Source organism: Apteryx rowi, unplaced genomic scaffold (genome assembly GCF_003343035.1).
Source record: "Apteryx rowi isolate R43461 unplaced genomic scaffold, aptRow1 scaffold_571, whole genome shotgun sequence".
NCBI classification, from domain to species: Eukaryota; Metazoa; Chordata; class Aves; order Apterygiformes; family Apterygidae; genus Apteryx; species Apteryx rowi.
Window position 1 is genome coordinate 83,450 of NW_020450840.1, and position 70,694 is coordinate 154,143.

General features: G+C 46.7%; 2 protein-coding genes across 2 annotated transcripts; both read left to right on the forward strand.

Annotated features, from left to right (window-relative positions):
- Positions 1-3,254: 3,254 nt before the first annotated feature.
- On the forward strand, positions 3,255-60,055 carry AIFM3 (apoptosis inducing factor, mitochondria associated 3). The gene is made up of 20 exons (XM_026082317.1): positions 3,255-3,319; positions 17,599-17,812; positions 22,689-22,798; positions 25,277-25,386; positions 25,938-25,982; positions 26,228-26,324; positions 29,707-29,819; positions 32,432-32,518; positions 35,946-36,037; positions 39,126-39,256; positions 42,184-42,299; positions 42,675-42,746; positions 43,509-43,572; positions 45,146-45,222; positions 46,544-46,661; positions 47,879-47,977; positions 50,016-50,091; positions 57,188-57,292; positions 59,297-59,317; positions 60,016-60,055. The coding sequence occupies exons 1-20, from the start codon at positions 3,289-3,291 to the stop codon at positions 60,053-60,055; spliced, it is 1,818 nt and encodes a 605-aa protein (XP_025938102.1). The 5' UTR covers positions 3,255-3,288.
- Positions 60,056-67,760: 7,705 nt separating this feature from the next.
- Positions 67,761-70,061, forward strand: LOC112973897 (transmembrane protein 17B-like). Its single transcript, XM_026082307.1, has 4 exons — positions 67,761-67,878; positions 68,275-68,378; positions 68,774-68,887; positions 69,753-70,061. Exons 1-4 carry the CDS (start codon positions 67,761-67,763, stop codon positions 70,059-70,061), a joined length of 645 nt encoding a protein of 214 aa, XP_025938092.1.
- Positions 70,062-70,694: the final 633 nt, after the last annotated feature.

Here is a 70,694-nt window from a genome sequence, read left to right on the forward strand (position 1 = left end):
ATTCAACATGTTCTAGGCTTTGAAGGTGCTCCTGAAATGCACCTAGGACTTTATACAGATCAAGCCAAATAAAGATGAGATATACAGCAGAATATGTAGCAGAAGGGAAGTTAGCAGGTACGCAGGGATGAGTGTGTATGTTTTGGAGGGATATAGCTTAAACAGGAAAGATATGCCTGGTATTTTGTGTCCCTGCTTAACTAAAGGATAAGTCTGTGATGTTTTGAGGCAGTTTATAGTTGAGGAAGACATATGCCCTCTGGAAATGCTGTGTAGGCAAAGCAGCCAGGGTGTGTGTGTGGTTATGGGTTGTGTGGAGATATGACGCGGCGGTGGTGACTGTGCCTCCTGAGAATGCAGCAGATCCTGCAGAGAAGCTGCATGCCTCCCTAATTCATGCTGTATAAAGTTTGCTCGAGACACTGCCGCTTCCCCTGTGCTTTTAGCCGGCTGACTCCGGCAGTGTACTGAAGCTGCTGGTTTAGCTTGGAGGTTGGCAGAATTACCTGGAGGTTTTTTATGACTCCCGCTGTTTAACTAAGCTGAGTGGTGGTGTAAGCTGCTAACTTCCCTGACAGGGCATGTTCTGCAGAGTACTATTTTATTGTCTTATCTTGTAAAGATAAACATGCATGAARTGCTCAGCTTGGTGATAATGAAGGGCATTTGTATCTGACGTGTCACCTATTCAAAGATTAGCCAGACATGAGTGGTTAGCATTTGTTAATCTCAGGAGCCTTCCTTATCACAGATAGGCCCATCTCTGGCAAATGTTTTTTTGTTTTGTTTTTTTAAAATAATTTTGCAAAGTATTCATTCTTGGGGGAGAAATTGCAATGCAGTTTTTATTTTTCTTTATTTTCTTCTTATTTGAAAGGTATTTAGACACTTCTGTGATTCAAAACTAAAGAGAAGTATAATGTACCTATGTAAAGATGTTCTTTGAAAAGCAGTTTTACCTTCCTGTCCAGACTAGAAGCCTTTGTGAAAAATATACAGCAAAACCATAGTAAACCAGTTCAAGTACAGGTGTAAATGGGTAACATCTTCTCCTTTTTGTAAAGAATGAAGTCATAATAAATGATCTACTTTTTATTGGCAATTGCATGCATCAGCAGAAATCTTTGCTATTTTCAGGCTTATCATAAATCTGAGAGCAATATCATTCAAAGCTAATGAGATGAATATAATTTGTTGTGGACTGTTTGCCCATCCTACTTAAAATTAAAAGATCTTGACTTAATAATATGAAATACCGGTTTTCAATGCAAATGGCCTGATGTTGAAAACCCTTTCTTGAATGAACAGTCATTCCAAAATGAATGGGATTTCTGCAGGAGTAAGTGTTATTGGAAGGAGTAAGAACTTTCAGGACCAAGCAGTGAAGTAGCTTTTCCCCATCGCCTGATACTAAAAAAAAAAAAAAACCAAAACCCTGTCTGAAATGTATTTATGGTTTAATCATTGTATTTGGGCTGAGGCCTAAGTGCTTAAAGATTTAACTCCCAAAGGCAGGGCTGTGGAATGTTATTAAATCTGAACATAAATGATATGAGTATTGTAATTTTAAACGTTTAGAATTATAATTGTGTTTACCAGCAGCTCTATGAACTGTGACCTTGGCATCATGTTTTCTAGTTGTCACTCAAGTCACCCTTTGATCTATTGCACACCTTCCTCCATCCCATGCTCTGACATCGTCTGTTCTGAGTGGGAGCCATTTCTTAAATGTGCACTGAAAAATGCCACTGTGGGCTTCTAGCATGCCATCATAAATGATAATGAATTGGAACTTGCTAGAATAACATTAAGACAACACAGGAAAGGGGCTCGGGGCGATCTTATCCATGCATTTAAATATCTGAAGGGAGGATGTAAAGAGGACGAGGCCAGACTCTTCTGAGTGATGCCCAGGAACASGATGAGAGGCAATGGGCACAAACTGAAACACAGGAAATTCCACTTGAACACAAGAAAACACTTCTTCATTGTGATGGTAGATGAACATTGGAACAGGTTGCTCAGAGAGGTTGTGAAATCTCCATCCCTGGAGATGTTCAAAAGCTGCCTGGACATGGTCCTGAGCTGCCTGCTTTAAGTGACCGTGCTTAAGCAGGGGGGTTGGACTATGTGATGTCCAGGGGTCTCTTCCAACCTCAACCATTCAGTGAGTGTGTGATTCTGTGAAAGTGTTTCCTAAAGTAAAGTTAGATGCTGTTTCTCTAGCAAGGTTACAAGCAAGCTGCTGACCTGGTTGTGTCTGGAAAAGTTGCTCCAAAAGGCATGTTCCCAATCACTTTGGTAGGTTGAAACCTACCTCTCTTGGAAAGCAAGGGTGATGCCTCCCCAGGCTCCTTTGAAAACCRTACCATGAGGCTTTAACTGCTGGGGTATGATCACTTGGAACCACAACTCATGCTCATGTCAGACTGTGGGACAGATACAGGCAGAAATTGTATGAGAGAAACTAATTCCATAGTGTGAGAATGAGCATTTCTCTTGAAATTGAGGGCTCCAGGTCCCAGTGAATTAAATAATTTGCAAACAGATGCCTGATATTTGTAGACTTTGAGTTGGAGACATTTGAGGAGGAGTGACTGATGCACCAGATGGTTGTGCTGCTATTCAGAGGGACCTCAACAGGCTGGGGAAATAGGCAGAGAGGAATCTCATGAAGTTCAGCAAAGGGAAGTGCAAAGTCCTGCACCTGGGGAGGAATAACCTCATGCACCAGTACGTGCTGGAAGCCAACCAGCTGGAAAGCAGCTTTGCAGAGAAGGACCTGGAGGTCCTGAAGTTGTGGAGTCTCTGTCCTTGGACATGGTGCTGGGCAACCTGCTCTAGCTAACCCTGCTTGAGCAGGGGAGTTAGAYCAGATGATCTCCAGAGGTCTCTGCCAACCCCAACTATTCTGTGATACTGTGAGTTCAGTATAACTTGCCCCTGTGTTTCCTGCAACTTAAGTGCTTGTATTCCTAAGCTCATGTGTGCAGCTGTTTGGAGAAACAACAGCTGGGTTGCTGGGTTTCTCTATCCTCTTTGTAATACACAGATTTATTGCAGATGTGAATTCTCATGGAGCTTTTCTATCCCATACAGGTTGTGATGGAAGACTGAAATTCAGGATGGCATGAGCTGGCAGTTTATCATGAGAGGATGTGCCTGCACCCTTGCTGACCTGCTTGCTCAGCCTGTGCCCCACTGCATCTCCTGGCCGGCACGTGGGCTGCAGCCTGTCTTTGCCTTGCCCCTTGTTCCTGGTGCACCGCTCTGGCTGCTTGGCTCGCCATGGGAGGATGCTTCTCCAAGCCCAAACCAGGTGACTGCTCTTCAGCCCTCTGCTCCTGTCACATGGCAGCCTCTGCAGCTGCAGAATAAAGTAGGTCAGCCATGCGGCAGTCTCCACAGGAGCCAGCTTTGGAGAATGTTAATTCTCTGCTCCTGCGGGGAGGATTACGGACCTGTTAATCCCCCCAGAATTCCTTTGCAGGTTCACTCACTTGCAAGGAATCGTGCAAAAGCTTTAGCAGTGCTTTTGGGGGAGGCTCTGAGATACAGTGAACTGGAGTTGTAGTGAATGATGGAAGGATGGAGTTGAAGTGAATGATGGAGGAAAGAAAGCTGAGCAGGGAGTCAGTCATGGTATGAGTCAAGGGCAAGCATTCTGTCCAAAGCTGTTCTGAGCTCAAAGACAAATCCAAAATTATAGGAATGTTTCCCACTTAATTAGTCCTCACTGTCTCATCTGCTGTGATGGCCATGAACTGCTTTTCAGCTGCTTTGTGACCCCATCCAAACAAGTATTGTGTGATCTTCCCTAGCCTTCCCACAACATCTACTGCACTCCCTCCCATGCCTGAGCCTCCTCTACCTCTCGTACAGCTCCTGGCCTGTGTCTCGATCCACTTAATGACCTATCCTGCTTCTGTGCTTCCTTTTGGGTGCCACTTTCTGCCTCCCCGCAGTTCATGGGGACACAACTGGTCCCTTCATGTCTTGGGGTGAGTTTGTGTGATATCTGTCCTAGTATAGATGCTTGTGACTCTTTGTCAAGAACCTTTCTTGATGCTGTGACTTTGCCAGTCACTGACAAGCCCTGAATTTTGCCTCTTTTGGAAGGGAGCAAGAGCATCTACTTGATTTCTTGTTGTTTTCTCAATCACTATAGCCTAGGCCAGTGCTAGGTTCTGTGAATGGTGCTGTGTTCTGTGAATTTTATTTTCTTTAGCAGCAGTACACAGGAAGTTTGTCCATGCATGTTACCTCTGGCATGTAAATTAGCCTTAGGCACCTGGACCTCAAGGATAGTTCCTCTGTTTCTGCAAACTCCTGCAGTATTCTGTGGACATTCCCCTTCTGCAGCTCTGCTGTATGGGCTCCCTGCTCCTGTTCTGTGATCGTCCTCTCGGGATGTGTGCTTGGGAGCTGAGGGACGGGGTGAAAGACTCAGAAAGTTTGGTGGAGCAATACAGGTCAGGTTTGCAAGCCACCAAGTATCCACTAAATGGAGTCSTCTGCTCCACTGCCCCTGCTCTGCAAGGCACTGGCGTATAATTTGTCTTGGAGACRGTGGCGGGTGGTTTCTGAGACACAAAGAGAAAAAGAAAATTTGGCTTCTGCGATTCATCTATACTGTGATTATTTTACTGGTGTTTTACTGGTCATTATAGTGCCCAGATACTATAGCATTGGATACTGTAGTCAAATATATGTTTTCAGATTCAGAGCTGAACTGTAAGTTTTTATGGAAAAGCCACACTGTTTTATGTCCTTACTTGAAATATTTAAGGAGTGAAAACACATCCAGGAATAAATGTCATCACTGACTAAACCTGTAACAAACTCTGCTGGCAGTTCCTTTTTATTTTGTATACCATCAGCAAAATTCTGTTTTATCTTAGACCAATGCAGGAATAAGAGCTCTGCAGGCATATTTCCTGTAGTGCATATTTTCATGTAGAGCTGTATTTGCATAGCAGGGCAAATGATCGAAAATGCCCTACTGTAATGTAACACTCTTTCTGTAACTCTGTTTTTAGCGCTTTTCAAAAGCTTTTGACAAGCCTTTCCCCAGCCCCTTGTTTGCACACCACTGACTGGAAATGCTTCATCTCAGTGATTATAAAACCTCCAAATGCAATAAGATAAACAGAGATACATTTGCAGCTACTGCCTGTTTTGGCCAAGAGGTTTCACAAACTTTTTATAATATTTGCTGTTCACATTTCTTGCAGGAACAGTGAATGTAAGGCTAGCTAGTCGACATTCCTATTTCTAAAAATCCAGCTATCCCCTGTGAAAATGAGAAGCAGGCCAGGCAGGGGACCAAATGGAGCTATCTTCTCTATCAGTAATGTTTTGACATGAAGGGAATATTGTAGATACCATCCTGAAGTCGATAGGATTTAACTTATTCAGATACTTTTGAAAGATGTATGTGAGGTTCTTATCTGCTCCCATCTTGTTGTTCCAAGAGAGACTCTCAGTCTTTCTGAATACCCTCAGCATTTCTCAAGATAACCTCAAAATTACACACATATTACTATATTCTAGAAGGACCTTTTGCTGAACAGATAACCAGTACAAGTGTGAATATTGCTGCAGAACCCAACCCTATCCTGATATTTAAGTGTTTAGTTAAAATGTTATGTTCAAGTACTGGAGTCATCTTTTGTTCTCTCTKGTGGTGCAATCACGAGTCCAAGCACTATTCTGAAGGCCTCCTTCTCAATCTTTGCATAATTTTTCCGTTTTTGTCAGGGTGCATGATGCATATGTAATGAACTTCACATTGCCATCTGGCAATCTGTGTGAGATCACAGCTCCCACTCCAACAGGAGAGGCATCACAAGGCAAGATTATAGGCAAAGGGGATCATCGTGCACCAACACCTGCATAGAAGACTATTCTGTGTTAGCTGCCATGATTGCTTGTTGGCTTTTCTGCAACTCCTTCCAATATTGACCTTTGTTCTAGAGGTTGTTCAGGGAAGTTCACAGATTATTCATCACCAAAAGTCCTCATTATAGTGTAGTTAAAGTTGTCTGTGGCATCTGTTATCCTTCYGGAATGTAAAGTTTGGTGAAATTCCAACCTTGGAAAGTGAGGAAATGGAGAGTTATGGTCTACCGGAATGCAGTCTAAACACCAGAATTAGAAGAAAGGCTTGTAGAATGTATTTAATTATTTTTCTGTGCACTTTTCCCTAGGCTTAGAGTTTGACCATTGGGTAGGGTAGACAGTGGTCTATGGACAGTATGGCTGATCYGAATAAGAGTTTTGTCATAGCACAGAGAATGCGTTTGGCTCCGAGCAGGGAACGTGGGTCTTGTTCCTCAGTGTTATATGATGCCTGAGGAGGCATTGTGCACTGTGAGTCCTTCTGAGCTTTGCTCCACAAGCACAGTCACGACTGGGTTGGCAGACCCTTCAGCGCTCCACATCCTGTTTTTTATGAGTGTGGTTTTTGCTGAAATTGGCATCTGGAAAGACAGGATAGAACCAGGCACATTTGACCTCTAGGTTTTGTCATTAACTTTACCATTTTTAATAGAAATGGTTCTGAGTCTCTTTCAGGCCGCTAAAAGTAGTTGTCATCTAGATTTTCAGTGTCAGTGTAACTAATTAAAGATAAGGAACGTTATGGGACTACCGAGGGATCTCTGGTGGGCCATGCACCTTGGGTGAGCCTGGAAGATGTCTGGAAAGTGCAATTCTGGCAGGGGAAAGGGAGAGATCCCAAACATGGCCCACAGTGACAATTTTATTCTATGCTGGGTGCAGTAAATAAAATTATGTTGGAATACACTGGGGTTTCTCTCTCTTTATCCTCTCATCCCCTGCTATTCCTTGCACCTTAATCTACCCTCAACAATTTTTCAGTTTACCTCCTCCCACTTCACCAAGCAGTTAGCATTTTAGAAGCTGCTTTTGATAAAAGGTTGTTTCTTGCTGTCTGGTGCTCATTTGCTCGGTACCTGCTCATTGTAAGCAGCAGCTTCTCRTGCATCACATGATTTTGTGGTTTGGTACACCAGACATGGAAGCTTTCCTGTCCTTCAGCTGAACTCCTCCCTCCTSTCTCAGGGCAGGCATTCTCGTCTCACCCAGCCCACACACAAGCCAGCTCCCTTGGCTGGCTCCTGTCAATACTGTCTTCCACGGCATAGCCATATTAACTTAGTATTTTCATTGTTTTCACATTTTAAGTATTATATTTTAAATCTCCTGATATCTATAGTTTAAGTTTAACCTCTAGCAGGGCGTTGAACACCACCACACATCTGATCCTGTGCTGTGGAAGTCCTGGGTCCCTTAATTGCCTTAATTTTTTAAAATACTAACCTTAGCTCTGCAATGCAACCCAGCCCAGCCAAGCCATCCCCTCCACTTTACACTGCATTGCTATGGGTTGATTCCAATATTTCCCCCTATTTTCATCAACTCCTCTTCCTCTTGCTCTCCAGCACCCTTTTCTTTACACAGGCTGTCAGCTGCCCACAAACTGCACAAACTGAGCTAGGGAGAAGGTGCAGCGTGGAAGCCACAAGGACAATTATAAAAGGGAGAGGGCAAAAGCTGCCAGGCCAAGGAGGTGATGTGAACAGGGCAATGAGCCAGCACAGGGCAATTTAGTTCCAAAAATTCAAGATCTAGCATTAGCATTTGTGATCCATTAGTATCCAGATATTTGATCAGAATGTCATATCTTCCTCGTAGAAGTAATTGAGTCTTCTTTGATTTTTTTTTTTTGGTTGGCTCAGATGCTTCCCGGGGCTGGAGTTATGAATTTCACATGAAACAGTTCTTGAATACAAAGCATGAAAGTCCCTGGAGCAGGGCTGGGYGCCCGGATGCCTTTCTCTCAGTGAACATCCCTAACCACTAGGCTGGGGCATCAGGCTCCCCGTGCTGCCAGTGCAGCGGGTGGTCGYTCACAGCTTCTCCCACTCACTAGGTTATTGCAGCTTGCAACCTTATGGCTCAGGTACCTGGCTAAAAGTGGGCAAGGAGGCTTTGAATTGTCCCAGGCAAGAGATTTAAGAATCTCTTAGGAATAACGTTTAAGAATGAATTAATTTACTTGAGGTATAATGGAGTATTAATGACTAGCTCCTAGGTTTTAATGACTACTGGCTGTAGGAGAAAACACATGAAAACATCATGTTTGCAGTGTTAAAGCAAAAAAAACAGTCAATTGTGATATGAAAGGGGCTGCCCAGTGCTGGGATGAGGTTTCTGGATATGTGCATAGGTGTCCCACTAGTGCTCTCAGGCCTAAAGACTTAAAATCTGGGAGCTTCCCTCCCCCCGAAAAAAAGCTCAYAATGTATAGTCTTGACAAATGTTCACATTTTAGGCAATTCTATGATTTTAGAGACCTGATTCAGGATTTTCAAACGCTAAGAGTTGGCAGTACTGCATGAGATATACGTTGATATGCAGTATTAGCATCCGCAAATAAAATAACTCAACCTGTTTCATCTACTCTTTTGTAAATTCTGATAAAATACTTCCAGCCCTGGCCTGCTGCTAATGTGCTTCCTATATATGTATATACCTAAATGCACACATATGCACACACATACATACATACACACACACACACACACACACACACACACGCAGAATAGCAGTTGCTCTGCCCTGAAAGATAACCATCATCTTCATTCCCACTTCTGAGGATCTCAAGCTGTGTTACAGCAGTGCCTGTGGCTGGTCCAGGAGGAGTCAACCACCACACAGACAGCAACAGATTTATATGCATGTGCCTAACACTTCCCAAACAATTCACTTTTTAAGCTGTGGAATCTCTTTTAGCAGCTTTTTAAAAGACCGACAAAAGGATGGAGCAGGTTGAGCGCAGCTGCGTAGTGCCAGGTGACTTCAAAAGTTAAACTTGTTTTTATAAATGTCTTTCATGCAAGTGTCATTTTCTCTGATCAAAATAGAGCCAGTTTCCTGGATAAAATCAGGTGCTGCTGAGCCCTGGATTCCAGAAGGGATCAGCACATGGGAATGCAGGTCTTTGGCCAGGGAGCCACCCCACGCTGGGCCGCAGGCTGAACCCGGGGAGGAGAAGGAGGCGGAGGAGGCAGGGGAGCGCTGGGGAGGGCAGTGCTGGTGGCACGGAGGCGAGAAGGCACTGAGTGGGGACAGGAGCCTCGGATGGTGATAAAGGGGAGGGGAGAGGGGAGTCGGAGCAGCCATGCACGGACACAAGGGGTGAAGCGTGGGGCCTGAAATCGGAYGGAGGGACAGGACTTCATGCTTTTTTTTTTTCTTTTCCGAGGGACRTTTATTTCAAAGCTGGGTGGTATGTCAGTCATCGCTCTCACTGAGTAATGAACCAGTGCTTGTGAATGCTGTAACATACCACGTGGCCAGATGGGTGTTGCTTTTTTGCATATATTCTTCTGAGGGGAAGCTAAACTTCCATCTTTGTCCATGGAGGATCATACACCCATGGATTACCAAGCTCTCTGGGTCCTCTGCTTGCTTGATTCAAGTGTAGTTTGAAAACTGTTGAGAAAACAGCCCAAGTGACAGGCTTGGGTGTTTATTCCACGCACAACGAATTTACCAGCATTAATGGCATTACTAGGGCTTGTAGTTTTTTGTAGTTTGCCAGTCCCAGCCTGGTCTCTTCCAGTGCAGTGATCTCCTGTAACAGGATTCCACTGCCTGACTTGGTGACATCTTGTTGCTCTGGGCAGGCTCAGATGAAGGYACTACTCAAGGGCACTTCATTTTCATGCAAACCAAGATGTATTGTTTCCATGCTGGATTTCTAACAACCCCAGTCTCACCTATTATGCATAATCAGTTGTTAGCCTTAAGGAAATGCAACCGCATTATCTTCAGATAGTTCACTGATCAAATATGTAATCATAAATGATTCGCCTGTTTCTTTGACTGGAAAAGACATAAATTGATGTTGATTATATTTCATAATTCTGTCCTGGAAAATCCATGCCTGCTTTTCCAAATGTTTTAGGAAAACATTGCTTATGAAAAACAGTCTCTTTGCTGGTCACCCGCTGAGAGCTGTGTTGCATCACTGAAGCTTCTGTAGAGCTCTAGGAAGAAATTTGCTCGCAGCAAAGATTTTTTAAAATGTGTAGAGCTGGGCATATTTGTTTGCAATAACTGCTGCAGCTGTCAGATACAATAATGCAACAGAAATTCACATTTTCTGTGTCTTCCATTGGTTCAGCATGGGTACACAGAAAATTGCTTTACTAGAGCCATCCATCAGAGCATCTGGSCTGTATCCTGCCTCTGCTTGATTGCTAGGATTTGGTACTTCAGCAAAAAGTAGTCCCTTCTCACACACTGCCAGGCTGTCAAGGAGACGAAGTTGCTTCTGTGGCCCTACAGGAGTAATAGATGCCCAGGAGGTTTGATTCATCCAGTCTAATCAGGCATGATTAAAAATGTTATTGTCAAGCGAAATCTGTTTTTAAAGCAAATTACAGCATTAGGCTCTGACCTCTCATGGCAGCAAATTCCACAGCCAGGCGACGTGCTGTGGGCTGAAGTGTTTCCTCTGCTTCTTGCAGCTTTGTTAGCTGCAATGGCAGTGAGTGATCCCATGTTCCTGTGATGGAAAAGCACAGAAACTAGAAACTCACAGACCTTTTGAGACAAACAACTGTTTCCAGTTAATTGAAAGAGAAAAAGCAAATTTTTCTTAAATAGGAGACCTGCTGTGCGTCCTCAGAAATGCTGCATAGCCCTGCTGAGGCAGGAGATAGCCAGCTTGAAGGGGAGCCCTGACCCCATGGGGGCAGTGCCCACACAGCCCCTAAAGGAAAGGCAAACTGCACACACGGCGGCGGCTGCAGAAAATCTGCTCAGAAAGAGGTGGCCGCATTGTGCTGCAAACCACCGGCTCATTGCTGGCACCACACGCTTCCTCTTTTCCCAAGACCCTGGTGCTCTGAGGCTGGAGTTGGACTCCTTGAGCAGGCAGCAGAGTTTAGCCCCTTACCCTCTTTAATGGTGGAGTAACCGAAAAATCAGGTACTCCCACTAAGTTGTCGGAAAAATATGCTTCCTTCAGGATGGAAACATTGAATTTAAAGGGAAGTAAGGGCTAACCAGCTACAGACCCTTAAGCAGAAAGACAGAGATCAGATTGGAAGAACAGTGTCTTCCAGTATTGGTGGATGCTTTCACTCTATCGCCATCTGAGACAGGTTTTGTAGGTAGACATAATATCTTTTATTAGGCCGACTGGAATAGCTCGAAAAGCTATAAAGTCTTTGGACCTGGCTGAGGAAGGCTTCTGTGCTCCAAGGCAGGTCTGATGATTTCAATTTGACCACCTGATCTGATAGAAGAAACCACCTTGGCTACAAGCCTTATCTTGCCTATGCCTTTTGATGACTATGGCCATATAAGTAGCATGGCTACATATATGCATATGGCCTTGTGTGTGTATGTGTGTGTTTATATATAAATATATATAAATATGTATGCCTTGTATGTAGCATTAGCACCTGCAAGGGCGTGCAGGCATGGCAGACTTTTCTGGCTACCCATTGCCGTGCTGTGCTCCCTTGGGCTGTATTCTCCCCTGSTCAGTCATCTCCCTGATAAAGTCTTGTATTTTTTCACTCCTGTTGAGGGCACAGTCAGTCTGATCTGGCCATGCATGGTCCTATCAAGGAGGAGACCCCGCAGGTCACTTGTTGGTGCTACTACTCCCTGCATCCCAAAGTGAATATATGACTGTCATCCTCAGCTTTGTTTCCACGTAGATGGAAATCCATTTGGATTAACTAACTATCCCTTTCTTCTGTGAACACCAGGATCTAGTCCCCAAACTTGCCACTGCCTCAGATTTGTTTTCCCTAAGAGCTGCTCAGCTATGTCATCCCACTAGACTTTCACCAGTGTCAAGCCTGCCTGTGGCTGCTGCTGCTCTCCTGCCATGGCTGTCCTGTCCGTGGTGGGCAGGACCTCACTTCTTCTCCTGGACTTGGTGCCCTTCTATGCTGGCGCCCAAGTTAGACTCCCCAACAACCTGCCCTGCTGCCAGCCCCAGTCCTGGGCTCCAACCTCATGAATGTGTCTGGAGCATCTTTCCAGACCTTGCTGATTTCCTCCACTTGCTTGTTCTCTCTTGTTTTGGGTCTGACATCTTCCTTGCTGAGAAAAATATCTGTTTTCCTCAGTTTGTCTTGTACCTGCAGTCCACTCGTTAATTGGCACCATTATCAGCATGGTAATATTTCCAGCCTTCTCCTCTTCTTAGCTTTTGAATCAAGAGAAAATGAACAAAATCTTCTAACAGCTCCCATTCCCCGGGCTTTCTTTCCCTTCATAAACTTGTGGTTTTCTAGTTTCTCTCCATCAGTCCCAGTCATCCCATGTTTACCTTATCCTCAGCTCCCATAGCAATACCTTCCCTCGGCTCTCATCAAAATGTCATTGTTGTTAGTGCCTGTTCCATGTTCATGTTCACAGGAGCATATTCTGGTCTCCCCTGCCTGTAGAAATGGTCCCTTGGTCTTTCCACCTTTCCTGCCCTTGCCCCCCAAACCTSCCTGTCACTTTGAGTATTTGCTTTTGGAACTAACTGTCGTTCCTTGCAAAACTTTAAGTCCTTTACCTCAAGGCATTTTGCCCGGCATTCATTTTTATTGCCTTTTTTTGTATTCGCTTTTCAATACTCTGGCTGCTTTGGGCACTAGATCTGGCCAAAGCCTTTTTGCATCAGTCTTGTTAATGCCAGGTGCTGATGTAAAAGTCCTTTCCCTGCTCCCCCTCACTACCACCCTATTTGTGCAGCTGGGATTCCCTTAGCCGGTTTGACAGTGCACTGAGAATGTATGGTAAAGGATTTGTCCACTCAGCTCTCTGACTCCTATCCAGAGGCAGGCATTGATCTGGCCCCTGGCTCTGTTGTTTTGCCCTACTATTTCCTTGCTAGATGTGTGGATTTGCTCTTGGCTCTACTAAAAAGAAAGCATGTTTGGTGGGCCAGTTTGCCAGCAATCAGTGGAATGYTGTCTTCTCCTCACAGTCTTTGGTGCCCTAATTTAATGTTGGTTTTGGTACCTTTATTTTGTACCGACCAACTACTCATTTCTTTCCCTTTCCACCCTCTTATGTTTGTCATTCTTGTCATAGCTCCCCTGACCAGGATGATGGGGAACTCCCATGGAGGAAAACTCCCCATCCTCTCCCAGGCGTCCTCCTCCTCCCAGGCTGACCTCCTCCCAGGTGTCCTCCTCCTCCCAGGCTGACCTGTAGGGTGTCACACCCTCACAGTGTCCTACTCCAAATGCTCTATCTTGTGCCACCTCTCTGACAAGGGGTTCATTTCTTAGATCTCCTCCCTGCTGTCTGCCTTGGTTTACAGTTTGACCTTTTGGCCTTAATTGCTTTCCACTGCCATTCTGCTTTCCCTCGAGTCATCTGCAATATTTTGGGAGGCAGGCATGCCCATATCAAAATGCACTGTCAGCAGTGAATCTTCATCTAGCTGCGCCAGAAGACAAGATAATCCTAGAGCAATGYGTCAGCCTTGGCTCAGGAGAAATAGCACGCTGTTCTGTGGTTCACCTCATCTCTCTCCCAGTCTTCTCAGTGTCGATGTTTTCTGGGTGTTGGGAGCTCTCACTTTGGGGAGCTTGACTGGTGTGTTGGGCTGCACATCTTGAAGGATGTGCCTGAACGCCTCTCCATTCTGCTTCATTAGGCAGCTCTCAAAGGTGGAGGCCTAAGAGCAGGGATGGGGTGCACTCTGAGCTATGAACAGTTTGCATGCTCCTTTTGCTGCTTGCTAAGTGAGTATTACCTAGCGTCCGCCAGGGGAGATTTCTCCCCATTGATGYCATATGTGAGCAGTTCCCAAATTAGGTTATGCAGAAAGTGGGGTCATGTACCCCCATTCCTGAGGAGTATGCTTGGTGTAAATACTCCCTGTTTCCACAGAACAAAGTGTCAAGAATGTCAGTTTATGCAGAGATTGTGCTTATTGCTGGACAAAGCTTAAAGATGAGGAGGACTATGACTAGTTTAAGGAAACAGTTAAATATTGATACCGTTTGTGGAAGGAGAATGTCCAAAAAAAAAATGCAATAGTGAAACATAGTGGCTGCTGCTAATTGAAATTTTGCCCAGTGTCCCCAGCAGTCCCTGTAGGTTGCCTTCCATACTCAGATTAAGGACGGATGCACTGGCATTCCCCTAGTGGGCTGCAGTTTTCTGTTTTCATTTCTGTCCTCTAGCCAAAGATCCTTCCCTGTCTTTGCTAGCTCAAGGGTTTGCTGCCATAGTGGCCATTCATAGATCTGTCTTGGGCTGGGTGAGTTATCTGATCTTGTAGCCTGCCACTCTCTTTCTCTAAAGTGACTACTGGATTGCCTTGTCTGCTGGATTGTCTTAGCCACTTCCTTTTCTCCTGTCCTAAATGAATGGCTTTTCTTCTCTGTCCTTTGCTTTTATTGTCCTCTTGATTCTTTTCCAAGGAACTAGCATCTTAGGACTTGAAATAAATGTTGTGCTGCAATAGGCAAAGCTGAAAATACCTAGAGACTTTCTCTTGAGGTGGCAACACAGCGAGCAAGGCTCTTCATGCTCTTTTGGGTCACACTTTTCCCTTCCCCTTGCCTTTCCTTAACCTGTTTCTTTTGTGGGATTTAATTTTCATCATCTCCTGTATAGCTTTTCCTGTTCATGACATTTACAAGACTGGCAAAGCTAAATAATATCCTATTTGCTTGGGACGCTTCTTCAAGCTCTTGGCAATTATCTTCTGACTCACTATAAAACTCCCCTGGTGTTTATTATAAATATTAATAGGTTTAGTTTCATGAGGTCCCTGGGAGATAAAGTGATCTTTTATCCTTGTTTTACAGCTGTGGACCAAAATATAGTATTTAAAGTCAAAATTGTCATCTAGCATGCCTGGTTTTAGATGCTAGATCTGGATTTCTCAGAGGCCCTGGCATGTAGTGTTACTGTCCACCCAGCTCCCATGGTGTTTGGTCACCCAGGCAATGCTCAGACTCAGGGTATCTAGTCAGTCTCCAAGGAAATGGTTGATGAGCAGGACCGTTAATGACCAATTCTGGACATTTGCATTTAAGTAAATTGATTAGCCTCAAATAGAAGCCCTGTGGGAGAGAATCCGGGTCTCTGGAGCAGTTTCCATTAGTCTGAGATTGTCCTTTCTTGTGATGAAATAGCCTCCTCATTTGATGCATGTTTTCCAGCTTCTGCAAGAACTGAGATGATATCTCATGTGGACCAGCTTCCTCTGATAGTCCTTTATCCAGTCTGTTCCCATCCAGCACTGTACGAGAGGTTCGGGATGTAGGTTCAGGCTTCCCTCCAGTGCAGGTGCACAGCAAGGTTTGATGTCCACTGCTCTAGCAGTGCTAGTGGTGGCATTTCCTGCATGTCCATCCTTTGGGAAGTGCTGCCCAAGCAGAGGCTGAGATGCCTTCACCACACTTCTCTTGCCAGGAGAGGGGAGCATGCTCCAGCAGACCCAGACTGTTCAGCGCTTCCCTGTCAATCTKACCCCTTTCTGCCCCAGCTGGCCCCATCACAATGGGGGTTCCTCTTTCCAGTCCATGTGCCCCTCTAAAGCAGGATTTGACTCTTTGGACTCACTGTCCAAGTCCCCTGCCATCAAGGCCTGATCCCCCAGCTCCATCCTGGACATTTCCCCATCTTCTCCCTTCAGCCCCCATGTTCTTATATCCAGCATACTCAAGTGAATTCCCTTAATTTGTGTTTCTCACCTCCTGAGGACCTTTATTTAGTTGCCCTTGCTGCAGCTGAAGTTCCTCCTACTTTATATAACAYAAGTTCAAGTGTCTTCATGTTTGTTGTGCATCCCACTGCAGTCTGCAGTCCCCCTGTCATGGAAGCACCTCTCTCTGCTCCTGCTAGTCTCCAAGCACTGTTAGTTAGGTAAAAGGGATTCCCTTTACTCTGTTACTGCTTTGCAAGTATGACTTGATTCCCAGACAGAGGAACTGTTTCTGTGTGTCTTTATTACTGTGGCCTGGAACAACCCTTGTGTCTTCCCCTCATGGTCTCTGCTTAGGTCAGAAGGATGAGGGCCAGGAGGAGGACCCACAGCACAACCTGTGTTTATGAGCATGACTGTACTGGTGGCAGTAGAGAAGGGCAGATCATTGGCTGTGCCATTTCAAGAGGCCACGTTGCTTCATCACTGACTCCCTGATTGTTGCRTAGGTGTTGCAGCTTGGACACAACGTGTAGCAAAGCAGCATGACAACGGAGCTGTGAGAGGGCAGAGACCCGCTGGCTCTGGTTTCCATCTCTAACCTATTTCCTTCCTTACTGCACAGATTGCCTGTGTTGGGGTGGGAAGCCAGATCTGACATGTTGAGAAGAGAGCTGCAAAGGTACTGCAGAGCCTTGAAAGGTCCATTTTGAAACAAATTTCTGTGGATAACACTGATTAGAGCCAGCTGCCTTTGGCCAGTCCTACTTGTAGGGCACTGGCATGCTGGAATTTCAGCTGTCTGTGTCCTCTTGCAGTAGGTCAGGAGTCCCGCTGCACTGGCACACAGCAGCTCTCATGTGTTCCTGAGTGTCTGCACTTCCACAGCAGCTATCTCTGCATTCAGAGTCCTCCATGTGTGCTGGCCTAGTCATCATCATGTTGCTCAGCCCTATCTCCTCCATCCCCACGACTCTGCTGATGTGAGAGGCACCCACCAGCCCTTTCTTTACAGTTCCTCACTGCTGTCCCAGCAATTTCCTGTTTGCCCTAGTGATGAGGACAAGGATGGTGCTGCCCTTCTCTGCCTGCAGTGCTGCCTGTTTCCTCTTCACCCTCTGTTCTTCCTGGCCCACATGCAAGCTATTCTGATGGGTCCTCTGATCCTGACTCGCAGGTCCCTGAGGCACCTGTGACCTGCAGGCTCAGGAGGACCCTAAGCAAACTGATGTGTTTTGGGGAGAAGCAATAACAGGAGAAAAATCTATGGGGAAGGGAGGTGGGGGCAGCTCTCCATGCAGCGTTCCAGGCTAGCAAGACAATTCTTGCTTCTCCCATTTCATGCTGAAAATTCACTCTAAATTGAAAACCTCACATAGTAATAATGTTGAACATTTCTAATATCAGYTTCTTATTAACTGATCTCCATCTAACAAAGCAGCTGTATACAGCACTTGCCATACAGTTTTGGCTTTCTCTTTTGGTTAATTTTGTTTGCAAGCAATAGAAGAATTTTTTGAAGTCTGTTTGAACCCTACAGGCCTAGGCACTGCTCACATTTGACTGCCTAAAGCAATATTCCATTAAAAAAGACAGGAGTTTTGACTGATGGATTGTTTTCCACCAGTTACTAATGCCTACTTGCAAGAATATGTACTTTATGCATGCAAAGGTGCATGATAGAGGAAGAACAATGGGATAATGGACTCTGTAATCAAGTCAAGTTTGAGATTAAATGTATTAGCTTCCCAAGCAAGCCAACAAAAATGTCAGTTCTCATGGCATGTGTCAGCTCCTTTAGAAGTTCAAGGAAGTCAGGAGAGGCAGAATGACAGCAAAATCTCCTGCTTCATTTTAGTGAAGATTTCTGTTTGTTCCTGCAGTTGAAGTGAAAATTGAAGTTGTGATACCTGAGAAGGAGAGAAGCAAGGAAGAGATGTCACCCAATGGGAAAGCCAGTCCACTTGTTTACAAAGTCAATGGGACTGCCCGGCATTATCATCTTGAGGAACATCCCATTGCCAGCAATCCCTACCACAATCCAAAGGATGTGGTGGAAGCATCTGTGTGCCATGTGAAGGACCTTGAGAATGGACAGTAAGTGCCTAAAATCTTTACAGGAAATCTGTAAAAACTCTGGTGGCCTTATAACCCGAACTGTACCCATTATCTTGTTCTTTACAACTTCTGGAAATGATAATTTAATTTAGTAAAATGATTTTTGTTCTTTTTCTCCTATTAATGAAATAACATAATGGATGAGTGACAACTTCTGTTTTATACCAGAGTGACTGCTATTCTTTTGCAAACTGCCCAGTCTGCCCTGAGGCTCTTCTTAGAAAGACTTGGTGGTCTGTAGCATGACTTCTCAACAGACTCTGTTTAGCTTGCTTTAGACAATCCTGTTGATTGGTTTTAAATTTAGTGTTCTAGACTTAATAGCTTTACAAAACAGCATAAACGGAACAACCATGCATCAAGCTGATGGAGTAAATCATGTACTGCAGTGGAGTACTTCTGTGCCTTGTTTTTCTAGTTGAACTCATTTCTTTCGACTTCTTTGTTAGTTGAGAATGGAATTTTCCAATTCTTTTGCTAATGGAATCACACTTCTGCTGTGTACAATTTCACTGCCCTGATTTAAGCGTTCTCTTAAGTCTAAGAAATGTATATCTCAGTCACTATGCTTTACAGGCAAGTGTTTTTGCTTGGGGTGGATGTGCCTTTTCTACAGCAAGTTCCGTTGATCTAATCTAACATTCAAACTGGCTCTGTCACTGCATGAAATAAAGCATAGTTTGAAATAACCTTTTGCTCCAAAGAGCTTTGACTGATGTCAGATGTGTGGGAAATAGTAGGATTCTGGGAGCTATTTGCTTTAAATTAAACTATTACATTTAACTATATTCTAGAATCCCCCATGTAATACAAGCTACTTTGTGCTAAATTTAAGGAGCTTCAGGGGCTATAAATCAGTCTTGTTAGATAAATTTACCCAGGAATAAACTATGATTTTTAATTATGATGGGAATTAGAATTAGAATGTTCTGCATAGGGGTGTGTTGGATTCTCTGTTGGTTTAAATCTTTGAATGAGATTTGGCTGACTTTCTGAAATCTCTGCTGCAGCTCAGAGAGAAGTACTGGTGGTCCAGCTGGCATTGGTGAATGACAGTCTCTGGCTGAGAGGTTGAGGTGAGGAGTCAGTAAAGATGCAGTGAACTTTAAGGAAAACATAGCGGACGCAGGGCTGTGGGAGGGAAATGACGGGTAACCCTCCATCTACTGTTCAAGTGAGCAGCAATACCAAGGCAGGGGAGCATTATCTCAGGAAGAGGACAGGCACTTACTGGGATTGCCTCATAGCTGGAATGAAGCAAAAAGGGGAGACTATCCTGGGAAATATTAATTGCATAGTGCAAGTCCTGATGGTTAATCTGCTGTACTGAGTTTCCAGTGTCAGGATGTAGCCAAATGGCTTCTGTGATCGTTGCAATGAGGAGGTATCAAGTTTTCTTGGGAGGAGGTTCTGCTGACTTTGTGTTTGGTCCTGGTCACTAAAAGAGTGTGTTCTGCTTTGTTGCCCCTGCGCAAGAAGGATGCTGGAAAATTAGGGCTTAGATAAATACATTCAGTTATTAATGGACTGGAAAGCAGACAGTATAGTAGATTAAAAGATTAAAAGAGCCTAGCCTACGCTGCTGTTCACAGAGAAGATGAAGAGTGATTTGACTGTAATACGTAAGTACCTACCTCCAGAAGGCTATAACAGAAAGCGTCTCAGTCTAGCAGGCAAAAGCTAAAGCAAGGGCTAGAAGCTGGAGTCAGTCTGGAAAACGAGTTCACACTGCAATCATGTATGCAGTTAACCACTGAAAAATTTACCAAGTACTGCAGTGGATTTTCCATCAGTGGGCATTTCTAAATAGAGATTGGCTCTTTTTCTAATAGATTCAGTCTAGTTCAAAAGAGAGATAACTGCAAGAAGATTCTGTGGTTTTGTGCAAGCAGTGGGCGAGACTGGAGGAGCGCCAGTCCCTTCTTGTTCTGCAGTTCAGATTTTCTGGGATGCTTTTTTAAGGACTGTGTTGAAGCACAGGTGTGTATGGGGCACAGCAGTTGTGCGGGCATCCCCATATATAGTTTTAGTCATCTCTAAGTTGTGCTAGTGGAGTTGCAAGCATAAGGTACTCTTTCTGCTCACCCTTGCTAACTTTTTGGATGGTCTCTGCAGAACCAGTAAAAGATTCTGGATTGAAAACTCTTGCCATTGCTATACCCAGAAAGTCTCCAAGTAGGCTAGCAGGGAATGGGATGGGGAGAACACAGTGTGGGTGTTTTGGGGTCAGATACACAAAGAAAGTATAGTGCTCCCTCACCTCATTTGCAGATGTCCTTCACAGGTTATAGCTGAGTTTTAGCTGGTGCTTCCCATGTGGAGAATGGAGCGGGGCAACAGGACGACTTCCCAAGTGAGTAAATAGCTCAGCTGGGAACACCTCAGTATAAATCGCTGCCTCACTCACTTTTGGAATTAGCATGTCATGAGGTGTCTTGCTTTGTATTGCCTTCAAGGTGCCAGGTCTTGCTTTTGACTCTCTCAGATCATGCAGTTCCTTAGGTAAGTTGTAAACTCTTTCACTTATCTTATCTTTCTATAAGGTTGTGGTTGTCATTTAACGAGAACCACAGGTTTTATCTGAATTACTGCACAACTGAGGAATGCAGTAGGACTTGTAGTGGTTTATTCACATTGTGCTGACTGAAGGATGCCTAAGTGCCAGGTATCCTACACAGGGAGAGAGCAGAGCTGCATCGCTCAGGGATAGGGGTTCCAGGGCAATTTACTTGAACAAAATGTCTCCCAAGGGCAAGTCTGATGAACTGTGCTGCTGTTTTGGCCTGAGGTAGCAAGGAGCTTAAGCATTTGCCTTTACTGTAGTGGGATAATTCATGCAGGTGAAGCAGGCAAATGCTTGAAGACTTGTTCAAGGTAGGTTTGGGTGTTGCAGGTGAGCTCGTAGGCTGAGCACTGGTCTCACCTCCACAGCAGTGAAGGAGACAGTGGAAAGAAGTACCTCTGTAGCCTGGGTGCAGGTGACAAGATAGAGTCACCATGTTACCCAAACAGAAATAAGCAAGTGTGCTCTGTTGCACAAGCAAAGTGAGTCTGATTCATCTGAGACCTAGAGACCTAACATTTATGTACAGCGCTCATGGCTTGCATAYGGCCGGTACGTTTTTCTGAGCACAAAATTTGATGTGTGTACACCAGAGGTGTATACAGTACATCCTATATGCTAGGCTTGCTGTACTGATGATCCACTTAGTGCAATGGGAACAGTCAAGATTTCCAGATAAACATCAGATTCTGCTGGGACAAGATTTCTGGGTGGAAGAGAGGAGCTGTCCTCCTCTCTTCCACCCAGGGAAAAGGAGATCTGTGTTAGCTCTATGCCCAGCTCCCTGCAAGAGGAGGACTCACTCCGTGTCTCTCCTCTGCATTCCTTGACTGTTAACTGAAAGACTCTGCCTTAGGGAAATAGCTTCTGATAATCAGATTGTGAAGAGGTTCAGCACCTCACACAGGTCTGGAGATTGCACTGGCAGGCAGAGTGTATTGGGTGTTGTGGGCTGTTGGTTGGAAAGGGAGTAGCAGCATGGGGAGAACAGGAGGTGAGGATAGGACATGTTGGAATGAAGGTCTGATGGAGACATAGTGGGAGAGTAGAGAGCTGGAGTAAACTCCTCTTCAGTGCTGGGCAAAGTCAGTCTCATCTAAGAATCCTTGGGTAGACTGCACTGCCCCTATAGCTAGAAATAGTCAGGTGAATACACTCCACAGTGTGTGKGGGGGACTCAGAAGGCCTGAAAATTGTGAATTTTGTGTATAAAGGATTCTTGCTGTGCTAATCACACTTAAGTCCAGATGATGTGTTTAGGCTATGACTACAAACAGTTGCAGTTGCAAGCTTTCAAAGCGCACCTGCCTGTTTACTGGAGAACTGTGTGGTGATTAAGTTGGCTCATATGCAAATGTGGCTCTGGATGCAGGCATCAGCAGGGAAAGTAAGTCCCATCTGTAATGCAGAGTAAGGGCCAACAAACCCAGAGCAGGAAAGGAGGTTGCTTTGTGAGTTCTAATGAACAAAAATTGCAGAGGAAATCAGCAATGGGGTCAAGTGTAGGTATTTGCTGTCCCGAGGTTTTTAACAGAAAAATGTGACTCGCATCGTTGATGCTGTGACATGACCAGAACCAGTCACCTTTGCTCAACAGGGCATGACTTGTTAAAGCTGACTAAGATTTCAGCAACACCTGATGACTAGTCTTGTCCTTTTAACTTGGCATCTCTTTCTGTGTGTTAGAGGGGCAGCTCATGCTTTGCCAGTGCACAGAAAATAGCAAGAGTGAGGCACCGACATACCCGAAGGCCAAAGTACACAGAGGAGCCAGAGATTCCTCTCCTGGGCACTACCTGATTTTCTAATTTCAGAAATGCTGTCTTTGCTTTGACTATCTGGGTGAAYGGAGGCCTGGTAAGGATTTGCTGAGCTACTGCAACCCACCTCTTGCTCTGCAGGCACCAGGAAGAGATGTAATGCCAGTCTAAAACCAGTTTGGTTTCTAGCTCCCATTAGTCCTGTGGAACCCAGCAGCCACTTTCTAACCAGCTAAGYAGGGGCTCTGGAGCTACCTCCTAGGGAGGGTGCTGAGGGGAAAAACCATACTGCCTGTAAGATGGAGAAGATGCCACTCAGGAAACCAGCTTTGGATCAGACCCAGGCTGGGAACAGCACAGAGCGACTTCCAGAATCAGCTATATAACAGGAGCGACTGACACCAGTAAGTGAGTTAAAGGGAAGCAGGAGTTGGCCAGACCAGTGAACAAGGCTGTGGTACATAGTGAGATGAATGACTTTTACTGCCAGGTGGATGCTGTCCCATGTGCTTTCCTTGCTCTTTCTTCGTAGGATGCGAGAAGTGGACCTGGGCTGTGGGAAGGCTCTGCTGATAAAGGAGAATGGCGAATTCTATGCAATGGGACACAAATGTCCTCACTATGGGGCCCCGCTGGTGAAAGGTCAGTCTGTGTCACTTGGTATGAGATTAAGGACAGGAATCAAAGCATCTGCAAAAGACAACCCTGCATTCATCCAGCTGAGCTGCCTGGGCATGGGTCAGTGCAGAATCTCATTGTCAGCTTTGGACAGGCAWCTTCTTGGTGAGGGAAACTCATGTTCATAAAGCTGGGATGTAGAAGCCTCCTTAAGCACTTTGCCTCAAGCTTGGTTTGCTGATGACACCAGTTTGTCACTCCTCAATAGCAGGGCTGAAGTTTCTTTGGGTAACTTTGAAGAACAGAGCTGCACTAGTATCATTAAAGTTGACTTCTGTTTTGTTCTTCAAGTGGGAGCTGAACCTTTTTTTGACTGTGTGAAACCGCCCCGGCTCATTGTCTCCAAGCAAAGCTTGGTTTTATGAGGATTTTCATATTGTTCTGTTTATTGATTTTCTTCCACAGAGGAGTTAAAATTTTTCTTTAAAAGAAAAAGAATCACTTTCTGAGTTTTATAATTTTCCAGGATGCTCAGTCTTAAACACAAACCCACTATAAATCAAATCCTGTTCACAGGGGAAGGAGGAAGCTCTTTGGACTGATGGGATACTTTCTGTAACAAAAAGAAGTGTCTCTGGTTTACTGATCAGAGTGGGATGATGTACAATGGTTTACCATTTTGGCACTTAAGAATATGCATCGTGGCACTTTCCCACAACATGGGCTTCAAGTTAAATAGGCCACTAACCAAAACCCTGAGTAACAGCAGCAGGTGGTGCCAGCCTGGCTATGTGCACGACAAGTACTTCACTAAAACTGTGGTACTTTGCTGAAGGATGGATCTTGGGGAAGATGGCTAGCTGATTTAGCAGAGAAGCTCTTCAATCAGCTGGACACATGCAGGGGGACCAGCCTGCTTGCTGGTCTGAGGAGCTTGCTCTTTGGGAATCCAATCTGCTGATTGAAGAGTTTCACATCTGTGTGAAGCAAGAACTACTGGTGCTGGCAACTCTAGGTGCCATTCAGCCAGGTCCAGAGCATGTCCAAGCTGGCCAAGCTGTCTCACAGAAACAAGATCTGAGTTACAGTAAAGGCTGCTGTGACACAGAGAGTGGCCGCCTTCTCTGGAGAGGAATGACAGGACAAGGCCCTCAGCTTCTCAGAAGGGAGTGTTTTTTCTCTCTTGATTTGTGCATATCCCCTTTTGAATATGGACAAGTGGACCACTTTACAGACCTATGCATCCTTCTGAATCCCCTCCTTGCACAGCCGTCCCAGCAGGAATGCTGGATGCAGGCTGTCTTGCTCTCAGACTTGTTTAGACATCTCTGTCTGGGGCTAGCAGCCAGCTGACCAAGATAGAAGATCCCCATGCTGCTTTTCCTGTGGCAAAAGGAGGTGAGAGCCTGCCTGCCTGTCTGAATCCTGCAGGTTGATCCCTGAAACAGTGCCACTTGCCCAGGAATCTCTCCTGGGGAGTCTAGGAAATGCTGCAAAAGTAAGTACAGGGGCTTCCCCTGCATCCCCATGCACGTTGAATGAAGAGGCTTGGCAATGTTGTACCTCAGCAAACAAAGGTGCAAACTCAGGACATGCCCAGCATGGCAGGACTGTAGCAGTTCACTCTGCCTGTGAGATCTTTTAGGCACAAATTCCAAAGTCTAAAGTAGCAGCCTCTGAGCAAACACTTGGAGGCATTTACAGTGAGCAAAACTCTGTGCTTCAGACATGACCTGTCCTTTCTTGGTAGGGTACAGTCTCTGCTATGTCAGGATCTGTTCTGAAATATGCTTGCTCTAATTAAATTATGCTTTACTTGAGGCAGCTGTTTGCTCAGGGTAGTACCATTGTTCCTGAAGTGGATGGTGGTACTGAGACCTGTAGAGGTGACTAGAAGTCCCAGGAGATTGCAGCCCAAGGTCCTGCCAGAGAGTGAAATGATGTTCTGAACTCAACAGACACTTTGTGCAGCTGTGCTCAGAGACACCAGAAGGGGTCTGTCAGTTAGGGCATTTTAAAAGGGATCCCTCATACAGGATCCAGGTTGGTAACTACGTTCACCCTCTATCCCAAATTGCTGGACCAGTCCCACATGCAAGTTAGAGAAGCCCATGTCAAGTAGCCAAGATGCAGTTCACCATCCTGGTCCAGATCCAAAGAGGAGCACAGCTGTGTGTCCTGCAGGTCAGTGACACTCATGGATGAATAGAGGAGTGTCATAGAGACATGACTGTAAAATCTGGGTTTTGAAACTACTCTGTGTGGAGTAGCACAGCTCCTGCTGCTGCAGGAAGCCCTGGGCAGCAGCCTCTGTCCTTCAAGTTGCACTCAGATTGTGAAGAAGCCCAGGAGCACTCCAGCACTGAGATAGCAGGAGAGAAACCTGACCTCTGCCTCCCATGGCCTGGCCAGATCACTGCAGCTAGATCTCAGCAGGGTTCTAGGGAGAGAAGGAGGCAGGTACAGGGAACTGCTAACTCTGCTCTACCATATTTCATGCAGGGGTTTTGTCCAAAGGAAGAGTCCGCTGTCCCTGGCATGGGGCTTGCTTCAACATCAGCACAGGTGATATAGARGACTTTCCTGGCTTGGACAGCTTACCCAGATTCCAGGTGAGAGCTTCATTCTTGAAGCAAAGAGAATGACTGTTTGAGTTGGGGTAAACAATCTTTGAAGGTGTGGAGCAAACATTTCCCAAGCACATGGTGGGATGGCAAATGGTGAGCATATCACCCATCCCTGCTTTCTCCCCACAGCTCCCATTGCCATTCTGCCTGCATCCATCCATAGGCATCAGACACTTCCTGGGAAGTTGAGGGTGGAAGTTCAGTCTAGGAGGTTTCTTATGTGTGAATACGGTGGTGCTGAGAAACCAGCTGTAAGCCTGGTTAAAGATGTCTGAGATAGACATCAAGTAAAGAAAGGTGGATTCTAAATTGAACAACATTGCATGGTTGATGTTATTTGACAGGAAACGTGCCAGGGCCTTGAACTGAGGTGAGTGCTGTGAGGGCCTCTCCAGCTCTCACACAAAGCATGCAGTGTAGCTGAGCTGATGAGACCACTGCTCTTTTCAATAGTTCTTGCACAGAAGGAAAAATAACCCTCTTCAAACCAGAGACACTCACTGTCCTACAAACTGCTGCTCTTCTGTCACCCTCAGGTGAAGATCGAGAAGGAGAAGGTGTACATTCGAGCAAGCAAGCAGGTGAGAGGCAGAGCTGCCRTTGGTATCCCAAACACAAGGCCTGTGACTTGTTCTATGTGCATGTTGAGGGGGAAAAATATTTGGCTGAGCACGGGCTTGGAGACCTCCTTGGGCAAAAGGATGTGGTTGTTCCCTTTCYACCCAAGCTCTTTTATAACAACACTGGTGTTGTCCCCACTCCTACCTGGTTACACAGGTTAAAGCTGTGAATGGATTAATGACTGTTCTCACTGATCATGGCACAGGCCCTGCAGACACAGCGGAGGACAAAGATGATGGCAAAGTGCATCTCCTTGAGCAACTATAACCTGAGCAGTACCAACGTGTTGATCGTCGGTGCAGGTATCGAGTGGCATATGTTGAAAGACCAGTGTGTGTMCCTCTCTCAGGGACAGTGTGCAGAGAACACGGTATCTGTTCTGGTATCTGTGTGCCGTTCACCTTCTCTCTCCCTTCCTGGCCTGGCCTATCCAAAAGATCAGACCAGAGCATCTTCTGGGGCTTTCTGACCTGGACATTGATAGTCCTTTGAAGATGCCCCTGTGCTCCTGGTCTGTGTAGCTTTGTAGTTCCCTGTCACAGTCCTTCATGGTGGGCACACTTAACCCTGTTCCCTCTACACACTCCCTAGATACATTACTAACTCCTGATTTCTACAACTGATGAATTTAAAGTGCTCTCAAATGTTCCTGTGATGTGAATACACATTTGCCTTTTGGGGCCTGCACACCTCTATCTAATCCCATCACAGCTGCCTACTCCAAAGCTTTCACCTCAAGCCAGTTCTCTGAAGATAACTTCTTCCATCTTCCCAGTAAACATCAAATCCCTGCATGGAATAGCAAAGCTGCCAGGCCATCTTTTTCCAGCCCTTGTCCCAGCTCCTTTTGGAATTCCAGTCATACTGTCCCAATGCACTGTTAATAAAACTGGGCTCTTTCACCACTTTTGTGCAATTGGAGTTCATGGAGCTGGGGGACCAGGCTCTGGGAGCTTCTGTCTTCTGTATTCCTTGGAGGCACTCTGTCCTTCTCCCCTGGTGAGAGCTTGTACAACCAGCTCTGTGCTTACATCAGCTCCTTGTTGCTGGAGTTTCCATTTAACAACTACTACCCAAAGCAACAAGATATTAATAATGGAAATATTTCATGGAGTCCTCCTCATGTAACCAAATCTGGAGATCCAAATTTGATAGAGGAGCTTGGAAGAGGGGAGGCTGGAGGGACACCATGTACTGGTGCTAATGTGGTGTATTTTTTGTAAAGTACACAGGTTGCAGACCAAGATATTGAACCAATGTGCAGTGAGCAAATTCTGGGAGTTTTTGTCCAGGAACCTGAGAGTCAATGTGGGACTGCCATCTCAAGCGCATCTGCCATGCAGATTTTATGCAAAGATGTGCAGATTCCCTGACAACACTGCAACTGCAATGTGTGACAACTGGGCCCAGCTGCTTAGGAGTTGACACTTCTTTCTAAAACTGGAAATAATTCCATGCAACCTGGCAGCACTACACAATACAATTCTTGTGGATAGACTTATGGAGTGAATCCCATTTAGAGTTTGTCTGTTTCTGGAGTTGGTTGAACACTAGGCTGGATCATGTCCTTTAGTGAAATGGCACTTGGTGAAATGGAAGGGGCTGGGAGGAAACAAGCTGTCCTGTGATAGATCTGGGGCTGGGAGGAAACAGCTGCTCTGGGCATGTGGATTATTCTCACTAGATTACAGCCCCTAAGCCACCAAATCCAAGCTGTGGAAATGCAGAGCACATTGTGATCTGCCACTCCAACTAAGTCACAGCCCGAAGCCTGAGTAGAGATGGGAAGAACCAGTTTGGCCTGCTTTTCCCTTGCTGCTGGGCAGCATCTTTATCTTCCTTGTGATCCTGCTCTTTGTTGAATAAAAGCTGGAGTCTGACACTCATGCATTCTGAAGTCAGTGAGCCTATCCTGGGAGTAAGATGTGGCTAAATGAGACCAGCTGTAAGCAAAGTTACCCAACAGATAATGTTAACAGTAATTGAAAGAGCTTTCTCAGGCTTGAACAGCTGAATTTTCAGCTCTTTTAAAGACCAAGATCTAATTCTGGTCAACAGGAGCAGATTTCAAACCAGGGTGCATGAGGAAGAAGTGGTGAGAAAGGACTGCCTAACCAACCCTGTGTCAAGGAGTGAGATGTAGCCCTGCCCAGAAGAGCTCAGGGCAAACAAGAGCAGCCCATTGATTTAGTTTGCTCAAAGCTATCAATTGCATCGCTGCAGTACTTGATTCAGAAATGTCCTCTTCCATTATCCATGTTGAAATCCATTTGCATTTGGATGAGTTCTTTACTGTCAAAAATTTGAATGTGCGAGAAGGGCTCATTAGAGATTCAATACTGGAATCAGTGCAGAGTCAGTCCTTGCTCAGCATGTTCTCCAGGCCACATGCACAAGATGAGCACCCTGCTTTCTCTTCTTCCACCATTCCCTGGCTTCATCAGTAGGAGCATGGTGTTGACAAACCAAAACAGGATAGAGTGTCCAGGTTCATCTTMTCTTCATTGGTATTACTGAAACTGTGGCTCTTAGAATCTTTGTTATTGAACAGGGCTTCGTAGGCTGAAAAGAGACTCAGTATTTCTAACTTGGATTTTCATATCTCATCTGTTTGGCCAGGTAAGAAGGGATGTGCCACATCAGGCTGCTTGGTTACAGGTGGGATAGCACACTCTCAGGTAGCCACTTATTTGAATGGGGCCCTCACATTATCATCCTCTGTCTCAAGCCTCTCATTCAGGGAGCAATGTTAGAGATCAGGCTTGCATATCGCCTTTTTTTCTGGGTTTAAAAACAACCTCCCTCCCCCTGGTAAGAAATTACATACAAAATCCTCTATAGGAAAGTGTGTGACCAGCACTCTGGCCTGCATGGGGGCACACTGTGATGGAGGGTCTGAGCCCATTTTGGAGATAGTCATACATGTGCAGAAGCTACCGACAGTCACCTGCTGGCCCTTTGCCACTGAGGCTCTTGGAGAACTTTGTGCCCTGGTATTTGGCTATAAACTCATCAGGAACTTGGTCAACAAATGATTTTTGGAAAAAAGTTGGAAGAACCAGGGACTATTTTGTTTGATATCTTGGTCCTGCCACATTGCAGAGCTGCGGCTGTATGCTCAAGCTGAGGGACAAGGACTTCTAGGGTGCAGAGGGAGAGGCTGCAGGTGAATGACTCTTCTCAAACTAGGGGAATGTAATGGTTTGAGCATCTGCTCAAGAAGTCCCATAGATGATTAATGTAACATTCGCATGGACAGAGGATTCTTCTTCCTGCCTTGGACATGGAAATACAGACAGTCTCCCATGCAAATGGCTGTGTCCTTTCTTTAGAAGCGGCCATATGCCATTTGACTTAGGAAGTGCCATAAAGTAAGGTCAAGACTTATGGAAGCAGTGATTTTAGAATCAGTCTCTGTGTGGGATGCTAGGTTTAGGGGGCAAAGGGCTCAGACCCTTGGACACAAAGGACATAGGTCCGGCAGCACTGCTAACTCTAGGCCTCTGCCTTTGCAGGTGCAATGCCATATCTTCTGTTTTCTAACTTATCAAGTTCTGTTTCAAACCAAGAATGACATCTTTCACTTCCTGTTGAGAAACTGTGTCAGGATCACTGTTCTTAGCACTTGAGTATTTTCATCTGTCAAATACAACATATATATAGCTAACACTGGTCTTCTCTTAGGTGCAGCTGGGTTAGTCTGTGCAGAGACTTTGCGCCAGGAGGGTTTCTCAGACAGGATTGTAATGTGCACGATGGACAGACACTTGCCCTATGACAGACCAAAGCTCAGTAAGGTTTGTATCACCTTGAGYATGTCACTTTCCTCCTGATTTTTAAAATTTGCTCTAGGACCTTATACCACCATTATTCATTGCACCAACATGTTTCTTCTTCTTCATTCATCCCATCTCTCTTTTTCCTTGAATTTTCTGTTAGTGACTGAAAGATGAAACTCAAAAGAGGAATTGTACAAACTCTTAACTAAGAGTTCACCAGTGCAGAAACAAGGGCATTCTGCATAGGTCCAATAACAGCTAACTCAGCCAGCTCATGCCTGGATGGATCTGTTAACTTCAATTCTTTCTTATGTTTCTAGAACAAAATCTTTAGAACAATGAAATGGGACTTGTAAATCTTTGTTTCTTAAACAAAAAGAATTATGTTGGCTACCCAAGTTTTTATTAGCACATGGTTCTTGCTGCCCAGTGTTGTTCCATGTTATAAGTATCCACACTGCTGGTTATCATCACATCTTGATTGCATTACACAGGTCACTTTCTCTGGCATACATCTCTTTTTGCATGCCAATTTGCAGAGACAGAATGATTTTCTAATATCATTTTTAATACTGATTTCTGGATCTTACTTGATATCAGACAGTAACTCATGTTGAACAGCAGCATTTGGTCTTGAAGCATGGAGATAACATAAGAACAGGCAGTATGTGTATTCCCCCTTATGGCAGGGATGCTTATCTATAGGACTGGTACTCTACAACCAGAGCATTTAACTCCCCTTCAAGCCTCAAGGCAAAGTGATTGTCAAAGGAATGCAAATATGCACATGGCTTTTTGAGAGCTTTCAAGTCATTGTTATGCATGGACAAGATATACTTGGGGTGAGGAATAGCTGGTTCAGTCTGAATCCAGGGTTCACAGAAGTTGTGCAGGTGAGCTCTGAGAAGGCTGCAGTCATGGTCCCAGCCAGGCAACTCTCTGAAACTCTCCTTCCCCTTGAATAGATGTTAATCTGCCTGTTCTGTTCTCCCTTAAATAGTAAAAAACATTGCACACAACAGATGTGTTATAACTTGTTAAACACCCCACTAAACACCTCTGGCTGCAGTTGCTTCTGAAAGGTGCGTAAAGCCCATATTAAAAAAAAGGTAGAATATTCTAGAACAGAATAGAAAAAAGGTAGATTTTTCTTAATCCTATTGTGAGTGGGACTAACCCTGGAAAGAGTCAATAAAGGGGGAATACGTAAAGCTGTGGGCAGTGGACTTCTTGTCTCCTGAAACTGCAGCATTGCCCTGCCTCTGTTTTGCTGAACATCTGTTATCAGTTCATCCCAAGCTCCCTCAGGACTGTGTTCCTCTTTGAGCCCTTTGGACCATGACCTGCTCCCTGGTGTGCTGACTTCTCTGTTCCCATTGCAGGAGCAGTGGAATGCAGTGAAACTCGTATTAGTTGTGTATTGCTATGTGCTACCCTCGCTGCACACCGGCATGGGAACCACTGCTCCAAAGTCATGGGGGTTGAAAGTTCCTCTCTTGATAAACATTGGGTGTTGAAAGAATTTGCAGTAAAACCCCTATAACCCTGCACCAACTAAACTCTGCCTCAAGTCCTAGGATACTGCCCTCTTCTGAATACAGCGTTATCTGAAGTTACATTAAGGGCAYGCACTGCTGTGCCTCCACTCACCCTAGTCCCTGACCAAGCCATCTCCAGGGATAAGGAACTTGCACTTCAGCCCCTGGTATGTGCCTGGTTCCAAGGCAAGTTGGAGGCAGATGGTGACACCCTTGTTTCCTGCAGACCCTGTCCTTCATGGGCCAAACCCAAATGTCATGCCTGTGTGGGTAGATGATCCTGCTGCAAGTCCTATGTGATATGTTGCAGCACTTGACAATGGAGTGCGTATGGCCATGCCCATCCCCTCCACATTGCAGGTCAGGAGGGATGCACTGGAGTCTGGAGTAGCATGGGCTCGGGTCACTTAGTGCTCTGCTGAGTCCTAAGTCTCAGCTTTAGCCCACATCAGAGCTTGTGTCTACAGAGTTAGGAGGAGAGATGAGTTTGGGCTCAAATATGATCTCAGCCTGGCTTGCAAAGATAATGTAGATTTCTCTTGCCTGACTAGTGAAGGCCAGGAAGAGCAAGAACCTTTATCTTTCAGCTATAGGTGAGCAGATATGTGTCACAAATCTCTGCTTGGCTTTTGAGGGAACTTGTGGTGCTGCTCAACTTGCATCTTTTTGAAACTGTTGCTCTTGGGCTTTTGTTAAAGAATGATAATAATTTCCTATTGCTCTTTTAGCTTCCATTTCCACAAGTAACTGGTTATTTTCCAAATAATGGGGCTTTTSTTTTGCTCCTCTGAACTTCTGCATGTTATGAGAAGCTAGCTTTAAAGCTTCTTCTTTAGAGTTATTCAGTTCTGCTTTAGCTGGTCAGTGCCACTGTTGCACTGAGTTAACAGAAAAGGAATCAGGACCCAATCCAATGTCTCATGAGGACTTTTACTTGAACAAGCTTTGATTCTAGTTTCTATAGAGAAAAATCTCTTAACCAGTGCTGTAARGACAGATTTCAGGCTATTGCTAGCATGTGTTGGTAACAGGCATTYCTCCGCTTCCCTTTTCAACTCACAACTGTTAATGGGAAAATTGYTTTTTCTGCAGTCAATGGATTCCCACCCTGAGCAGATTGCCTTGCGCCCTAAAGAATTCTTCTGCACATATGACATCGAAGTCTTGACTGAAATGCAGGTGAGGAGAGTAGCATTCATATGGTGCAGTCTTAGTGTGCCTGCAGAATGTATTTTGCAAGTGCTAGCACACAAAGACTTTGTGTTTAGAAAATGTAGCAGTTGTCTTTGTTCTTGGCATACTGATTTCCTTTGCAGAAATGTTAAAAACATCTCCCTTAATTCCCGTGTTCTTTTATGCTGTGGAGCTTAGGTTGCCTGTGGTTGTTCAAAACCACAATTAAATACAATTACACCTGTGGCAGGAAAAACATCCTATACAAACTCCATTGTGATGGTGATTTCTTATCTGCCGTTTACTGAACACTCATGTGCATTTGGGTTGACCAGCTGGCCTCTAATCCAGATATTCTGTCTGCAAGCAGTGCAAGCRGCGTTTGTTTAAACATCTCTCCCCATTATTTTCTTTATACTGGGAGATCTTCAAGGATTTGTGAGATGGCAAGKAAGATGATTAAAGGTCTGGATTGGCTGAGATGTGGACAGGAACCAAGGGGACTAAAGCCTTAGAAATGAAAGAATTACTTCAGACTTAAAAATTAAAAGCATTTTTGTGGAAGGAACAGAGGCAACGGAGGAAGACACCTCTGTAGAAAAAGAGGGTGGAARTTAGTGTGATGCTCTGTCTAGGCCCAGCAGAGCGTCACTGTTTCCKCAAGGACCTGTCTGTTAAATTACGTAAACTGGCTTGTCTGAGGTGAAATAGAAGAGAGCTTCACCAAGATGAAGGGTTGTTCAGACAGAAGTGATCCGAAGTCTGGAGTGTGTGAGGTGGCTGCAGAAATACAGCTGCTTGCAGAAGCCAGGTTTAGGCATGAAATCCCAGACAGTGCCATGAGGAACACCCAAACCTGCTACTAGTCTGGCAGACCAGGAGGTTTGGGGTGTTTTATAGTGAAAGAAAGAGACAACAAATGTAGTATAAGTTATTTATAAACCATGACAAAACCACCAAATGGACATAAAGCTGAAGCAGAGGATAAACTCAGAAATGCTGTCACCTGTAGAGGGGACCAACAGGGAGTGACAGGGACAGACAGTTACAGTGCTCCAAAACAAATGACACGTGACCACCCTGTGCAGGGCATGTGAAATCAGGTGTTATTTGTTGCCCCTCTCCTTTGCTTTCATTTGTGCCCCCTCAAATATTTTTTGATTTCTTGCAGCTTCCCAGTTGACTCATTATTTTTYACCAGGCTCCATCTCCATTTGCTTGTGTTTGTCTGTCCTCCTTAGTAAGGGTGTCTCCCTCTCCGCATGGTCCCCATATGTCCAGATGAGCTGTCGTTGCCTGTGGGTGCTCAGCACAGTGCTGACAGATGTCGTGGTTTGGTGGCCGGTTCCCCTRAGCTATGGGAGCAGGACAAGTGCTCACCCAAGTACATCACTACAGCTTCTCCATGGAGGCACGTACAACCCTGAGGTGCTCCTGGAAAAGGAGGGGGCTCTGGGAACTGACTCTCGTGTGAAGGGATGAGCTCTGGCATGCTAATGGTATTGCTCCCACTGTTATGTGGGAGCCGAGCCATTCTCCCAGCTGGCAGTGCCATTTGGAAATGGAATTCAAGCTCTGAAGCGTTCCAGAGTCAACAGCTGGGTCCTGCCTTGGCCTGTTGGCTGCAGAGCATGACCACACTCACTGGCCCAAGTCAGTGAGGACGTACAAAGCCTCCTCATTACAATCCGTGATTGTCTCGCTCTTTGGTGTCATGAGTTCTTTTCTGTTGCCTGAGGCACTGGGACATGGGTGTTCCTGCTGAGCAATCTGCAATCACTAGGTTTTCCTTGTTATTCATGTGCTTGCTTTTTATCTGTTACTTTTATAGAACCCTTCTTGCCTCTCCACTCTGGTCCTCTTTCTCGCCTTTGCACATTCACACAGCACAGCATGTAGGGGCAAGGATAGGGATGGAAACGGTGGGTAGGACGGACAGTGGAGGGAAGTCAGATTTAAGTCTCATGTGGGTCTGGACCTCTTTCCACTGTGAGAGGACAGAATCTGCCATAAAATTATGATCAGAGTTCATGATGATACCAGATTCTGAGACATCCCAGGAGCAATCAAATCCTGCTTTTTTCATAACATGGCAATTCAGTCCTTCAGTGTCTCACAGCCAAACAGGATGGGATCCCTTTGATTAAATGCAGACCTTGTCATCTGAGGAATGGCTCTTAGCTCCCTTTATAGGCTACAAGGAGTTGCACTTTGCAGTCGGTGGAGCCCAAGGCACAATGCTCTCCTCCTGTGGTGGATGGCTGAAGTATGACAGATGGATTAGGCCCTAGAAGTGTCTTTCTTTCCACTGACTATAGAAGGAGCATGAGGGGAAATACTGACATCTAAAGACAGGTGAGATGAAACCCATGTGTAGTGTCTGCTGTGGGCTGATATCGCTATGATTAATATTAGCATGCAAAGGCAGAAGCACTGAGAGTCTGTGCCAGGAGATGGACAGGTTCTTGCAGTTGCATGAATATGTGAAAACACCAGTCTTCTTTTAAGAGCAGTCAGTCCTTGTCATTTGTAAATACTTGGGTTTGTCAACCTGATGTCACGGAGAGGCAGAGTGGGAGGAGATGGAGGAGGAGGAAGGCTTGCCTAGAAAATCTGGAACTAGTTTGAAAGAGGAGCACCACGAGTGCCACACCTCCTCACAGCCAGCCAAAGCATGCCATTTTGGGTGACATGAGAGAAATGTTGACAGTAGGGCAGATGGCAAACTTGTCTTTACAATAAGAAGTAAATAAGTGGGGACAGAGCAACATTTTTGGTAGGAGGCATGAATATGATCATCTGCATGTGTCTCTCCTGACTCTAGGACATTTGGGTGCCATAGGGAAAGCAGCCATCATGGGAAAGAAGGAGGAATGATGGCCTAGGGAATGTGGCTCTCTGTGCCCATTGGCAATGCAGGCAGGGGGACACACTTTTCAGGCTTTAGAAAAATCTCATGCTTAGCATGCGGGCAATGATTGTTTGTTTAGGAATGACAGGTTCTCACAGACCTGGCTTTCAATTTCTTTTAAACTCTAAAATGAGTAACAAGCACCAGGTGCTCAGCTTGTAATTGCACATTTCACAGTGGACTCAGATCTGAACAATGCTGCAGCTACCCATGTCAGAGATGCCCTGGGACTGTACAGACCTCTTCCCTTCTAAGCCTGTGTGCTTTAGCCAGTGCTAATCATCCCCTGATTTTCATCAGTAAGAAAGCAATTCACAGTTAGAAAATAGTAACAAAGGATTTGCATGCACTACACTGATTATCAAGCCAGGGTATGGAAGCCAAGAGGAGGAACCTAGAGTGCTCTGAGGTGGGCTGTGTAGTGCCTATGCCTTTTGAGGTAGTCAGCCTCTGGCTYACTGTATGGTATCTCAATATGCATCTGAGATTTCATCCCTTAACATTATTTAGAAATGATTTCAGGTTGCGGCTGTGGATATCAAGAACAAGATAGCCGTGTTCAAGGATGGATTTAAGATGGAATATAACAAACTGCTGATAGCGACTGGAAACACGTAAGCTACAAACAGACATTTTAAAGATCCAGAGAAACTATTTTATCTTAGAAAGTAGGGAGCTTGTGCCTAGGGATAAGGGATCAAACACAGCAACTGAATTTGGAGCAGGAACTTTTTGTCTGCAAGAGTGTTTGCAGAAAAAGCAAGAAACACAGGTGGATATGTCTGCACAGCAGTGCTGGATATATTTGCTCAGCCAAAGCATAAAAGCCTTTGTATCACCCAAGACTCACCCAGAAAGGAGGTAACCAACAGACACGAGGGGCTGGCTGAGCCTGGAAGGACTGCTGAAGGAATTGATACCCTCTGTATTTCATGATCAGTGCGAAGGTCAAAACAGTGTTAACAAAAATTACATATTGGAACAGTTTGGGTTCGTGAGTTGTTTGATGCTAAAGAAATTGATGGAAAATGAAATTCCAAAAGGTGGAATAATTTGCCAGCAAGCACCCTAATGCTGTCTCCCCTCTGGGCTGGCTTGGGAATCTGAAGGGGATACTGGGAAAATTCCCATTGAAATCCTCTTTTTAGAATGCAAACAGAAATGATAGCTCTGTAATTTTATTGTCCTTGAAGCCTGTTTAGAACATGGGGAGAGGAAAAATTAATGTCCAGAACTTTGAATATTTTTTTAAACAAAAGCCTCCAAAATTAAGATATCCTGAATGTTTTTAGTGGTCATTTTTGGCATATTGTTGTTCTTTTTGCCCCTCAATAATAAACAACCCTGAAAGTCAACTAATACATCCTTTAAATCTCCATCTTTCATTTCTTGTCAGCATTAAGTTTTTTCTTGACAGTGAAAGCTTAATGCTTGTCTGTTGTAACCTTAATTAGATGTTGCTGTCACTGCAACACAACAGCATCCCTTTTGTGAGAATTACTTGTAAGAGGGAAGTTTTCAAGACTAAAACTTGATTCAGACACAAAAAATAGCAGAAGTTTTCCAGGCAACTGTACACACATCTCTTGCATGGAGTGCACTTCATGGTGTTTTTTGAGAAAAATATAAATGAACAAGAGAAGGAATAGAAGCACTTTGGCCATGTGTCAGTTTGTACGGACAAGGTGCTGTGTTGTGTCCTCTGAAAACATGAAAAAAAACCCAACCCAAACCCTCAGTAATTCAAATTCAAATGTTTTGAACTAATTTAACCCTTCTGTCAGGAAATAGCTGCAAATCTTACAAAGAAAGCTATAACACTCTTTCAGATAAAACAGTTGAAGAACAGGATTCCTGTCTCCTAAGACAGAGTGTTGATTTATCTATCCTGCTCTGCACAAGCTGCTGCTGCTTCTACGGTGATAAATATTTCCTTTTCATTTTAGCCTGCTAGCTTTTTGAGATTAGCATCATTCTTACTGTGCTGAAAATAGTTGGTTGGTTTGTTAGTTTCTTTTTAATAGGGGATTTGTCAAAATTGCCATTTTAATGGGAAAATGTTGGCACTGATGACATTTCCTGATCTTTTTTAATGAAAACATTCAGAACGGTCAACTCTGAATACTACATTTTCACAGAAAATGTCAAATATCTTAGATACCACTGACTATTTCTACAGCAATGCCTTTGAACCTCACTGCCCTTTGAACGTTTTCACTACTTCAAATTTTGCCCTGTTTTGGAACAAATGCAAGCGTCTAAATCTCTCTCATTTCTGGCTCTGAGCAGCTGTACCTTGGAGAAGGAGGCTGCTGAGATCAGATCCAGACCACAGATCCAGTTACTCCCGGGCTTGCCTGCCTCTTTCCTTGTGCTCCTAACACAAATGCACAAAATTAAGTGGGCTGAATCCAGCCCCTGCAAAACTTATCACTTGGAGGAGGGATCCTTAGAAACCAGCTGAGCAGGGAGCTGCAACCCTAGCCAGGAGGGAACAGGAGAAGAATGAAGCAGGTTTAAGTGTACCACAGTTCCCTTGCATCCCTCTGGTCACCAGGAAACAGCAACACAGCCCAACCAGTGTTATCAGACACTCAGAGCTGTGAAGACTGGAAGGGATGCTTTAATCCTCAGACCAGCCCCTCTGTTTCATTCAGGTCAGGTAATGCACCTTGAGAGCACTCTATCCAGCTTATAACTTCTTGGCAAGAGCCACTGTGACAGTCATGCTGGAGGACAGGAGCTCTCCAGCCTTTGCCTGGGCACAGCTGCAGGAGAGACAATGCAGATGGACACTAAGACTGAATTCTCTAGATTTTTATTGTTTTCCTGTAAATATTTCCCCCAATGTCATTGTTACAAACAGATGCAAATGACTGAGCAGTCCTTCTGAATATTTGGTGCTGCTTCATTTTTGGAACCGATGCCTGAATTAATTAGACAAAACATGCAGAAGCCTGGGACTGCCTTGCAAGATGATCAGAGCAGATACTCTGTTACACAACACGTCATCAACAGCAATAACAGCATCATGTGTTTAAAGGCTAGTGCCTGGGAATGCGGAACGCTGCAGCAAAATGCTGTCTATGCCAGCTACCTAATAGGATTCAAAAGAGGACTAAACCTTTGGAAATACTCTCAAAATCCTTATGCACAAGCTCCAGGAACACTGGGTAAATGTTCTTAGGGTACCTAAATTACTGAGGAACTTTTTCAGATGTGAGTCGGGTATGGAGGGACCGATATTTAAAGATAGATAAGCACCAGTAAATGCATAGGGAGGACAAGATTAAAATATTACAGTGACAGTGAATATTACAGCCAAGTGCCTCTAGAAATGTACAGTGGAAACTGCACCTTCAGAGGCACATATATATATATATATATATATATATATATATATATATATCTTTGAAAATCTGGCTCCAAAGCTTCTGCTGAAAGAGAAAAAAGATCCTTGAAAGAGCCCAGTCTCCTGCTTCAGAACAGCAGCCAATCCCCAGGATGAGCACACCACCCTTTGGCCATGGCCACTGCGAACAGCTGGCTGTGGGCCAGCAGAGGCAGTTGGTGAGGCAGGACCATGTACGCTGCTGTGCAGGAACCATGTGCAGAACTTGCAGTGGTGCTTGGCTCAAAGAAGGGGTTTGGGTAAGGGAAACAGGAACTGAACCTATGTTTCCTTCAATTTGTGTTTTTCAGGCCAAAGGCTCTCAGCTGTAAAGGCAAAGAAGTGGAAAACGTGTTTAACATCCGAACTCCTGAAGATGCTAACCGTGTAGTGAAGCTCGCCACTAGCAAGAATGTAGTTATAGTGGGAGCCTCATTCCTTGGTGAGCTCTCATTTTGGCTTGGTGCTGCCTGCATCCCAGACAGGTCCTTCAGGCATGGCTGTCTTTCAGACTTATCGGGATAGTTTTCTTTACGGTTGTTAGCATAGTTTGAAATTTTACCTAAAGGTGCAGCAGGTCCCCCTCCCTCTAACTCAAACTCCAGGGCAGAAATCACCTTCCCTAGCTGTAGCAATTCAGAAGGTAGGCATGTAGCCTGAGCTAGTCAGCTGGGCTTTGTCCTCTACAATAAAGGATAAGTGGCTCCAGAGGGTGGCTCATCACCCTCCCCTAGACACCTCACCAGCTGGTGTGGATGACACAGTGGAGGCTGTTGGCTCATGAGGGAGTCTATCTGTTTAGCTTAGGTCAGACACTTCAGACAGATACAGTCATGGGAAGTGAATTCCGTTTCAAGCATCTCGCCACAACATCTACCCAAGCTCAAACAGAAATTAGGGAATCTGTCTTTCAGTTCTGTGCAGCATTCGAGGGGCCAGACCAGACTGCAACAGTTCTTGTGGAACATAAAATCTGCTCATCATGTCTTGCCCTGTGACATGATCTTGAGTTTGATTGAAGTAATCAACTGTAGGTCATTCTAATACACTGCAAGTTCACAAATCCAAGGAATATTTGTGATGCTCTTTGCTTTGATGCAACAATATGATTTCCTTTAAATGGAAAAGTATCGGTAGTATTGTATCCTGTCTGGTTGTGTAGTAGCTTCTGAATATCAATGATTCTTAATCATGGTGCAAGAAGATGAATTTCTGGAGTAGCAACCACATGCTGCACCACAATATTAGACATAGCTGTTATAATCAAAGGTATCCTGAATAAGAGACAGGCCTAATATTACTTCTACTTAAGGCACTAGTAAAATCACCTCTGATATCTTAGTTCCCTTCTAGCATCTACTCCTCTAAAAGGATTTTAAAATTAAGAAATGATCAGAAAAAAACAAGAGAAACAATTACAGTGATATTACATTGTCCATTATAGTGGGAGTGAAGGACCACAGAGTGGGCATTGGGGACATCTGCAATACTGATTCACTTTGACGTGTCTTCATGTCACATACTTGACCTATGTAGTGTATCTGAGTGAAAGTTAAAAGATGAGTCAATTGCAGTATCCTATGGTGGCATCTCTCTCTTCTAATCTTAGCTGTGTGTAGCGTAGGTGTCTCCAGATGCAGTTTCGCTGGGTAGCTTTTCTGGTCATTGAGGGGAAATGGGCACTTCTGGGACATGGATTAGATGCAAACTGGTGATGACCTGAGCTGTGCTCCCAAAGTGTCTCCTGTTGGGATGCCTGTGTTTGCTCAGATGCATCTCACCCCTAGTATGTGGAAAGTGGGCAGATTTTCTGGATGTAACAAGGTTGCTGGAATATGAGCCTAGAAAATTTAAATCTTCATTTTTTATGGCTCCTGTGATCTTTCACTGAGGCAAGTTTTCCAGATTTCCACATGTTCTTGCAAATTTTCTCAGAACCCCTCCCAGTTTGACGTTACCCTGTTTGAAGTTGTCACCTCAAAACTAGACAGTGTCCAGCAAAGTCTTTCTAATGTCTTTCCTGCACTGCAAATCTCATTCTGTTGCTCCTATACCATTTTCTCCTTTTGGAACACCTTGAGATTAAGTTATGCAGAGTAGAGCATAGCACCAAGACCTCATGTTCAGTAGATTTCTACAGCATTCCTATGTTCTCTTCTGAGCTGTTGCTATCCAGGGAATGGTCTTCAGCCATCTTGTGTGTGTGAACTGCACTGTCCTTGCCAATGGAAACCATCTTCCCTGAATTATAAGATCCATAGGATAGTTCTGGTTAAAAGGGACCTCAGGAGGTCATCTGGCCCAACCTCCTGCTCCAAGTAGGTTCATAAGGACATCTTCTTTCTGAAAAAAGTAATTTTACTTACACTAAGAGAATGGACAATTTAGCTTACTGGCCTGTGGGAAACATAGTCGAAGAGCATTGCTATCCCATTCTGAAAAGCATATGGGGAGTCCACTACTGTCCATTGATTGGTTTCAAAAACACTCCCTAAGTATAGATTTGGGTTAAATCAGGAAAATCTTGTTGGTAGGTGAGAGCCCGTGGGTTTATTTCTCTGTTATTTGTTATCAGAGTTGTGAAATTTTTAATATACCTGTCAAAAATCTAGCAATTGCTTTGATGTTTCCTCTTTTTGCTTGGTTATGTGTATAATAAAATTATTGTGGTTCCTGCAGGTCTCTAGGCATAAATGACTATTAGTCAGAGAATTTATTCTAAAATGTTCAGGATTTGTTTCTCTTTTTTTTCAATTTCATGTTTTAAAAGAACAATCTGCAAACAGAAGAAACACATGCTTTCGGAGACCAGTTAAGAACTGCAGACAGTCAAAAAGAACTGTTTCCAAAAAGCCCATGGATGAATGTCTTGGTGAAGGTTTCCATGTAATTACCAGCACCAGCTTGGGCAGTCCTGAATGGAAGAAAAAGTCTAAATTCTCAAGGCCTGTTTTCAGTCAGTAACTCATTACCAGTGCTAAGAAAGTTAGTACAGTCCCAGCCRTTAGAGATATGTTTTTCTCTCTTATAGCCGAGCTCTTTTATTCCAAATGCTACAGTTTCCTAAGGTACTTTGAGAATTCATTATGGCAGGTTCCTTGCTTCAGTCTTAAGGCCTTTCTGTGGCTTCCATCTCTAAGAACAGATAAATCTCAGATAAGAAGGTGTGGSCCTTTGTGACCATGAGTTTGGTTTCTCTTCACTCTAGTTACGCCCTACATGTCCAAATAGAGCARCTCCAGCTTCCCAGGCTGAGAGAGGGCAAAGTGATGTTCTCCCACTAGTGGCTGTGGCACTCACCAGCTCTGCAGTCCCTGGGGCAGTGCTGGGAGAGGCACATGGCCACTTGGACATGCTTCTGTTTCCCAGGGATGGAGGTGGCCGCCTATCTCACAGAGAGGGCCCATTCCGTGTCCGTGGTCGAGCTGGAGGAAGTGCCCTTCAAGAAGTTCTTTGGGGAGAGGGTTGGCCGTGCTGTCATGAAGGTGACTTTGCTTTCCTGTACCAGGGATTGTTCTGGTGACAGATAAGAGGCTGTGTGGTTTGTGTGTGTTTGATTTATTGCATTTATTGATGTATTTATCAGATGAGATGATTTATTAACAAAGCTCTGAAGGTGCTCCACAATAATTGTCGCTAGAAAGAAAGGATGGGCTGTGTCTTCCCTCTTGTGGCCTGCTTGCTGTAAATAACATTCTTCTTTCTGAGTGTGAGACAGAGATGCATGAAAAGCCTGTTTCCAATGTGTTGAAATGAACCTGAAGGGTGGGGATGGCATTGCAGAGGCCAGCGGGCAGGTCAGGGACACCAAGTCAGGTGGTTTTGATCTGTGATGTCCCCTCCTCTCTCCCCTCACCCAGATGTTCGAGAACAACAGGGTGAAGTTCTACATGCAGACTGAAGTGTCAGAGCTGCGGGAGCAGGAGGGCAAGGTACRGCACCGGCACCGGGGCAGAGCTCACGGCTGCTACCAATAACCTGTGGGTGGGAGCGCAGAGGCAGCCCCAACCCTGCCTAGAACCTGCCCCGCCATGCAACAGCCTGCGCAGTGAGCTGGGTGTGAAGATCAGTCTTTTCTCGTGAAGAGGGTGAAGCTGAGGCTTTCTGCTCTTAGTGGGCCTGCAGTAGGTGCTGTCAGGAGATGGCTCAGGTGGCTGCATCAGCCAGAGACCCACAGTGGCTAGTCCCAATGTGCCTTTGGCCAGCCAGTGTGCCTGGCATGCCGCAGCAGCGGGACGGGAGGGCGCAGCAGTGCTGGGATTCATTTCTTTCATTTCTTTTTTTTTTTTTTGGTCTTATCTCTCTTCTAGTCCTTGAAATTCATATCCCTGGGTTTAGCCCCCTGGAGGAAACATGTTCCAGCCACTGTGTTTGGGACTGGTTTTATTGCTTTGAAGAACTTTCTGTCCAGAGGTCAGGAGTTAAGCCGGAGGAGCGGAGGGAGCCTTGAGGCATTGCAGAGCTGGGGAGAAGGGGGCAGCAGCACACAGTTCATATTTTAACACTGTCCCTAGAAAACACCTGCAGGACCACCTGGGAGAGTTCTGAAATTCCTCTTATTGGCATTGTAGGAAATTACAGTCAACGTGTATGTCAAAAATGAAGGAAGATTCCAGCTTAGCTGGCTGCTGCTAAGGGTTTTTCCTTTTTTTTGTCCATAAAATAACTGTAATTTTCACCTCTCTCCCATAAAGCTGAAGGAGGTTGTGCTGAAGAGCGGGAAGGTTCTGCGTGCAGACGTTTGTGTCGTTGGTATAGGTAAGGGGACCTCACCGCAGGGTGCCGAGCCAATCAGACTAGCGGCGGGGTTGGGCTGGGGGAAATGGGCACTAACTCCCAGCTGGGGCAGGACCGCTGGTGGCTGCTTTACTTTGCCTCCAAACCTAGTAGTAAAAAAAAAAAGAAAAAAAAAAAAAAGACAGAGACTTGGCAGTAATGGTTCACACCTCTAGGGTAATTGAAAAATGCCAGTGGAGGTGTGCTARCTGTGCTCAGCTTCCAGGTTATGATTGTGTTTGTGTAGAAAAACCAAAAAATGCCGTTCTAGATCCTCTACCCACTCCCCCCTCCCCCCCCAACCCCCCAGCCCCAAATACAACTGAAAATGTATTTGGAAAATATTAATGCTTTCTTTTTTTCCAGAAAAAAAATAATTTGAACTAGTTTCAGCCTCTTAATTTATTTTTTCTTAAAGCCTCCCCCARTTGAAATTTTTGTGTATTTATTTCCCTCTTTTTTTATTGCTGCTGCTACCATAGAAGTTAGTTTTCTCCTTTACACTTGGAAAAAAATTCCTTTTTCACTCTGTTACTTTGCAAAACATTGCAAACTTTGGAAGAATCACTGAATAATACTTTCATTCTCCTTCTGTTGTTTTATTGACTGTTCCAAAATAGAAGGATTTTTGAAAGCTAAAGAAAAGAAAAAATGAAAATGAAGAAGGATGAAAAAAAGGGAAGATTGTTGGAGAGGCAGAGAGGAGCATTGTCTTTGAAAACAAGGGGACTAATTTTTCTTTTTTTTTTCAAACTATCTGAGAAAGAGAAATGGATTTAAAATTGCTTTTAAGCATTAGAAAGATGTGATGGACAGGTTACACTGGCATATATATAACTTGAAGAGCAGTAGGGTTCATTATCTGGGATGTGGAATCTGTAAATTAATGAATCCTAGAGCTTTGTGACTATTGGTCATTACTCGGGTAATTATACAGAGGACTGACCATGATGGGGACCCTCYAGGCCAAGGTCAGGAGCTGCAAACACACCCAATGTGGAGGCAGGGCAGTGGTGGGAGAGGCTGTCTCCTTCCTCCCTCAGGTACCCTCACAAGTTTAACCCTAGCCAAGCTAGCAGGCTCCTCAAACCCTCCCCTTCGTTTAGTAGCAGGAAAAGAGGCATTTGGTCATAGTAGCTCTACTGGAAAGAGACATTGTTCAATCAGCTGAACAAATCCATCCCTAGGCAGCTGCAGGGCTGAGGGGCTCTGCTAGGTGCCTCCGAAGAGCGGCGCTGCCTGGGTGCCYCAGCCGCCCGGCTCGCACGTGCCTGCAGAGCCTGTCTGGGGTGGCGCAGTGTGCGYCAGTGCCTGCCCAAGCTCCAGCCGTGCTCTCCTTCTGATCCGCAGGATCTGGGTCTTAGATCCAGAGCAGTGATTATGAAAAGAGCAGACCTTTGCATTTTGCTTTCTGAAGTAGGATCGTATTGGCAGAAGAGAGATCTCTGTGGGCTTGGAGGCAGCTCCTYGTCCTGCTATAATCCATTCTGATCAAAGACACAGGGCTGGGATTCRGAGCTATCACTTACACCATCCCCCTTCCATTCTCCTGCAGGTGCAGTCCCAGCAACGGGGTTTCTCAAGCAGAGTGGCATCAACATCGACTCCAAAGGCTTCATCGTTGTCAACAAGGTGAGCTTGGTGGTGTGCCCAGAGCTGCAGGCAGCCTCCCTCCAGGGCCAGATGGTGGGTAACACCCAGAATGAGGACATACAGGARGAATTTCACAACTAAATCTGTCAAACATGTTCTTTAGAGCTGAGCTTTCTTTGTGCTCTAAACTACTGAAGCATGGGCAGTCCATCTTCAGAGATGCTAAGATATGGGAAGTGCAAAGTAGGAATGTGTGGGCCAACACACTGTCCTCCAGGTGATGGATTTTCAAAGTGCCAGAGCCCTAACACTGTTCTCAGCCCTTTTGGCACATCACTGGATGCTGTGATTTGCGCTTCTGCTCTAAGCAGTCCTAGAATGACTTGAAAAGTTGTGTATATAGTTTTGCAGGAAAGAAATGGAGATGGAGCCTCTCCACCACCAAATCCTGTAGTYCATGGCAGGGATACACAAAACCTTTGTCAGCAACCACTCTGCTGCAGTGATGCCAATGAGGAATGCTATTGGCAGTAGTGGTTTTTGGCTTAGGTCACACAAGCACTATCAGGTGGTATGCCGTAAGTGAGGAATGTATCAGAATTGGGTTACCTCTAGTCCAAGGAGCTCATTGCCACCAGTTCCTATGTTAGAGATGTTTGACAATTTGGACTCATGCATACAATAAGCTAGGTGGAAGCAATGCTTTCTCTGTAAACAGCATCAGGACCCTAATCTTCTAACTAAGGGGAAGGATCCAGGACACCAGTGTGTGTCTCCCTTTATCAGATAACCTCCTGGCAAAGGGAGTGCTGTAGACCCCAATCTGGGTTGTCTGCTTTGAAAGTGAAGAATCCTAAATYATATCATTCCCACCTTACATCTGCTGAGAAGTGCCCAAACTGTTTTTTTTAACACAGTTTAACTAATCCCTTTTCAATTCACAGATCACAGTTCAGGCAATTGGGGTAACATTCATGTGTGTCCCTGTCCAGATGCTGTGAGACCATATATTATGGTTTAGTGTGTGCTTTTCTTATGCTCTCAGAGAGATGCTCGTTAGGCCATCACAGTAGTTCCTCTATGGTGAACTTACACTGACATGCTCTGAGACAGACACGTTACCTTCACATACATCCTGTACACAAGAGGTAGGACAAGGTATGTAGAACTTCATTGCATATACCATGGGATGAAAGTTTGTCCAGGGTCTCCTACAGCTGAGTAGCAGCTTGTCCGTGTGCATGTGCCAGCTGTTTGTGGGGATGTTGCTGGGTCTAGAGCAGTCAAACTATCCACTATTCTTGTAGAGCCCAGTGCAGCACACACCCCACCAACGTACACTTCTGCTTCCCTCCTTCAGATGATGCAAACCAACATCCCAGGAGTCTTTGCAGCAGGTGATGCTGTCACATTCCCRTTGGCCCTTCGAAATAATAAGAAAGTAAACGTCCCTCACTGGCAGATGGCCCACATGCATGGTAGGTGCTTTTCTGTCCCTTTGGTTTACAACAGCAAATTGCTTAGGGGCAAGAGYCTCTTCCAGATCCTCAGGAAATTTCAAGCCACTTTAACAAGAGAACAAGACATTTAAGAACAGAGAAAATGGGAACTTATACAAAACATTTTGAAACGTATATTTTATCCTGTCCATTATTGCTTCACTTGTCAGACTTCCTGATGTTCAGAGCCTTTGCCCATTGACTAACGATCACTTGCTAGAGACACACAGGTGCCCAGAGACACAGCTTTCCCAAACACAGTGTGCTTCCTGACATTCTGCAGCCACCGCAGGAAGCTTATGTTCTTCTTGCCTTGTGACAGTCAATAGCGTTTTTGTTTAGCAGCCTGGCAGCTTGTGGGGTCTGTAGCTGCAGGCCCACATTGCCAGCTGGACCTGGAATGCCCAGAATTATGGGCTGACCAAGGAGCCTGTTGCAGCTAACTGAAAACCTTTCTGCCCTTCACAATAGCAAGCCTGGAAGTCCTAGTGTGGCTGGCTGCCCTTGAGCTTTCCGAGTCCACAACACTGTGGTGATGGTAGCCTTCCAACAGGTGCCCCGGGTGAGCGTTTTTGGAACYGCACCTCCAAAGTTAACCTGCCCTTTGAACACAGCACTCAGCTTAATACTGGTCTAACTATGCACTTGTGACTAGAACAGCAAAATGCTACAGCAATACGTATGAAGACCCCAAATAAGAGCTCATTCCCACAGCCTTCTGGGAGTCATGCTGTCTGCTTATGTAGTGGCTCACCATGTGCCTAGGTGCCAGCACCAATCTGAAGTAGCAATGACTCTGTATCGTAATGGTTTCCAGGCCCCCAAGGGGGGTTTATCCATCCCATCCCACTTTGTGATAGGAGTTCAGCAAGCTGTAGCCCTATCACCATTGCAGATGCTATGTTGAGATAAGCTCATTAAAAAGTTGTTCTTGCTAATGAAGGTTTCTCGCAAATGAAGATGACGAGTCAGTAGGAGCTCACTGCTTTCCTCTAAGCCCAGCCTTGAAGGATGAGATACATTTCCTTTTCAGAGATGCTTGTGTTTTTTCTAGACTAAGCAAAAGGTTTTGTTTTCCAGGTACACTGGGACTAGAGAAATTGATACCAAGGGGCCTGAGCTGTTCTGAGCCTGCAGTGCAGGCCATAGTGCTTGCTCAGGGCTTCTTCATTCATTCTGTTTCTTCTGACTTCCAGGCAGGATAGCGGCTCTGAACATGCTGGCCCATGGCATGGAAATCAGCACTGTCCCATATCTGTGGACTGCTATGTTTGGAAAAAGCATTCGATATGCAGGTAAGAGAAGGATAAATGTGAGTTGTAAGAGCAAGTGGCATTTTGAACCGGAGAGGACCTTACAGTCACTTGTGCTCTGACAGCTCCCTCCCAAGCCTTGCTTGGGGAGCCAGTGCGCTGTGTTTAGGATAAGATGCCCAAACAATGCAGGAACAGGAGCACAGATGAACCTAGAAGTTGTAGAGAGTTTGGCTCTACTCAGACAGTGAGAGCAGTGAGGGTTAAACTTCACCTTGCAGGGGGAAAAGAYGGGGCTTGAACTGCAGTGGGAGAGCTAGGGCCTGGGGGAGTGATCGGCACCAAACTAAATGAAGGGACTGACACAGGGACTTACCCATGGCATCAGCGGGAAATGGAAGAGGAAGGGACCTAGATTTGCCTGGAAGCACAAATGACCKTGGAGAGGTTCCTCTGCTCTCACCATCCTCAGCAAGGGAAGAGGCCATTTAGGGCTGTAGTGTGGAGTAGGGTCTCCCCAAGGCTGCTGTAGAGTTTGTGCTGGTGGAGATAGTGTCCTGGGATACAGAAGTTGCAGTCCTCTATTCTGTGACCCGTCTGAGCCAACCTTTGTCTCAAATCTGCTTTCCTTGCTAGCACTTGATGGTTTTGGTGTCTCCTCTGAGACTCTTCTGCTCACAAGCATGGATCAACTTTTCAGTGCCTCATGTTCCAGCCACATCATATGGCCCAGAAAGGCCTTGAAAATATCTTTCTTGTTTCACAAGGCCAGAAGGACCACTGTGGTCAGTGAGGATGGCCCAGTGTAGACAAGAACGTCTCCCTGAACTTACGCTTCTTTGAGCAAGAATGGGTATTTTGGGGGAAAAAATGAAAAAAGAAAACCCCTTGTTTGGATTTTTTTTTAACCTGGATCATTTTAATGACCTGGTTGCAGCATCATCCACAGCCTCTGTTTTTGAGACTGCTGAGGCAGAAGGAGCGAATGCCGTGACACCAGTGAAACAACTTTTTAAGCCAGCTTCCTTTTGAAGAAGGCATATTAGGAGACCACACTCATGGATGTCAGTGGCATKGTTGTTTAGATGTCAATGAGGTGCTCACCTGCAGGGTGACACCCACTCTCCTTCCCTGTCTGAGCCCTGCCTTGCCTGGTCTGCCAGGATCCATCCCCTAGTGATAYCCTGAGGCTGTCTGCTGCCTCTTTCCTCCAAGCTTTGGAGACCCCACAGCCAAGCAGGACAAGCAGAGCAGCATTTGCATTTAATGCCATGGTCTTGCCTTAGCAATTACACAACATTTCATCTGCCAGTATAATGGCAGATGGGCTAGAGCTTTGCTTTCTGCTTTTGGGGTCTTTGTATTTTGAGGGATGGGGGAGGTCAAAGCTGGCCACATTTTTGTTCCTTAGTCCAAGCCAAAACATCCCAGCAAAAAAAAATATGCAGAGTTGAGAAATCCTTGATGACTCCAGACCTCTATATGGGAAAACAAAAGTCACAAATATCAGGGCAAAACCTGTATCTTCCAATGCTGATCTCYTAGTGAATGCATGGTGACTTGCTCTTCATGTAGTTCTGTATCAAAACACTCTTTAGGCTAGRGTTGAATCCAAAGCAAAGAAATGAACCCAGGCTTCTTTTCCTTGCACAGACTAAGTCATAAGTGTATGTTTAATTAGAACAAGATATTTGCTATGGGAATTAAGGTTTTCTTTGCAATTTCCTTGTAATCATGTGAATTCATCCCTTTTCCCCTTTACCCCATGCTGAGATTGAGGTTTTGTATCCTAGTCTTTTCACATGGGGTCRCACTGAAGCAGGCTGGAGATTTTACCTTATGGTGCCACACAARGAAAGGGGGCAGGGTGCGGAGTACCAGCTGAAAGGTCTGAGTTTGAACGTGCAATATGAGCAGTCCAGAATAACAACTGTGGGACTACAGATGAGAGTGCAAACMAGTTCACCTGCTCTGTGTGTGCATGGATGGRTGTAAGTGTGTACACATGCCTGAGCTTGCTCAGTAAAGGCTGACATGACAGGAACATGTCCCCTCCATTCCTTGGCTTTCTGTCTTTCAGGCCATGGAGAAGGATTYGATGATGTCGTCATTCAAGGAGATTTAGATGAACTGAAGTTTGTGGCATTTTACACCAAGTAAGTTTTTCTCTCCTCCAAGTCCYTAAATGTGCATTCATCTAAGTTGGTTCTGCTAGGCTGGAAAATATTTTTGCTAGAGCTTCTTTCAGGCAGTTTTATTCCTATCTGGACAYTGAAGTTACTGGGTATTAATAAAACTGCATATAAAAGTGCATTAAAGCTGTAGGCGCAGCCTGCTCTAGGCAGAGTGTGTGCCTGGGGCTTGTGCGCGTATTGCATGATGGAGAAGTCAGACTGTGTAAGTGAACTGGGCACAGGAGGCTAACCCCACATTTTGTCTCCACCCTCCACTCAGCACAGTGCAGAGCACTCCTTTCCATTCCCTTGCTGACTGAACACAGCCCAGGCCTGTGTGGATGCACAGAACTGGGCGCTACGTGACATGGGGAAAAGCTCTATACACCCTTTCATTAGCTATCTCAGCTCTTGCTCCCTGCTGGTAGGARATAATGTTGCTGCGCTTATAGGTAATGGTGATGATTTGATGATGTGGTTCCCTACCACAAATTGTTGAAGGAGCTCCAGGAAAATATTTTAAATGCTTTTCATTCATTTAATAATCATTAAATCATGTRATATTTGAATGCAAGGGGGAAGGGGAAAAGGATAGAAGGGAAAGGATGTGCTAAGTGTAAAGCAAGTTAAACTGTTCTTTGGACCTAATATCTCTGCCAGATGTAAGCACTTTGTTCATTTATTTTCTGAGAGAAAATAATGGCTTCTGTTAAGCTGTTGCRTGCAATTCTCATCAAAGATTTCCTTCCCAACTGATCTCTGTGTTAATGATTTGTGACTAGGGCTGCACTGTGAGATCAGGCATCAGTCTTTCTGTTTCCAGTTTGACAAATTGAGCTTTGCAAAATCTTCTGTCTGTTAACAAGCTATGGAGATTAGCAAGAGTTCAGGAGTTTTTGTTACACATATARTGAAAAAAGCTCTCCCCTAAGGGTAGAAGTCGATTTGGGCAYGCTTTTCCTGAGATCTGTTGAAAGCTACTATATGGTGCTTTGGCTATTCTTGATCCCACCTAGCTGTTAAAGAYTGCACCATGTATTTATTTCCAGAATATTTGTTGTCATATATTCTTTTCTTGTCTTTGTTCTGTTCTGATCTGAAATCAGGGCCAAGGAGCCTTCTAGTATCTGGAGAGAGAGGGGATTTTTTTCAAGTGCTTTCTAATATTAAAGATGAAAAGAGTGAAACCAGGGAAGACAGAAGAAGACAGAGGAAGAGGCTTATGGTGCCTGGCTCAGAAATATGACTAGCTGGCATCAATGTTTGGGCAAATGCCAATACAAACATCATGAAGGAGCTCTTGGCTGGAGCCAGCTCCTGCCCTGTAAAGATATTGTCTTAATACTCTGTCCCCTGCCTGACATCCCTGATTGCMTCCCCTCCATGTCCCTCTCTCCAAGGGTGGCCTCTTGTCCACATCGCTTCAGGGCAAGGTCTTGCAGTTCTTGGACTTGCCAGGCTCAAAAAGCCATGGGGCTCGTGTTGTCACCCCTCAAGCGCAACCCAGGCGGGTCTGTCACCTCGCAAGCACAAGCCAGCCAGGTCCTGGTCCTAGGGACTCACCCTTCTGCTCCTGGCATTTGTGACATCCTCAAGCAAAACTTGCTGTTGGACCTGCAGACTTTGCGGCTCCAGCTGCAACTGCCAGCACCACAAGTCCCTTATATTTAGGCACCCCCTCTGAGCTCTCTCAAGCATTGACCAAAACTACCCAAAAGGGTGGGTTTGTGCCAAGACATAAGCCTGTGGATGAGAGAGCTGATGCGTAGGGATATTTGCCATTCTAYGGACATAGCCGTGAAGCTGTGATCCCCACCYGACATTCTGAAGTRTATTTAAATCACATAACTGCATAAKTAACATTTTAAAATACACAGTTGTTTCTCAGTGAGCACGAGTCAGAAAATTAAAAACCATTTTTAACAGTTTTGTTTCAGTAGTTTGCAGAGTTACATTTACTTTAGCCACTGCTTCAATGCCTGTCCCACAYGTCCCCTCCTAAATTGCTCTACAACCGTTGTGTTGCCCTGCTTCAGGTCCTCTGGATTTGCTGGCAGTCAGCTGCTTGCAGCAAATGCAGCATTRTGGAGCTGGGCATGTGAGAGCTACACTGGCCCACATTTCTTTCTAGCATAAARTGTTCTTTGAAACATTTTCCTATTCTTCCTTTCCAGTAGAAGAGCAGAACAGATTTAGATATTTATCCCAATCTTAATTAGAAAGGAAATATCAAATCATTTTAATTAAACATCTGTAGAGCCCTTTCAAAATGAAAGCTCTGAGTCATGTGAATAATTCACCGCATATTGGGATGAACGATGCCTCTCATGGTATGCACTGTTCAGCAAAGCGATGGCCCAGGTTTGCTGGCAGTGAATGTCACAGGRGTGAGAGCTGCTTGAGCAGAGCCTGCTGGCACACATGAAAGCCAATGTCAGCGGGTGGAGACTCCCTGGCACCCAGTTAGCAGGGATCTGCTACTAAGTGGTGTGTGTTGTTCTGCCACCCAGGAGGGGCTCCAGGAGATGGCTTTTATATAATAGGATGACATCCTGCGTAGAGACCCTGAGGTAATGTTGGGAAGCGCTGGCTCTCAGGAACTGTGGCTGAGTATTCAAGTTGCCTTCTCTCCTGCTGCTTTGCAGTTGCAATCAAGGACCAATCTTTGCATCTCTGCATCTCTGAGAGGCAGCTGGGAACATTTCTTCCTTTTCTTTTCATTTTGGTGATAATTCTGCTGTTTGATCTGATGCTTTTGGACTGAGGACACTATCCCAAATTGGCCATCTTCTTCTGCCTTCCTTGGCCACCGGGGAGGCCGTACCCAACTGGTAATTTGGAAGGGCCTCTTTTTCTCCTGGTGTGTGCTATCTCAGTCGCTGCATGAAATGCTGGTGGTTCTAATTCCTGGACCCTGCTCTTAGCATTCATTTTCACAATAAAACTCTYTTTTTCCCAGAGTTCAAAGAAGAAAGCTGTTCACTTATCCCTACTCAGAGCCAGATGTGAGCTATTGAGGGGTCAGCACAGTGCCATATGCAAGGAAGAATACAGGATAGGGTGCTCCTTGCAGTTGTCCCCATGGGACACTGAGTTCACCTCACGAGCTCAGAACAGACCAGTGTCGTCCCAGTCCCTAAGTCCTTGGAGATATTGGGAGATGCAGTGAATTGTTGTGGTTGCCTTCTTTACAGTTGCCCACTCCTGTTGCGTTTAGCCCTGCAGAGGAAGGGAAGACCCTATAGACATGGTGCTCATCCACAGTGTTTCATCTTCTCTAAATCTTTGGGCCAAGACTTCCAATTGCCCCAAATCCCAGTGTTAGAAATGGTACCCCTCATTGTTTCTTTTAAGAGGTATTCCCCCAAGTTTCTATCTGTCAGACAAGATGTTCAAAAGCCATTGATGATGTGGGATGCTCCTGCTTATCAGTGCCCTGAAAGTTATTCCGCAAAAGGACCAACTGTCCCTTTTCTTGCTGATGTGTTCAACTAAAAAAAGTGTTTAGGCTGTATAAGCTATCCTGACTGGGCTTGAGGCTGAATCTGTGGCAGGCTTCATATCTGGGTAGCTGGTGGGATTATGTCTTCCTTTTCTCTCTCTTGCACAGCTAGTTTATGCCTTTCCTCAGAATAGTACATCTTTTGATAGGTCTCTCTCTCGCCACTTTGTGCTTCCCATTTGGGAGCAAAAAGCTTCACCTTTCATTATCCTTCCTCCAGCAGTATGGCTGGAAGCTCTTTGCACTCAGGAAGTGCAAAACTTTGAAAATTCTGCAGCTGATCAGTGTGCAGTGGTTGTCTGCTTAAGTATGAAACAGCATTTCACTGTCATGAGAGAATCTCCTGGGATTCATTATCTGTGCAAGATTCAATAGTAATCAAGTTTGTAATGTTTCATCTGCYATCCCCAGCAGCCAGGATGCTCTTTCCGGGGGCTGATTTAGTGTGTTGGACATTAATGATTTTCACACATGGTTGCATAGAGTACAGAATGTAATTTAAAGTAGCATCTAGGCTAGATGTGAGGGCCCAGACTCTCCTTGCACATTYCAGCCATTATGTGCTACCTATGTTCATGCATTAACTGATAAACTGAGGCTACTCAGTTGGGTAAAGTGCTGTCACTATTCCCTGTGCAGCTTGCCTCCTGCATCCAGGCACAAATGGTGTTTGGAGGAAAGAAGGACAAAAGAAGGAGGAAAGAAGGAAGAGTACTGTCAGCAGGTCAGTTCACAACACTAGTGCCCACAGAGAAGGTAYACACAGGAAATTACACATGAAGACACATGAAGGAAATTACAGAAGCTTCGAGAACATGTGTTGTGGAATGGAGCTAGTGCAGAGCCTCTCAGAAGTCCTGAACTCTCATCTCCCTGTTGTGTGGTGAGCACTGAAGATGTCAAGCAATGGTGAATTAATCAAGACTGAGGCCCCGTGGAATAGGAACACAACCTGGAAAGAYTGTAGTGTCTCTGGGAACACCAAACAGTGATTCATGATGGGGACAGTGTTCTCACTGGCAGTTTATGTTTCCGAATTAGGGGTATCAGGGTAAGAGGGAATTTGCACTGTAGTGCAGTCAAATACTGCAAGCAAGTCTCTTGGAAGAAAAGGCAGCTCGCAGATGGGCAGAAGACAGGTTGCCTTTCTGACTTACCTTGCTACCTTCTGTAAAGAAAACTCTGAGTCTCCAGTCACAGAATTAGAGTCCTTAGGGAAGGCTGTCCTTTCCTGGGGAGAGGTCGAGGACCTCATTTGTGTTAGACAGAGGACGTCAGGCATCACAACAGAAAAGGTGCAGGCTCAGAAAGTGGAGAGCTCTTCTAAATCACAGCAAAAGGTCTCAAACATGGCAGCCCAGCAGGCAATTCAACTAAACACGCACATTCTTGATTATCTCTTCCGATGGTTAATTATCCTTGCTGCCTGGCATGGACAACCATTTTCCAGTGTGAATGGTTTGCTCATCAGCTTCTATCCATTACTTCCTATTCTCACCTTGTCTGCCTGATGGAACAGCTGCATATTGTCAGAAATCTCCTCTGTTGTAATTACACATCTCTGCAGTGAGCTGAGTAGACTGAGGCTGGGATTTCCAACAGCATTGAAGTCTCTCTGTATGCCTGTTAATGCAGTGGCTCTCCCTTCATTCCCACTGGAGTGCCAGACTGACGAAGCAGTGCCCACTGCGACCTCCAAAGGACTCTCCTATGTTAGGGCAGGTCCTGCAGGTCCAGGTTCTCAAGGAAAGTGGCTGGTGTTGGTCCATCTCCAGGGACACCCTGGCCTGGTTGGTTTTGACTAAGTTCTGGAAKAACTATAGTATCTCCGGAGGAGGAACGTGCACTCGCTAAGGCCATGAGCTCAGGCCATGAGTCACCGCATCAAGCGCTCAGAGACACTGGGCATTATGGGCAGAGGTAYCTCATGTCTTCCCATCACTGCATCCCAAAAAGCAGAGCTGGGAGACACAAGCAAGGCTGGATGCCACATTCTGGGGTCTTCACTACACTCCTATGCTCCCTTTTTGGTCAGGGAAGTCAGATTGGCACTCTATTTCAGATTTGCTCTAAYTTATTTGTAGTGGGCTTATTTAAGAATATAAGACTTCAGAAATAAGTAGCCTTCTGTGATGTTATTAYTCTGTGTTTTGTGGGACAGCGAAGAGAGATGACTTCACAACTGATGTGGCCCCAGTGAAGATGAAGTTTGCTCTGAGGCATGGCTTCTTCTCTTACACACTTGGGAATCAGACACTTGTTTCTCTATGCAGCTCTTTACTGCATTGGTCACAAGGCTCTTTGGGAGCAGATTGAATAGCAGACAGTAATTTGTTCTCATTAGTGGGTGCTTCTACTCTTCAACTTACTCAACAATATCATCAGTATTTCTTATCTTGTCCATGCACTTTTTCTGATCTTTAAATTGTTTATCTATTCAGTTATCTAATTATGAGTCATCTCATAAGTTCAGTCTTCGAAGATTGATGCTCAAGTTGACTTATGCAATGTGTCTCAGYATGTAAGTCCCCTAGCTCCACAAGTTTAGGGCATGTCACAGGAAACCGCAGCATCTGCCCCCAGTGTTTATCAGCTGTGGGAGGTGTTTATTTTCTGAAGACACACTTGGATCTAAGTGTACTTCCAGGCAAAGCTGTGCTAAAATGGCACAATCTCATGCTCCCTATTGTTACTACATAGGAACAAGCGGAGTTGCCCTTCTCATTTTGCCTCGTGCCTTGTGACCTTTTCCCAGCATTTTTACATCTTCTTCCCTTCCGCTCCACTTGTATGCCATTCAGCCTTTGAGCTTGTATTAYGCCATCAGCACTGGGATTCTGGAGGATGATGCTGAGCTGGACTGGGACGCACTGCTGTACCTGTTGTACAGTCCCACAGGGATTTCATCACTGCAGCTGGCAAGACCCTGGTGTCAGCCACCCCAGCTGTCGTGGTGGCTTCAGAAACTGTGTCTGGCTAGAAGTCCCACACTCTTTGGGGTGCAGGACCCCACGTGYAGTTGTTACTGTTTGTGGACACAGGCTCAGAGGTGGTTTGCTCTGCAAAGAGGCCTGTTTCAGAGGCAGGGATCAGGAAAGGGTTGTGGAGCAACACAACCGAGTGTCACACAGGGAAATTCCTAATGCCCGTTTATCTGCTCCCTTAGCATAGAGCACCAGAGCCATGCAGGGATTGCCTGCACAAATGGCAGTAACCACTGGGCGTCTTTCCTAACATCCATGCTTTTATCTGCCACCCAATCCACTTTTGCTGCTGTTTGCCTGCAGGTACCAGAGTGCTCAGAGCTGTCTCCATCTCACTGCCCCTTGCTGGCACACGAGCACCAGTGAGAACACAGTGGGGCCAGTCYAGAACGATGGCTCAGGGCGCTCCCCCATCCCTTGTCCCACGCCACTAGTGTAAGCACAGCAGTGCTTGTGCCTCTGGATGGGTCCTGACCCTGGAGCAGTGGTCCTTTCTCTCTGCTTCCCACTTCTCTCCAGCATGTTGCTTTTCGGGTAATGGAGAAGTGGCCACCTGGGACTACCCTAACTGCTCTGCTCTGCCTGGCCCTAGGAGCGACGAGGTGGTGGCTGTGGCCAGCATGAACTATGATCCCATCGTGTCCAAGGTGGCTGAGGTCCTGGCTGCTGGCAGGACCATCCGAAAGCGTGACGTAGAGTAAGTAGGCACGCTGTGGGGAGCCAACAGTGCTGAGACTGGGGACTGAGCCCAGCCGCCAGTTGCAGGGCAAGGCTGAGCACCTTGGGGCAGGGCCCTGCAGGGTCCAGGGCAGCTCCTTCCCACCGCTCCSCACTCTGTGCCCCACTTGCATCTCCCTTCCTGCCCCACTGTCTGCCCTGCTCACTCCTCCACCCCACTTGCTGTCTCCCAGCCCCTTCCTGGTTTGCTGTCCCTTGCATTTACACACAGAATTTGCAAAGAGAAGGTGTCTTGAACGCTGGGATCAGGATCCAGATTCCTCCTGTTCACTGCACTCTGTGCAAGCCCCTCCAGCTGCCCAGTCTCCTGTGCATGGCAACCTGCTCCATGCCATGAGGGCAGATGTAGTTTCTAGGTGTAAAAATCCTGGTGGKGGGGGTTTAGAGATCAACTCTAGGCCTTAACTTTGGGCTCCTGATAGATAGATGTGCAGGCCTGGATGCAAAGATTCAAATGGATAACAGTGAGTTCCTCTTGTAGCTATTCTATATGATACCTCCAGGCTTGTGAAGACAAGGTGACAAATGATCACAAAAAAACACATTGACCCCCCGCCCCCAACAGGAGTTGGCAGGAGCTCTAGGAGACTGACCACTGTGCAGGTCTGAATGGAGAAGGGGGGAGAATTGCATAGACCTGGAGGCCAAAATGGGATGGYCGCATCCTGGGCTTGCCTTGCGCACACTGCCACCAGACATGTCACCGAGACAGTATCACTTATTGCTCAGAGCCCCATGCTAGGCCTSCAGTAGGTACTTGGACACCCAGGGGTAGGACATGTAGGGGAAGTGCCAGATTTGCAGTCTGTGCACTAGACTTGCACTTGTTGGCTAGAACAGAGCCTGGAAAGCTCACAGTTCAGGGAATCCAGCCCTGGATGCCTCTGCCTTACTTCTAAATGGAGGTAGTAATCCTTTATTTCTCCTGCACCTTCTCTGWCTTTCTATTTAGTTTATAAGCTATTGCAAGAGAGAGTTTTTTTTTTTTTTCCCCCCCTGTTACGCTTCCCTAGACAGCCCTGGCACAGTGGGGCTGGAGTTGGCATGCACACATTCAGGGCCTCTGTCCTGTTACAAGCTCCAATACCAAATAGGCTCCACACGTTGCCTGTGTAATGCCGAAGAAAGTCCCATCAGTGCATGAAACCCATAAAGGACAGTCCCCTAGAACATCCTRTCTCCTCAGATAACATCAGCTCCTGAGCCAGACCATCATGGGCAAACATTTACAAAATAGTGTATTTAGGGAGGGGGTGTTCATAGGGAAAGTACTTTTTTTTTTTYGTTTTCTCTGTTTTTAAGACTTCTCACAGAAAAGAATGTACCTCAATGTGCAGARATCAGGTGCAGAAAATATTGCATTGAAAGGTAGACACTGGGGAAGTTATAACATCCTGGAAGGAGCCTTTTGTGTGGAAATTAGAGCTGTGGGAGGAATGCGGGTTCTTGTCCCAAAAGAATTTACACAGGTTTAGAATAGTTCTGTTTCGCATTTGGAGGAAAACCAGAACTTTTCAAACAATCCCGGGAGAGAYGCACTGCCAGGCCCCAGGCAGCCATGAGCCCAGCTCAGACACGCCTGTACCACCTGGGAGAAGTACCAGGAACTTAAAGGCTAGTCTTCTATATTTTGGAAACATGGCCAGCCACTGGCCCATCATACACGGGGTGGCTGGGGGAGGCCTGCCCCCACTGCCTCCATATAACTCATGAAATGGTCCTGGCCGCCCCTGCACGGGAGGGATTCGTGGTTGGGAGGGAGGCTGCCGTTTCTTGTGGGCAGCCCAGCAGATGCAGAGAGCTGCTGGCCCTTTGTGGTGGGGCTCATGCTGCCGGGGTCCAGTCAGTTCGCTGTGAGCCCAGGGAAGGGGTCCTGATGATTTGGCAAGCCTGGAGGAAGCAAGGCCACCTAATCCTAACTGTCTTTTCTTTCTCTATTTGCTGCTGCATTCGCACCTTTTAGGCTGTTTGTCCGTCACGGCAAGTATGTTCCGGTTTGGGTCCTGGGCACGCTGGTAGGACAGGAGTGCAGGGATAATCAGCCTCCCCCCTCACCCCCATTCGGGCAATGTCTCTAGTTCCTGCATGGAATCACTGACTCTAGTTGCATGTTTGTTTTATGACCCGGAGCAGCCCCTCCATAGGCGACAGTGTTGTGGTGGGGAGTGCACGGTGGGACTGGAGGTGGCTCCACTGGCACGGAGCAGCGCCAGAGGAGTCCTGTGCCTGGGAGGGCATGGGTGTTACATCGCATTGCAGGGTGCTTGTGCACAGATGTGTCAGGAACATGCGCCTGCCTTTCAGTTCAGTTCACTCAACCCATGCAGATGCCTTCTGTTCCGTGGCTTTTCATGAATTKTGAGCTAAATGTCAGGAGGCGTTGATTTAAGTTAAGTGAATACTATCTGAACTCAGTTTTAAGTGGAATCAAGTGTCTGCACATATGTTTTTGCCCATTTTAGTAACATGTTGTRAGCTAAGGCAGAGGAAGGGGCTGCTGCCTTGCCTGTCTGAACCTGGTGCTGCCCTGCATTGGCTGCAGTTCTGCAGGGCAGCACTGCAGCAGAACAGTACCCTGACTTGTGATGGTGGCAGATCATAAAGCACACTGAATAGAGTTGGTTAAGCCTGCTCTAAGGAAGGAAACATCTCACAGTAGTTCTGGTTTTGTCTTTTTGTTAGAACTGGAGATATGTCTTGGCTAACTGGAAAAGGCTCCTAATGCGGGATACAGCTGCTCTCTCCAGATGCTGCACTCACCTTGAGGAAACGCAGATCACCTGAAGTTCTACAGCAAAATGCAAATAATGCAGCTGAGTCATTTCCCTTCTCAGACTTGGATGAACCCAGTGTCTTTCACTGAGCAGTTACATTCCCAGCAATTCCTGTCTGCGTGCAAACAGCTGCTGGCTCCTGCATCCCAGCGGCCGCCTATGCTGGGGTTCTGCATTTTAAGTTCCTGTGGAAACACAAGAAAGCAGGACCATAGAGACAATGAGCTTTGATAYTCGCAGCAAGCATGTGTGCAGCATGGCTGGTGAGGTGTTGCTGTGACCTCTTCCGACTGTGGGACACCGGGGGAGGAGGCAGGTGCCTGCTTCCATGCTCTTCTACCTGGGAATGACCTATGAAACCAGGCAGAATAGTTATTCTGGATGGCATGATGAGAGCCGCTACCCCAAGCACATCTCGTTCCCATAAACAGCACTAGTGCCTTTCATTGCTCCCTGTGACCAGTCCATGCTCTCAAGCACATTATCTCCAGCCCACCCCACATCCTCCCACCCAGCCCTCAGAGCTGGGAGCATGCTGGGGTGGTAGGAGGGATGTGCATTCGACCATGCCGAGTGGCCTCAGGTTACCCCAGCCTTTGTAAAGCCCATGTTTATATTTCTCTGCACCTATGCTCCCTCACATGTGGCTCCAGTACATCCCACCATGCTTCATGCCAATATGTGCTCTGGAATTCCTTCCTAAGATTTGTAGAGACTTTGCCGGGTTTTTGAAGGGGTCTGGTGGAAAAGGCCCTGAGCTGCTCTGGACTACTCTTCCCATCTAGCTCCCATTGTCTCCCAGTGCAGATGAGTCCCTGCCTAAGCCAAGGACTCCAGCAGTTCATCATATGGCCTCTTCATGGCTCTGTGTCACCTTCCCAGAGCCCTCTCCAGGGGCTTCATCACCCAGTCACACCATCTCACTCTACTTAAGCACACCAGCAACTGTCAGTCTCCCCCAGATCTCTCTGGCCCCAGCCTGACCTCATTTATGCTTGTGCATTTCAAGCTTTCATTTGGCTGCTTTTGACAGCAGCRCAGCCCTGCAAGCACCCTGGGATCTCGGGCATCATTGCCAGGCCTTGGGGGTGCAGAGCCAGCGCTCTGTGGAGCGCCCTAGGAGGAGTGTTACCAGGCCACACTGCAGGACTGCAGCTCATGGGGTTGGTGTCTGTYCTTCAAATCAGCCTCATAATTGCTGTCTTCCTAAAAGATTACTGAATAATCAACCATGCTGCTRAAATGTTGCTCAAGAAAAAATAGCAGAGTAGTGACTGGAGGAGTATTTCTGGCTGTCTTCTGTCATTCGTCACATTCTTCCTGTCATCTAGTGACAAGTCTGCATTTCTCATCTCAGCTTTCCATGTCAATGCTCTGCTGTCACATTTTCTGTCCCTTACTGGAAGAAAGGCCTTGCCACTAGCTCAAAAGTGGGTCTGGCCAGTCCCAAGCCCTGTGTCCGCCAGCCTAGCAGGGCCTGGAAGCAGTAGGAGAACCCCCTTGGACAGCTCCTGATGTTCTGTCCCCAGAAGTCYGTTCCTTATCAGTTAATTTTTTACCCGGAGTAAGGCGTCCGTAATGCCTTTTGGAAAGGAGGTCTGTAGGTCAGCTGTGTGATGTTCGTACCTCTTCTGTGAAGGGTGTCCATTTGTATCCTCTGTCTAGCTCATCCTTATTTATTACCAGACTTCATGATTTTTGCTTGGATAGAAATGTCACCAGTCATTTGTCATGCTTCCTGTTGGTCTCTTCTATTTTCACTGCAAGAATTTTCCCAGACAGTATAACCAGAAGTGATTGTAGGCAGGGATGTACCTGGGACTCACAGCATGCTCAGCTTCAGTGTCATTCTCCTTGGTTCTCTTCATGGTGATGAACAGGGTCTTTTTAATGAACTGTGATGTATCAGCAAGTGCTGGACCCACAAAGGGACGTAGACTTACTTTAGGGCCCAAGGTGCAAATGTAGATTGCCCTGTTCCCACTGCAGCACTAGTGAGGGCCCCCTGGTTTCTCTGGGTTTCTCAGCGCTGGGGCTGCCCTGCTCCTAATGCTATGGGGCAGCAAGGTTGAGGCCCCCAAAGCAACCTCATGGGAGGAACGAGAGCCTTGCAYGCTGCACAGTGGGGAGGCAACCATCTGGCCTGCTCCCCCACTTTTTGCACACACTTTGGGGAGCTGTGGGTTCACGTCCTGCATGTGTCTTGCAGGGTGGGATGGTCAGATTCTGCTTCGGCAGCTCCTCACTCAGAAGCTGCTCTCTAAGATACYTGGCTGTGCGTGTTTGCTCTCTGGGGACACCAGGGACACCAYGCAGTGTTACCAGTTGGAGCTCCTGCTGTAGCTTTAGCTTCTTGTCCCTGCGACAGAGGAGAGCTGCCTGCTGGGAAGGCTGCCCAGGCTGTGGAGGAATGTGAGGACAGCTGCAGYCAAGGGGACTTAGGCACATCCTCTGGTTAGCACAAAGGCAGGCATTTTCTTGGCTCARGGAAAGCCTGCAAGCATCATTTGAGTAATTTCTTCCTCTGACTTGTCAGTACCAGCTTTCATTTGCCATCATGCTGCTTAAATCCTTCTGAGACTCTCTTAGTTTTCTCTGCTCTTGGCCAGCCAACAGCATTTGATGTTATCCTTAGCATCTCCAATTGCTTTGTTCCTGCCTTCCCAAACCTGTGTTCTAGCAGTGGCCCTAGCACAGCCTGCTACATCTGCTCTTCACCTTTTTACATGAGATAAAGGCTGATGATTTCTTCTTCTTTTTATTGTCTATCATAATTTGCTGCTCAATCTGTGACAAGCTAGTGTCTTCCATAGCCTATGTTGAGGGCTCTGTACAAAGCTCTTTGAAATGCCAGTTATCTCATACCTACCTGAAGTCCTTTATCCCATGTTTTGTATTACACCCTTGACTAATTAAAGTGGGTGAGGAAGGCATGGCTGTGCCACAAGTGCAGCACTCCTGGTTGTGCTTTGTGATTTTCTCTCTGTGGGGCCATCATTTCTTCCACTCTGAATAAGGCTGGCAGGTCCTAAATCACTATGCAGTAACTCAGCCCTCCCAGGAAGCTCCTACATGGGATGGGAGCTTAGCTGAGCTTTTGCAATGCCTCTAATGTCCTGGCCACCCAAAGACTTGGCATCCTTTGTGGGAGTCTTTGTAGACAGATGAGCAAGGCCAGATCAGATGTTTTGTTTCAGGAATGTCTCCTTTGAGTCCTCCACCTCTGCTGGGGCCTCATCTTCAGTGGTGGCATGAGACAGTGTATGGGAGGCATCGCCCTCACATTCTCTGTGCTGGAGGCTGTGCAGTGGTTGAGAAAGGACCTCAGGTCATGGCTTATGGCCCACAGTCAGGGGAGTGTCCCATTCCCCCTTTTTACAGATGGACTGTTTCTGACAGAGCTGGGAATACCACCCTGAAATATGAGAAACCCAAGACATCACCTCCAGCTTTCCTAAAGATACGTGCCAAATCATGGCCAGAGCTGCTTCATGGAGCTGGGACTCCTAGCACCGATCAGTCACTCTCCATGGGCTGGTCTCCACTGTCCCCTGCCTGGCATGGGGTTGTGTTGAACTTGGGACCCCTGTCCCAGTCGTGGGCAAGTGGTTATCCCCTAGTGAGTGTGTCCTGCTGCAGTGAGGCAAAGCTGGCCACAGCAAAGCACAGGATTTCCTGTCTCATTTTGTGTGACCTCTCCAGGCACTTCTTGTAACCTCCCATGCCAGCCCAGAAGGTTTCCAGATCATTTTATGAAACTGCTTGTTCCTGCTGGGAATGAGCAACATTAGTCTCAGCTAAACCCTTTTGATGCACATACAGTTTATTAGAGATCCTCCTACCATATGCCAGTTGTTCTGCCATGCAATTGTGTTCTGGGTCCATCCCCAGCCTGCGGCCAGACCCTCAAAAATGCTTCATTCCCTGGGAAACAGCTTTCCCAGGTGTTTTGTCCCATTGTATTTAGCTTTAGCCAAGGTGCCCAGGTATTTTCTGGGTTGTTTGTCTCCCATAGATGCCCCCTCTGTTCACACACAGACATGGTGCCTGCAGGCCCTGAGCTTTCCACAGACTCTGAGCTCTCCACCAGGTCCTGCTCAGCAGATGCTCTGTTTCATCCATGCCTTGGCTTCCTGTCTGCACCTCAGCCTGTAAACTAGCTGGACCCACACAGCAGTGCCACTGTGCTTCCCTSCTGCTCTCAGCACAGGTTTCCTTCCTGTACATCCAAGAATCCTTCTAGACTTTTAGCTATGGTATTGTGCTAGGCAATATGTTTATTTTAGTTCCCTAATGCCCTGAGCCTTTGTTAAGAATCGCTGCTTCTCAGTGGGTGATTTCCCAGACTTTAAGTATGACTTGCACCCTTTGTCCATAAATGTCTGACCTTGCTTTCGGTTTTGTTACAAGCAAGTTGCTTGGATGAGCACTGCTTTTTAATGCGTTGGAGTTCACTGAACATTTGTGACCAACAGTCTCCAGACAAGTCTTTTTGGTGCCAGTTCTGAGGTTTTGAGGTGGTTAGCATTACTAGTTGTTGTTGAATACCCTCCCTAATGCAGTAGAGATTATTTCCTTGCCAATGCAATCTCTGGATGTTCTGTCCAGACATTCCCAAATATAGACTAGAAGGACCTAGTGGACCTTTATGCTAGTTCATCATCCTTGATTAACTCACCATCCTTCCATCCTTATCCAATAACAGAGCAACACTTACAGCAGGATGTATTTTTTCCATACCTGGTTAGATTTCCTGTGAAATCTGCTTAGCATAGATTTTTTTTTTTTTTCCCCCCACTGATAATGTAAGAGCAGGAGAGAGGCTGGCCAGAGCTGAGGCGCAGGACCACGCTGTGGTATCTTCAGCACTGGCCGGTCACAGATACTCAGGGAAGAGTCTGAGAAACAGGCCACATATGCATTATCCTGGGCTGTACTCACAGTGTAGGAACTGTCTTGAGATACAGATTGTGTCTTTATGCTTAGAAGCCCCTGATGGTCTTCCCCCTGTCATGAATTGCTCTAAACATGTTTTGAGTCCCTCTAACTTCTCAGCGTCCTGTGGCAATGAGCTCCACAGCTTAATTTTGGCTTTTATCAAAAAGAAGAATCCTCCTTTTATTTTGTTATCATGTCACTTGACAGTCCCAGGCCCTTAAGGTCCATGTTTAAAATATTCTTTCTCAGTATTTGTTGTAGAAGACCTAGACACAGGCTATGTCAGCAGCTGGTCTGTCTGAGACCCCTTCTGGGCAGAGTTGGAGTCTGAGGATGATGAGAAGAGGAGATGCCCATTGAGTAGGACCAGCTGTGAAGACCATAAAGAATCATCTCCTTTCCCTGGAGTTCGCTTCTGGCTAAATCACCTCCTCACACACAGCATCCCCCACCACCTTTCCCAGGTACCTGCCCCGGGGGCAGCTCCCTTAGCTCAGGATAGGGCCTGAGGATGCCACTTGGTGGGAGCGGTGGTGCTGAGCAGAGCTGCCTGGGGGACCTGTGAGGTCCTGGAGGAGGGCTGGGCCCCCTGGCCACGACAGAAAGGCCTGTTAGCTAGGAAGTTCACGGTGAAGAGTGCTGGGGGTTGAAATGCTCTGTGTGTCTGGGAGCTTTGAGACTTCCTGTTTCTGTCACTGTCACCTCAATGTCGTCACTGAAACAGTTGTCCACAGAAACCGTGGGTTCTGGCACAACAGCGTCCCCAGTTGTGATAAGACACAGATGGCCTTGCCATGTAATGACTTTCTCCAGAGCAGCCCAAAGGGCTCTTTTGGACTCGGTGAACTCTGGGTTTTGTGTCCCGTGGTGGGTCTGCCAGTGAGCACGGCGGGAGGGTGAGCACCAGAGGGAGATGCAGCTGGGCACGCTCCCTCCCTCGTGGGCTGCACGTGCCCCGGCACTGGCTCAGCACCGCACAGCAAATCCCTCCCGCCYGCTCCTCCTGCCCTTCCGATGCTTCAGGCAGGGCCAGCATCAGCCTTGCGGGTCAAAGCAGACCCCTTGCACAGCTACTGACCTACCCCCTGCATGATCCTGCACCCCAGCACTTCCCTGCTTGCGCACTCCGAAAGCGGCTTCTGCAGGAGGTGGCAGGGTGGAGGGTGTGAGAGAGGGGCTAGACATGGCGTGCATGCACCCTGGGGCCCTGGCACGTGCCGTCCCCTCCCCGGGCGTCCTCACAGTCCAGTCAGGGATTTTTAAGTAAGCAATAATTACACTGATTAAAATGCAGCCTTGTACCCCTGATGGAGCACAGGGTGTAGTGTGGCGGGAGAGGGTGCACAGGAGCAGATTGCTGTGGCAGAGGGTGCACAGAGAGAAGCACTGCCCTGTCTCCATCACAGTGATGGAGGAGCTGGTGCAACATGCTGCGCTCCCCCCCATGGAGCGGAGACTCCGCATATCCTTGTAGCTCCTGCATGGCTGAATGGGAGCTCTCGCCTTGGAAATAAAGGCCACTTACCCAACTTGGCAATGCTGCAGTTTATTTCCCTGCTTGGTCCCTTGCCCAAACCCTGTGTCCTGCTGTTTTCCTGCCGGAGAGGGTGGGATCAGACAGGATCTTGCACAAAGGGGTTCTCAGCCAAAACCCATTTGGTGAGGGATGCAGAATACCCCTCTTCAACGCAGGGCAAGGTTAGGTGCGATGCTGCCATCATAAGGCCCTGCAAGCAGAAGGCAGAGCAAGGAATACTGGATTGAACCACTAGAGTTAAAGAGCAATCAGTTTTTTGTATATCAGCCCCAGCATCTGGGGCTGCCTGCAGGAATCCCCGCGTCAGAAACCTGCTGTCTTGCACAGAGAGCAGCTCAATGCCTAGCACATCCCATAGAAACAACACTTTTGGGGGAACAAGTTAGCAACTGGCAGGGATGTTAGAAAAGAGGGAACTTTTCCCTCCTCATCATTAGAGGCACCAGGAAAATCAATGAATTTATTTGTTAGCTGGTTAAACACTGCCCTTGAGGGATTTGCGAGGTTATAGGGGCAGCACATGCCGGTCCCACACACCAGCCCTAGTGGCAGTACTGCTAGGGCCTCCCCACTCCCACTGCTTCCTGCTCTAGCCAGTCAGGTGCACAAATCTCAACAGCCCCTAACCAAATTTATTAGCTGTTATCCATATTATGTCTTGGCCTGGAGGCCCCTCTGGATAGGGAATGGTGGGAATTCAGCTTGAGCACTTTTCTATGGACACCAGATCTGTGGAAGGTTATGGGCTGTGGTCAATAAGGAATAAACCCGAGATGCTGCAAAAGTTCCCCCGGGCTGTCCTTGCTTGGGGTGGTCATGTCAGCACAGCACACACACCCCATCCTCCCGGCAGCAGCCACCACAGCACAGACGAGGCAGTCACCACAGGGCCAGCTCAGCCTGTTGCAGTTAAATCAGCTGGCAAGAGAAGGGTGTCTGGGATGGACACTGTTCCCCTGCAAACAACCATATGTGCGCTGGCAGCAGGAGCTTGGTGTCCCAGCCAAAGGCTTCCCGACCCCTGCGTGTTCCTCCCAGCTCACAGCAGCTTTGTCCCTTAGGAGCCAATGAATGGCTGGGTGGTCCCACGCATTAGCCCGTCTTGTCATTTAATTAATCACCTTCTGGCTAATCCCATCTGAGCCAGGCTGGGAGTGAGCAGAGCTCAGCTGCTAACCATGGCTGTGCACACGCCTCTGCCCCGCAACATCCGCTGGGGCTTGACGACTCTCAGCGGCTCCCTGTTCATCAACAACAAGACCCGGGACAGCGGATCTGCCCAGATCTACCACCCAGGTATAGTGCTGGAAGAAGGCTTGGGTGCAGCAGGATATTTGTTTTTTTGCTGTTGCTTCATCACTGCAAGCCTGCTTGGCTCAAAAAAGCAGCCAGGTGCCTCCAAGCCAGGGGTGATGGGTCCCCTGCACCTACCCAGTGATGGGTGAGAGCAAAAATAAATGCATTTGCTGCAAACAGCAGTTCTTGCAAGTTACAAGGTGTCCCCTGTGCTGGCTTTGGGCCCTGCCAGGCTGCCCTATGGCCAAAGCTCCTCCAGAGCTGCTGCAGCCTCACCAGCATGGCCCGGGCCATCTCTCTTCCCCTGGCAAGCTGCAAGGCAGGGTCTCCCTGCGGAGAACGATGCCTTGGGCGGTGCCGGGGAGATCTGCCCACTCCTGCCTTCCCCCTGCCTAGCCCGCGAGGTGCTGGCCAGCCTGCCCCTGCAGATGATGCTGTACTTCAATGTCTGCTACTTCCCGTTCTGGTGCCTGGCCGAGGGGACGATGCTCCAACTGAAGGTACCATTCTGCGGGACTCGGGGTGGGGAGAGTCCTGCTGGGGCAGGGCAGGCAAGTCTCCTCCTCTGCCTTGCAGGGCAGTGCAGAGGGGCTGGACCAAAGGGGCCACGTTAAACAGGGGAGCGGGGGACCATTTTTCAAAAGTAACGGGTTCCCCCCACACTTACAATCATGACCAGAGCACCCCATTTTCCACAACATAGGATGGATCACCTCCCACTCAGAGAAATGGAAATCCCTGCACAAACCGGGAGGCCAGGGCAGAGCAGAACCTGCAGGGCTGGGCACCAGCGCAAAGCAGGAGCCTGGGGTGCAGGGCACAGGGCGCAGCGGTCGGGGCAGGCTGGGACGAGGCTGTGATTTCAGTGACGCTCTCACTTGCCGCCCTGTTGCAGTACAGCCTGCTGCCCCGGTACTACCAGCTGCTCCTGGTTGCTGCCTTCCTCATCCTCTCACTGGCCGAGGGCTTCCGCCTCTACCTGGGCTACATAGGGAACCTACAAGAGAAGGTAAGAGCCAGCTCCATGCTGCTCCAGCACGGTCCCTGTGCTCAGTGCGACAGGAGATGGGCAGCACAGGACAGGCTGCGCTGGGGAAGAAGCTGTGGCTGTTCTACATGTCCCCTTTACCTGGGCTTACGCTACTGTCACCTTCAGTCCCTCCTTGGGCCTTCCTGCAGCTCTCCAAGGAGGGAAACACAGGCGCTGTCAGGACCTGGAGGCAGGGGACCAGCTCACCGTCCTGCTTTACCCCTCCCCATGCTGTGAGCGCGCCCCTCTCCAGTGCTGGGCTTTGCAGCGCCTGACCTCTTGAGCACAGCTCTTAGGTCAAGGTGGACAGCCCTGGGACACAGATGCTGAGTCTGGCAAAACATCTCATCCAGGGACTGCAGCAGGGTATTCCTGGGGCTGCTAGCCCCTTCCGGCTTCTACCACAGCGCCTGTACAGAGGAGCTCCCTCTTTGCCTCCCAGTCCAGCAGGAACAGTATGTTGCTGGATACTCCACTGCATAGCCAGTATCTGGGGACAGTTTCCCAGCTGGTTGGGTTGGAAAACAGACCCCAAGAGGGGCTCAACCCCACACAGGTGGAGCAGGGCTTGGTCACACTGTGGAGCACATTAGCCAGACTAGATATCTCAGTCAGCAGGTGCTGGCCGCTCGTGCAGGCCTTGCTGCCTATCAGCAGCAGAGCCGGGGCCCTGGCAGGAGAGCTGAAGCCAGCCCAGGCAGCCTCTGCTGCCAGGCCCGTGTCCCATTCTCCAGACAGTGCTCAGCACCCTGCCTCACACTTCCATTTGCTGAGCCAGGCTTCCTGGGGTGGTGCCCGACAGAGGGCGTCTGGGTCCTCCCTTCAGCAACCTCTGCTTGCACAGGTGCCTGAGCTCGCTGGGTTCCTCCTCCTCTCGTTCCTGATCCAGCTCCCCCTCCTGCTTTTCCTGCTCACGGACAACAACATCATCCGGCTGCCCCTGGAGACAGCTGTCCACATCCTTTACCTAGCATTCCTGGCCTCCGAGATCCCAGTGGCCTTCTTTGCGCTGAGGGCAATGACCAAGCAGCTTGCGACGCAGTTCTACCTGCAGCAGTTCAAGGACGGGGACAGACCACGACGTGAAGGCAGAAAGGAGCAGGAGGCCAGGAGGTCAAGGACAGATGATGCTCTAGGAACAGTCCTTCTGTAGGATGGGGCAGAATCATCCTGCTAAGGCAGCCTCAGCTGCTCGGGGACCTCCCAAGAGCAAGGAGCATTAAATGGAGCTCTGAGATCTCTGGTGCATCTCCATGTACTGTCTTTTCCGGCAGGGCAGCTCTGGGGCTTGTGGGTTTCCCTGAACAAAGGCTGAAATCACAAGTGCAAGCACTGAACTGGCCTGTCCCTGTCCTACTTTGTACCAGGTGCTCAGCACCCCGAGGTGCTGATTTGAGGCCCACCCATGTCTGTGGGGCAGATGAGCCTGGGTGCTCAGTATGTAAGGGGAACTAAGCCATTCTCCTGCAGCAGGACACCTCCTGTTGTGGCAAGTGCCAGTGGGTACAGGGAGTTAAGAGCCTCTGAGGTGCTCAAGCTCTCCTGGGGGCTGTGCTTGTCCTCAGTGAGTGTGGATCCTAGCAGGATGAAGGAACCAAGCCAGGGTAGGAGCCACTAGGCTACCCTCTGCAAGCAAGTACCAGCCCAGGGCCACCACCTTAAGCTCAGCTCTCAAACCCTGTCTGAGCAGAGCATGGGATCAGACCTAGAGGCTGTGGAGGGTAAGCTTGAACACATGGAGTGYTACAAGCAAAAGCAAGGGTTGCAGGTGCTGTTGAAAGAAAAC

Bases quoted from the DNA above. Each gene is read 5' to 3' on its own strand.
- LOC112973897 (XM_026082307.1), top strand. From the start codon at position 67,761: ATGGCTGTGCACACGCCTCTGCCCCGCAACATCCGCTGGGGCTTGACG. The intron at 68,379-68,773 runs GTACCATTCTGC...GCCCTGTTGCAG, and splicing joins GGACGATGCTCCAACTGAAG to TACAGCCTGCTGCCCCGGTA. The intron at 68,888-69,752 runs GTAAGAGCCAGC...CTGCTTGCACAG, and splicing joins TAGGGAACCTACAAGAGAAG to GTGCCTGAGCTCGCTGGGTT.